The sequence below is a fragment of the Martes martes genome (assembly GCF_963455335.1).
Source record: "Martes martes genome assembly, chromosome: 10".
In the NCBI taxonomy this organism is placed as follows: Eukaryota; Metazoa; Chordata; class Mammalia; order Carnivora; family Mustelidae; genus Martes; species Martes martes.
The window spans coordinates 6,483,149-6,548,325 of NC_137898.1; the positions used below are offsets into that span (position 1 = coordinate 6,483,149).

Here is a 65,177-nt window from a genome sequence, read left to right on the forward strand (position 1 = left end):
ACCCAGACACCCTGGGACTGATTTCTTCATGGGGATGGGATGATTTTCGGGATAATAAAAAAGTTTTGAAAACTAGGGAGAAGTGGTGGTTGCACAACATTGTGAGTGCACAGACTTGTATTGAAGTCTACACTTCAAAATGGTTAATTGTATGTTATGTAAATTTCAACCCCGTTTATAAAATAAATAAACTTCGCTTTAAAAAGTGAATGGAGGGGCGCCTGGGTGGCTCAGTGGGTTAAAGCCTCTGCTTTCAGCTCAGGTCATGATCTCCAGGGTCCTGGGATCGAGCCCCACATCTCCCAGCTCAGCGGGGAGAGCCTGCTTCTCCCTCTCCCTCTGTCTCTCCCCCTGCTTATAACTGTCTCTCTCTCTCTCAAATGAATAAACAAAATCTTTAAAATAAAATGAGGGGCGCCTGGGTGGCTCAGTGGGTTAAAGCCTCTGCCTTCGGCCCAGGTCATGATCCCAGGATCCTGGGATCAAGCCCTGCATTGGGCTCTCTTCTCAGCAGGGAGCCTGCTTCCTCCTCTCTCTCTGCCTGCCTCTCTGCCTACTTGTGATCTCTGTCTGTCAAATAAATAAATAAAATCTTAAAAAAATAAAAGTGAATGGAGGGGCACCTGGGTGGCTCGGTTGGTTAAGCAGCTGCCTTCAGCTCAGGTCATGATCCCAGGGTCCTAAGATCGAGTCCCATATTGGGCTTCCTGCTTAGCGAGGAGCCCGTTTCTCTCTCTCCCTCTACCCCCCTCCCCGCTTGTTTCTCTCTCTCTCTCTCTCCCCCTCTCTTTCAAATAAATAAATAAAATCTTAAAGAACAAAAAGTGAATGGAGGGACACCTGGGTGACTCAGTGGGTTAAGTGTTCGACTCTTGATTTCAGTTCAGGTCATGATCTCAGGGTCCTGGGATTGAGCCCAAGTTGGGCTCCATGCTCAGTGGGAAATCAGCTGGAGGATTTCTCTCTCTCTCCCTCTGCCCCACCCCCACAATCTCTCTCTCCCTCCCCCTCAAATAAATAAACACATCTTTAAAAAAATAATAAGTGAGTGGAAAATGAAACACATAAACATCACCTCCTACAGCCTGGGGGCACTGACAGAGCTTGCTGGGTGCCAAGCACACTAATCCATTACCTCCTTTTCCTCACCGCAGCCCCAAGAGATGGGCATTCTCTGGGGCTCAGAGAGGGAGGTGACTGAGCCAGGCTCGCACAGGGTGCCAGGGGACAGTGCCCTGGTGTCTCAGACCTCCGGGCCCCCGGACTCCTGCAATCACAGTGGCCCCTTGGGAATCACGCCTGGCCTCCCTGGGTGGGAGCTGGTGAGGTCAGGGGCCAGGAACGTTTCTGCAGCCACGAGGCAGGAGTTAATGACTGAGGAGCTTGGAATGTGCTGCCTCTGAAAGGACCTCCTTGTGGCTCCACCAACGGTTAGAGCAGGAAGGGACTTTCAGAAAACCATGTAATCACACACACACACACACACACACACACACACACACACACACACTGATTTGAGATCGAAGACCTTGCTCTGTCCCTCTGCCCCCAGGATGCTGGGCAAGTGGGACAGGGTGGTGTTTCTGGACCCGGCGGATGTATGCCATCAAGGCTGACCTACATCAGTCCTCACATGTGCCACCACCTGGCCGCCTTTGTCACCTTGACCCATCCAACCTGGGCTCAGCCAAAGAGTTCAAACATCAGTTAGTGTGTGTGCGTGTTGCGTGATTGCCTTAGCATGTGATCAGAACCCCAAGGGCTCCCGCTTCTGGAACTTTGTATTAACACGTGTATTTGTTTTTGCTATTCGTCAAGTTCTTACTGTATGCAGGGCTAAACGTGTGATATTATTTTATTTCTATTCTTGAACAACCCTGAGATGTAGTCATCATTATGTTTCCATTATACAGAGGCTCTGAGAGATGGTGTGTCTCAACGAGGTCATATAGCTGGTGAGCAGCCAAGCCAGAATTCAAACTCCAGAACCCGGAACTGTCTGATTCCAGCATGCATGCTCTTTTCCATGGATCACACTGGCTCAAATCTCTCTCTTTCTCTCTCTCTCCCTCTATCTCTCTCACCTCTATATTTCGCAGTCTGGTAAACTGCTGTTGGCTTCTTTTCTTTTTAGAGAAAGTCAAGCCTTGAGTAGAACAAGGGCAAGGGAGAGGCACCAAGCTGGGAACCACCTTCTGAGTACACAGCACGTTACAGCTTACAAAGCACTTTCACATTTATGATCTCATTTGATCCTATAGCAACCCCATGAGGTCAGCAGGAGGCTCAATTATTCCCACTGGGACTGGGACTCAAAAAGGATGGTGACCCACCCAGGGTCATAGAGACAGAAAATGGTAGCTCTGGGACTGGAAGCCCAGGGCCGAGCTGGCTTTGTGTCTCTGCAGTCAAATGCTCTACCACTGAGCTATACCCCCTGGTTTTGTGTCTCTGAGTCCTGAGTGCATCCACAGACCCCTGGCCTCAGTCCCCGAGGAAGGGCAGCCCAGGACCCTGTTTTTCCCCAAACTCTTCCTTTCTTGATGACAAAACTGGAGCTGGTAAAACGGAGGTAGCGGTGGAAAGCAGGAGAGCCCAGCTCTCTTTCTGTAGTTGCGGGACACTGGCAGCCCCTTACTCCCACTGGGCCTTAGTTTTCCCATCTGTAGAGTGGGAAGAAGCAGAGAAGCTTTGGGGTGGTCCTCTCAGCGCTGACATTCTGCACCGGTGAAAAAAGTGTCTGGGAGGACTTGAAGAAATCTTGCCTGAGTGTGGGCTTGGAGCTCCCATGGTCCTGATTTGGCAACCTGCTTCAGCCCCTCTCTTCATGACATTAGGCACTTCATTTCAACATACCTCAGCCTTCGTTTCCCCAAATGGGGGAGGACCATGGTACCTACTCCCCACTGTGTTGGCCTCAGTTGTTGAAATATGGCACATCTCCAAATAAGGCTGGTGACCACAGAGCCCCCAAGGAGCAGTGACAGTATTTAAAGAAGATGGCATTTAACAGACCATAGGACAAATGCGTCCCATGGCCGACTCTGCAGCCTCTTAACGGCTTATGGAGGCTCTGAATCAAAACTTGTTATAACTTCTGAAATTATCCCAGGAGTAGCACAATCAAGCCACCTTGTATTTGTGGGTAGTTCAAACCATTAACTTGTCCATCGTAAACGTTTAAAATAGACCACCCTTTCGGTAATCCTGGTTTATCATTTACCCACGTTTTAATATATCTGAACCTTAAAACAACGCCAGCAGGTGTGAAGCCTTCCATGGCAGTTAAGTACGAAGTAAGCACCCGGTAAATAAAATAATAACCAGCACCATCACATTTATAATCCACTTTACTGTTTGCAGACCCCTTTCTTTATTTTTATTTATTTATTTGATAGAAAGACAGAGAGATCACAAGTAGGCACAGAAGCAGGCAGAGGGGGAGGGGGAGGCTGGCTCCCCGCCAAGCAGAAAGCCCGATGCGGGGCTCCATCCCAGGACCCTGGGACCATGACCTGAGCCGAAGGCAGAGGCTTAACTCACTGAGCCACCCAGGTGCCCCTGCAGAGCCCTTTCTCATTCATCATCCCAACCTCCCACCCGCCACAAGGTGTGATTCTTTCGTGCCACGTGACGAACGCCGACACTGAGGCCGGAGCCGGCGATGAGTGGGCTCCGCGGCGCGCGCCTGGGCATGGGAAGGCAGGCGCAAAGCCTGGGCTCGCGGGCGGGGTGCGGCGCCCTGCCGCTTACAGGTGCGTAAATCCGCGGGGGAATCCTCGGTTCCACCTGGGCGCGGCGAGGAAATTGCACCATGTATGGGCAACTACGTCAGAGGAGGCTGACCCGCCGCCGTCCTGGGGGACTCCAGGTCCGTCCCTTTCCCCCACGACAAGGCGGTCACTGGACTGTGGGAGGCGTAGACAAATTCAGTGCGGACCGGCAAAAGGCGGAGCGTCTGGGGAGGTGGAGCCCCGAGGTGTCCAGCGCCGTTGAAAATCGCCCGCTCCCCCCCCCTCCCAATCTAAGTGGTTCAGCCCGAGAACTTTTCATTCATAAAAAGAAAAGACTCCGCGAGGAGCAAGTGAGTCAGAACCGAAGCCGGCGACGCGGACCCCACAAAGCAGCCAGCCAGGGCATGTTCCGAGACTTCGGGGAACCCGGACCGAGCTCCGGGGCCGGCGGTGCGTACGGCGGCCCGGCGCAGCCCCCCACTTCAGGCCAGCAGGTGAGAGGGACCCGACGCCTGGGGTTCCCGGGTGGACAGCGCCTGGGGCACTGCGGTCGACTCCGCACCCTCGGGGACTGGGGCCGCGAACAGGAGTAGGGACTGGATCTGGGGCCGTGGCCGTGGCCGTGGCCGCGGATTCTCCCGCGTCTAGAGGCACGTTTCCCCCACAGCCCAGGGGAACGCGCGCGGCAGGCGCGACAAAGATCTGCGAACGTCCCCTCTCTCTCGCCCCCCTTTCCTTCGCTGTCTACTGTCTATCGGTCCTGCTGTCTCTGTTACCTTCTTTTTTCCCTCCCATCCACGACGGATTTCTTCGTCCTGTCCGCGTCAGAAAGGCGCCCCTTAGTCCAGGATTAGTCCCAGCTCGGACAGGAGCAGAGGGTCTGATCCATCGTGGACTAAATCCCCCGGGATCCGGAGTCTGAGCTGACGCCGATAAGTCCCCACACAGGAGGGGGGCGACATCCAGCGGCAGGCTACCTCCGACAGACCGGGAATCCTCGACACTGTGACCGTCTCTGTGTCCGTTTGTCTGTCTGTACCCCGTCGCCAAGTCCCTATCCCTTTCTCGGAGCAGTGGAGCCTGGTGGGCTCCGGGAGACTGGTTCTCCACCCCTAATTTACAGGCTGGGGCCGGAGGAGGCTGCGAGATGCCGGGAAGTGCGCGGGATCTTGCAGCGGGCAGCTCCCGCGTCCCCCGACTCTCCGCACCAAACGGCGCCCAGCTGCAGGCTGGGGGGACTTGGGTGGCTGCAGGTGCCCATTTCCTGTCGAGGGGCAGCGCGCACGTGTCGCGAGGGGAGGGAAGGAGCGGCGTCCGTTCCGCCGAGTCACAGCGGCCGAGTCACGGTGGCTGACTCACCCGGGGCGCCCCTCCCTTCCTGGCCCGCAGCAGCCCGGGGCCCGACTACCTCGGGAGCGGGAGATGCCGCGGGCAGTGCCTCAGTCCCGGAACTGGGGTCACCGGGCCACTGGGCCCGCAGCGCTGGGCAGGGGACACCGCTGTCTGGACTTGCCTGGGCTTGTGGCGAGCTTCCGGGAGGCCTGGGCGCCAAGGCCCAGCCCCAAGTCCTCCCCAACACTGAGTCCCCATCTCAACCCTTTTCTCAGATTTCTGGCTGAAGGAAAATCTCGGCAGGTAATACATGGAACGCTTACAGTGCAGCCCGCATGGTTCGGGGAGGTTTCATAGAATCTAAGAATTCACTGAGTTGAGAGCCCACCATTATTTTGTGCCAGTAAATTTTTCTAAAGCTGCCAAGTGAACTGTGATTTCAGAGCTACGAAAGGGCATCTCTGAGCATCAATGAGATGCCATAATCCTCGCCTACAACCATATTAAAAACAAGGCACATGGAGGTTAAATAGCTTGCCCAGAGTCATGGCCAGTAAGGGGCTGAGCTAAGAGCTAACTGGGACAGCCTCAACCCAGGCCAGTGGTTCCTGCCCACCACAGCCCCATGCACTGGGCACCGGGCACTTCCCAGGCCCCGTCACAGGCATTCTCTCACCTAGCCAGCCTTGGAGATAGGAGCCGGAATTCTCCTCTTTGTACAGATGGGATTCAGGCAGAATACAGGAGTACAGCCTGGGCCCAAACTCCACTTCCCACTTACTGGCTATGTGTCTGTGGACAACTGTCTTCCTGTCTGAAAATGAAGACACTGTTGTGCAAATTAGATGAGTCAGTAATTTGTCAAGTGGTTGGGATGGTGCCTGGAATCCATAGTTTGTAAGTATTGGTTCTGATAGGGAAATGAAAGCACAGCAAGGTTATGAGACTTGCCTGAAGTCACACAGCTCATAAGCAGAGACTTGTCACCAAGTCAGTCTCTCTGTCAGGCTGTGCTCTTTCCGGTCTCTCAGAACCAACAGCTGCACTGAGGGTGGACCGCGGTGTGGTTTCTGTCCAGCAGCGGCAGCTCACTCTGCACAGACCTCATCCCTGGCTTTCCATTTTCCATCCCTCAGAAGTTCCACCTCGTGCCAAGTGTCAATGCTGTGAGTGGCAGCCAGGAGCTGCAGTGGATGGTGCAGCCTCACTTCCTCGGACCCAGCAGCTACCCCAGGCCTCTGGCCTACCCCCCGTACAGCCCCCCACAGCCCCGGCCAGGAGTCATCCGGGCTCTAGGGCCACCTCCAGGGGTGCGACGCCGGCCCTGTGAACAGGTACGTAGCAGAGGCATTGCGCTGGTGCTGATGCCCACCATCCGGGGTGCTGAGGGGCAGAGGACAAGTTCTTGGCCGAAAGGACACAGGCGTAGAAAGGGGGGAGGTGGGGAGGTAAGACCACTGGTGACTCCTGGTCAAGGCAGAAAGTGATAGGAGCCCCTGGGGTGATCCAGAGGGCAAAGAGGTCACTTCTAGATCAGGGAAAGCTTTCTGGAGCCTAGTAGGATGGGTAGGATTTGCATAGATAGAGATGAAGGAAAAGACATTCCAGGTAGAGAGGATGGCAGGAGCAAGAATGGGGATGAAGAAGAGAATGTAAGGTGTACATGTGGAGCAACAGATGGAGAAGTGGGTGGACGGGAGAGGGTCTCTACCCGCTGACATGGATGGTGACGGCGAGCGCATGCTGTCTAAGGAGCTGGGAAGAGAACAGGAAGGGGAGGGTTCCCTGCAGCTACTCTCTGGGTCTAAGTCTCCCTGTCTCATTTAATCTTTATAAAAAGCCTCTGGGGAATGCACTCTGGTTTTCTCCATTTTACAGCTGGGAAATGAGGGCACACAGAGGTAGTCACTTGCCCACATCATACAAGTAGTGAGCAATGAGACAGGTCTTTCCAATTCTAAAGTGATTCCAATTCCAATTCTTTTTTTTTTTTTTAAGATTTTTTATTTATTTGACAGAGATCACAAGCAGGCAGAGAGGCAGGCAGAGAGAGAGGAAGGGAAACAGGCTCCCTGCTGAGCAGAGAGCCCGATGCAGGGCTCGATCCCAGGACCCTGAGATCATGACCTGAGCTGAAGGCAGAGGCCTCAACCCACTGAGCCACCCAGGCGCCCCGTCCAATTCCAATTCTTAACCATCAAGCCACACTGTCTCATCCAGAGCTAAGAGGCTTGAAGCAGAGTGAGCTGGGGACTCTTGGCTCCCCAACCAGGGCTCCTGCCTTCACAGTGGTTAAAATAAAAAATAATACAGTTCCTTACCAAAATAAATAAGAGATAGAGGGTCTTTAAGGGAGTGGCTCCTCCTTCATTTGGTATATGAGACTGTAGTGGAGTGAGGCTTGTGCATTAAGGAGCTTGACCTGAGGTCAGGATCTTGGAAAGATGTGCGGTTAAGACAGACCTTTTTGGGGGCACCTGGGTGGCTCAATGGGTTGGGGCCTCTGCCTTTGGCTCGGGTCATGATCTCAGGATCCTGGGATCGAGCCCCGCATCGGGCTCTCTGCTCAGCGGAGAGACTGCTTCCTCCTCTCTCTCTGTCTCTGCCTGCCTCTCTGCCTACTTGTGATCTCTGTCTGTCAAGTAAATAAATAAAATCTTAAAAAAAAAAAAAAGACAGACCTTTTTGACCAAATGGAGAAGAGGGCCATGCTGTGAGCGTGAGGCAGGCTCCTGGACTTCTTCAGCCCTGTGCTTACGGGGCTCTTAAGTTTCTGGGACTCCTAGACTGGCGCTGTGAGCTCTAAGTGGGGTTCTTTTTGAGGAGGTGGTCTCCCATCAGCTGGCCTCTCTATGTTGAACAGAGCGAGTGGGTTTTAATTTCTGCTCTGGGACCATAAACGAGTTATTCATCCTCTCCAGGCTTCAGTTCCTTACATGGAAAGTTTGGTTAAGAATCTGTGTAAAGCTCTCCACCAGCAATGTAATAGGTTCCTAATAAAAGACAACTTACTCAGCGGCAACACTCACCAACCTCTCCTAGTGCTCATAAACTCTGGGGAAGAGGACACTTGGTTATCAAGAGACTGAAAAGAATGAGGGTCCTTTGAAAAAGAGCGGCTGGGCCCCAGGGGCTCCGAGTAAGACGGCCACTTCTGGGTGGAAAATGAGAGAGAAAGCTTCTTGGAAGAGCGGGGGTATCTCAGTTGAGTCCTGAGAGATGGAGAGGGGTAAAGGTTTGTGGAGTGTGTGGGTGTGAGTACGGGGTGGGGGGGGCGGCATGCTGAGAGTAATCAGAGGAGGCAAAAAGCTGGGTGCGGGGAGGAATCTGATTAATTCAATCTCACCAAAGCCTGAGTGCGGGGAACCTGTCCCGGTTGCTGTGCCGTCCTGGGGGAGGGGGACTGCACTGCCATACCTTCGGCCAGGGTCCTAGCCCTGGGCCACCCCACAAGGCGAGTGCCGGGCGACCAGTGGCCCAGGGTCTACCTCACTACTCCCTCTACCCATCCAGATCAGCCCGGAGGAGGAGGAGCGCCGTCGAGTGAGGCGCGAGCGCAATAAACTGGCGGCGGCCAAGTGCAGGAACCGGAGGAAGGAACTGACCGACTTCCTGCAGGCGGTGAGCACCGGCCGGCGCGGAGGGTGTCCAGGCCCCGGTCTACCGAACCTCAGAAGGGCGCGGCTCCCCAGAGCCTGAGGGGTCCCAGAGGGCACCGGGATATGAAGGCCCCTTCCCCCAGGCTCCTGTCGGAGCAGTCCTTCGGAGAAAACGATGAGGAAAAAGCGATTAAAAATTAGTTACAGCCCATCTCACGCCCATCAGAGGGAGAGGAGGGTTAAAGCTTCGGCAGACAACCTCCTTCTAAGATGCTCCCGGGCCTGATGGGAGCCGAGCCCATTTTTCTCCCAAGGGCTCATGGGAGTTGTAGTCCAGACTCGCTAGAGACCCACCCCCACCCCCAATTAAACCACCTCCCGAGGCTACGCGATATTCAGCCCTTATCTTCCAACTCCTCTCCGAACCCTCCGCAGGAGACTGATAAACTGGAGGACGAGAAGTCCGGTCTGCAGCGAGAGATTGAGGAGCTGCAGAAGCAGAAGGAGCGCCTGGAGCTGGTGCTCGAAGCCCACCGCCCTATCTGCAAAATCCCGGAAGGGGCCACGGAGTGCGACACTGGCGGCGCGGGCGGTACCGGCGGCACCAGCAGCCCCCCAGCACCTTCCCGCCCTGTACCTTGTATCTCTCTTTCATCGGGGCCCGTGCTTGAACCCGAAGCATTGCACACCCCCACGCTCATGACCACACCCTCGCTGACTCCTTTCACCCCTAGTCCGGTCTTCACCTACCCCAGCACCCCTGAGCCGTGCGCCTCAGCCCATCGCAGGAGTAGCAGCAGCAGCGGGGACCCATCCTCTGACCCTCTGGGCTCCCCCACCCTCCTTGCCTTATGAGGCACCCCAGCCCCCCTGCCGGCGGGTGCCACTCTAGCCAATGTCTCCCCACCCACTGGTCCAGCTGGTCTGGACTGTATCCCATGCCCATCCCCAGCAGGCTCTTCTCCATCCCTCCAGATGAGACTGAGTATATTCTGCTTCCTCGTAGAGCCAGCTTGGGGCCACCAAAGCTACCCACTGTTTTTCCAGAGCTGGCTTCTCTAGCACAATTTGCACTAAATCAGAAACAAAATATTTCCCATTTGTGCGAGGGAACTCCTGGCAACCAAAAAGGACTTTGTAGAGCCCTCGAGGTCCTCTAGAGCCCCAAGCCCTTCCAGACCACACCTATAGTCTTCATCACCCTCTTCCTCTAGTCTACCCAATCCTGCTCTTGACAGGTGATACTCTACCAGCCTAGAACACTAACGAACTCACCCAGCCCCACACTGCCAGCAGCATCAAGTGATCGAACCAGGGCATTCTGCTGGCCCCTCCTGAATGGCAGGAGAGTGCCAGAGTCTTCTGTGATGAGCCAACCTGCAGCCCCCCAGCTCTGAGAAGACTTCAGCTCCAGGGAATCCAAGCCTCCACAAGGAAGGCAGCTGCTATTTATTTTCCTACATAGAGTATTTTTATACAAACCTGCCAAAATGGAATAAAAGGCTTGAAGTTCTGGCCTGGTCTCATTGAACCCAGAGGCAAAAAGGAGAACATTTGGAATCAGAAGCCCTAGGCTCCGGTCTCCCCTCTACGGACTTAGTGAATGAGTTTGGACAAATTATTTGATATTTCTGGACCTCAGTTGTCTTATCTGACGAATGAGATTACATCTGCGCTGCCTCATCTCCAGGACTGAGGGGAGAAAGAGAGTGCTGTTGGGTGCAAGCCAAAAGGATTATCTTCTTCCTCCGGATGGAGGCCCACAGCGCTCCTGCGCGGACCATAGGAGGGCGCTGTTACGCCCCTTCCAGCCTCGGGGGAGGCTGCCCACTGGGTTCTAGGCCCCCAACACCTGCTTCCTGCCCCATTGTCTTGGACAGGAAGGAGCCGGGAAGGGAGCTGGAGCCACTTCAGGGGCCGGATCACGGCCTGTCCCGAGGCCTAATGGGGGGAGCCAGGGGCTTACCACGGTCCCACATCCCGCCCCAGGCTTGAGGTCGTGGGGGAGTCAGCCGCCTTAGTTCTGCAGCCCCTCCGGATGGGAATGGTACCCTGTCTCAACGTCCCCGCCCTCGTTCCCACCCCGGCGAGTCCCAAACAGACGCTGCCCAGGCCACGGGCTCTGCTTCCGTTCCAGTTTATTAGCCCCCACCCTGCCCCCAGCAAGTCCCTCCGCTCCAGCCTCCAGTTCCCCTGCTGCCCCACCAGCGAAAGCGAGGGGCCCTCCTTAGTGCCAGAGTTTCCAAATCCATGCCAGCGGCCCCTCGTACGCAGGCGGGACGACGTCCAGGTCCCGAGGTCCACCGCAGTCCCGGCGCTTGGGAAGCAGTCTGGTCGGGCGTCGACGTTAAGGAAGCAGAGCGCTCAGTCATCTGGGGAGCAGGCGAGGGGCAACTGGTCGGGACTGCCCACGCTGCCGGTGCTGGAGCTTCCATCGCCCAGGTCGCGGGGCCCGCAGGGAGGCAAAGCGAGCTCGGGTGTCGGCCCGGCGCTTGAGCCCCCAGCGCCGCCGGGGCCGCCTCGGGGGCCCCACTCCTCGCCGAGAGCCAGGCAGAGCTCCTTAAGCGCCAGGTTCTCCCGCAGCAGCTCCTCCTGGCGGCCCTCCAGCTCGGCCAGCTTCTGCCAACAACCGCCCAAGTCCTCGCGCACAGCTCGGGATGCTTGGGTCCCGAAGAGCTGCCACTGGCGCGCGGCGCGCCGCCCGCGCTGGCGCTCGGAGTCCAGGAAGCAGCAGAGGTCGCGCAGCTCACGGTTCTCGGCCTGTAAGCGCCGGTTGAGCTGCTTGAGCTCGCGGATCTCGCCCAGGTGACCCTGCAGCTGCCGATTCACCTCCTGCATGAGGCGGCCGCGCTGCACCAGAGCCGCCAGACGCGCCGCCTCCTCCCGCCGCAGGCGCCGCACCAGCTCTTCCTTGCCCAGCGCCGCCATCTCCTCGTCCGTCAGCTCCTCCAGGCCGCCCGCCTCGGCCTCCATGGCTGCTCAGGCCTCTGGAGCATCGCCTGCCCGCCGCCGCGGCCCAGGAGCCCACGTCGAGCTCTGCGCTCTCGCGGTTGAGCTCCGGCTCCGCGGGCGGCAGGCTGTGCCTGTGTAGCGTAGGCTGCAGCAGCCGCCCGGGGGTGGGCACGCGGCGGGGCGCGCGCCGGGGCGGGGCCGTGTGACGTTAAGGAAGGACAGCCAATCCAGGGAAGGCTTCCCGGAAAGGGGCGGGATTTGAGCGCAGAATACAGAGAAAGAGAGCGCCCCTTCCCCGCCCACTCCAGACCGCGGAGTTATAGACCTTCTTGCGCTGTGGGTCTGAGCGCCACTACCCTCCGCGACAGGTAACCCCAAACTAGGCGCTTGGTACTTCCCAGTTCCAAACTGCCTCGGGCTCTTGCCTAGCTAGGCCTCTCAGCTCCTTCTGAGAACCAAGACTCCGACGTTGGCCACAGACTCATGCCCACTCCCCGACGGAACCCAGACGGTTCTCGTTACCAACTTTCCTAACTTAGTTCATACTGGAGATTCTCGGCTCAATGAACACCGCTCCCAGCCCTTCGGAACCCTGAGCCCAAACGTGCCTGACTCATCATCAGCCTACAAGCTCTTGGAACGTTTCCTGCCCTGGGGGGAGGTGCATATAGGGATTCAATTATTCAATTAACTTTTATTGTGTGCAAAGCCCAGACAAAAATAAACTTGACTAAGATTCTGATCCTGTCCTCAAAGGGGTCGTAATTTATTTTTTAAAGACTTTATTTATTTATTTATTTATTTGAGAAAGTGAGAGACAAAGAGAGCACCAGCAGGGGGGAGGGGGAGAGGGAGAGAGAGAAGCAGACTCCCCGCTAAGCACGGAGCCTGATCCGGGACTCAATCCCAGGACCTCTGGGATCATGACCTAAGCCGAAGGCAGAGGTTTAACCGACTGAGCCACCCAGGCCCAAATGGAGTCGTAATTTAGTGGGGGAGACAGGTTGTGTAAAACCAGAAGTAAATAGGGGATGGGCATGGTCTGAGGGATCTCCACCCCCCAAAAAAGTTTTCCCCAAAGGAGTGGTAATCTGAGGGGCCCGGAAAGACATATAGGGCATTGCCAAGTAAAGAGAAAGCTAGTTCAGGGAGCAGGAATAGCATGGTGAAAGATGCTGGGGGCCTAGCTGCTTTAGGGACGGTGAAAGTAGCTGGATGTTTTCGAAGGGTAGCTGTGTGGAGAAAATGCTAAAGGGAGGGAGAGAAGCAAAAAAGGTAGTTGGCTGGAGCGTTGCCACAGGCCAGTAGGATTTTAAACAGAGGAGTACCATTTTAAAACGTGCATTAAAAAAATTATTCAGGCTGCTCTGTGTGGGATGGATCATGGGGAAGAGATGTAGGCAGGGAGATAAGTAAGAACACTGTGTCAATGGGCAAGGTAGAGTTATGCAGGAGGACTGGGCTGGGACAGTGCCAGTAGGGGTGGAGAGGACAAAACATCCTAGAAATATTCAGGAGGCAAATCGGCAGAACTGAACGTGAAGAATGAGGACTCCGGGAGAAAGTGCAGGGTTCTGGCCTGAGAACTGGGTGAATGTTGAGACTGTCACTGATATAGGAAGGCAGGAAAGAAACAGATTGGAAAGAGGGCTGTCTAGCTTTTGAGGGGCCTGTAGGGTAGACAGCGTAGAAAGAGGAGCATATAGGCAGTACTCCTGACGTGGACTCCAGCCAGAGCTCTGAGCTGCAGAGTAAGAGAGGTCATTATTAGTGCGGGGAGGGTGGGGGGAGGAGTTAGGGAGTGAGGGAGTTAAAACCATGGGAGCAGGTGCCCCACGCCCAGATGAGGTTCTCAGCCGCAGAGTGGAGTGAGGGGCTCCCGGCAAGGGCCCTTGGAGATTAAGTCAAACATTTTTTGCAGAAAAAAGATTTAGGGCAGAGACCTGTGAAACCCCTACATTTAAGATACACGTCAAAGTAAGGAGGCCCAAAAAAGGTCAGAGAAAGTGGGAGAAAAGCCAGAAGGAAGTGTGGGGGAAGGTTGCCGGCGCAGGGGAGACCGTCCGTCGGCCTCGGCTCCCGAAGTCTTCCTGCAAACTGGGCCAGGATGGGAGTGGTGTTTGGTAGGACGGGGGGAGGGCGGGGACAAGGAGCCTGGGATTGCCCCTCCCGCTAGGAGGAGGGGCTACTGCTCTTCGCAGCTTCTGCCCCTACCCTCCCTGTCCCGGAAGTGGTCCCTCTCTGGCTCCGGGTGCCCGGAGCCGAATCTCGGCGCTCCCGGAAGTAGCCTGCCGGCGGCGCGCCCGGCCCGGGCCGTGCTCGCTCCGAACGGGGCGCTGCGGCTGCGCCCGGGTCCGGGCGTCGCCATGACCAGCGAGCTGGACATCTTCGTGGGGAACACGACCCTCATCGACGAGGACGTGTATCGCCTCTGGCTGGATGGTTACTCGGGTGTGTGGGGGGCCGTCTGCGGGCGGGTCAGGAGGGGCGGTTGTTTGGGATGGGAGAGGGGGCGGGGCCAGGACTCGGGTCGTTTGGGGAAGTGGGCGGGAGTGAGGGATGTTTAATAGGAGTCGGACTTGGGATCCCCCGAGGGCCTGGGGGTTCGCGGAGCGGGACTTAAAGCTAGCGCCCACTCCCCAGTGAGCGACGCGGTGGCCCTGAGGGTGCGCTCGGGAATCCTGGAGCAGACGGGAGCCACGGCAGCGGTGCTGCAGAGCGACACCATGGACCACTACCGTACTTTCCACATGCTCGAGCGCCTGCTGCACGCACCGCCCAAGCTGTTGCACCAGCTCATCTTCCAGATCCCGCCCTCCCGACAGGCGCTGCTCATCGAGAGGTGGGACGCCATCCTGTCTGACCATATACCCATTTTGCAGGGCGAAACCGAGGCCCGGGTTGGGATGGGACGTAATTACACACGGTCTGAGAAAGTTGTGACTGGGAGGGGCCAAACCTAGGTCCTGCCGGAACCCCCGTTTCCCTCCTATGTAGAAAGTCAGTGGTGTCCTCTGCCTCCACGCAGGTACTATGCTTTTGACGAGGCCTTTGTGCGGGAGGTCCTGGGCAAGAAGCTGTCCAAGGGCACCAAGAAAGACCTGGACGACATCAGCACCAAAACAGGCATCACCCTCAAGAGCTGCCGGAGACAAGTGGGCACTGCATCCCTGTCCCCCAACACAACATCCCATGTCTTCACTCCAACCCTTTGGTCATTGCCCTAGCCCCATTCTCCTTTCCCACCTCTGACTGTGGCAGGAGCTTCATCCCCAGTCTCTTGTCCCTTGTTTTGCTCTTCCAAAGTGTCTCCTACTCCCTGGCGGGAGCTGCTCTTTCAGAAGCTCAGATCCGACCACAGCTTTCCCCTCCTCGTAAACCTTACTTGGCTTTCCCACTCCATCCGGGATAGTAGCCACACCTCTTGGCCCTGACCTTCATGCTCTTCTGTGATCTGGTCTCTTGCCAGCCTTCTCAGCCTATATTTCTCCAGCCCCTGGCTTTCTTTTTGTTCCTGCCACTCCTCCCTGGAGGGTGTACTATTCTTGGTCTCATCTTCCCCCTTGAAATACAAAGCAGAGGGTCAGATTGGACATTCTCCACAAGGCTTTTTGGTGGCCCAGAAGGGAGAAGCAACCTTTCTGGGCCTTTAGTATTTTTTCTCTCTGTCTTTTGTGTACTCCTTCTGTACAGCTTAGCATTTGCTCTTTTTTTTTTTTTTTTTTTTACTTCCTGGACCTTAGCCAGGAGGTTCAGTTCCAGCATGAGCTCATGAAGGGCTGGAAAGCATGATATAAAATAAGGGGAATTCGGAGGTAGGAGTGAGTAAACATTTATCCAGGGCAAGATGCTTGAATTGATAACAGGTATTAGCAGTTAATAGTTCACTGAAGAATACCACATGCTGGGGCGCCTGGGTGGCTCAGTGGGTTAAAGCCTCTGCCTTTGGCTCAGGTCATGATCCCGGGGTCCTGGGATCGAGCTCCGCATCGGGCTCTCTGCTCGGGAGGGAACCTGCTTCCCTTCCACTCTCTCTGCCTGCCTCTCTGCCTACTTGTGATTTCTGTCTGTCAAATGCATAAATAAAATCTTTAAAAAAAAAAAAAAAAGAATACCACACGCTAAGTCAGCATCTGTTGACTGGTTAGATGCATAGGTGAGGGAGGGATGTTCGTAATCGTTTTATCAGATGACCAGCCTCTGACCAGTCCTCCCTCCTCCCCTAACTGCCCTGCAGTTTGACAACTTTAAGCGAGTCTTCAAGGTGGTGGAGGAGATGCGGGGCTCCCTGGTGGACAACATTCAGCAACACTTCCTCCTGTCTGACCGGTTGGCCAGGTGAGGGGCCGGCCAAGGAGCCAACCATCTCCCCTTCCTGCTCTCTCCTTCCTTGGGCCACGGGGCAGGTCCACCTTCCCCACCCCCACCCACTTGATCCCCTGGCTCTATTGGGCAATGGCTCTCTTATTCCTGGTCTATGCTTTGGATCAGACTGGCCGTTTACCAGGGTGGCTGTCGTGAGATGTCGCATGTAAAGCCTGTGGTGCAGCCCCTGGGGCTTAGGAAGGCCTCCCTCTGTTCCCCTTAGGAGACCTGGGCTGAAACCTTCTCTGTACACAGAGGGGGAGGCCCAGAGAGAAGTGACTTGAAGCACATCACATAGTGAGCTGGGGCAGAGCCAGGCCAGAAATCAGATGCCCGGGCCAATGTCACAGGTACGAACTGCTCCCTAAAACGGAATTTGAAACCCTGACAGGCCCACTCTCCCATCTTTGCAGGGACTACGCGGCCATCGTCTTCTTTGCCAACAACCGCTTCGAGACAGGGAAGAAAAAACTGCAGTATCTGAGCTTTGGCGACTTTGCCTACTGTGCTGAGCTCATGATCCAGAACTGGACCCTCGGAGCCGTCGGTGAGGCCCCTACTCACCCAGCTGCCCGGATACCTCCCCACCCTCCCAGGGCCTGCGTCCCCACCAGCAGTTTCTCCTGCAGGCCCTGGTTTAGCGACCTTTCTTCATGCAGCCATTGCTGCTCATATCCCGTGTCCCCCTGCACAGCTCATCTGCAGACAGAGTGCCCGCCACTGATTTGTGGCGTGGGGCAAGTGACTCCGCCTTTCTGACACTTCCTTTTCTGTCTCACGGGGGTGTGCTGAGGGGGCAGGTGTGGAAGGCTTGGGACATCACTGGAGGCGTGTTTACCCCTACCCCAATTCCCTTGCTGGGCCTTCCCCAGACTCCCAGGTGGATGACATGGACGTGGATCTAGACAAGGAGTTTCTCCAGGACTTGAAGGAGCTCAAAATGCTTGTGGCTGACAAGGACCTTCTGGACCTACACAAGAGGTGACCCTGGGGGGGTCCTCGGGCCGGGGCGCGAGTGGGGGCCCAGGCACCTCCAGACTTACCCTGTCTGCCTGCAGCCTGGTGTGTACTGCCCTTCGGGGAAAGCTCGGTGTCTTCTCTGAGATGGAAGCCAACTTCAAGGTCTGTGGCCCAATCCGGCCTCTGTCCCTTGGGCATCTTCAGCCTCACCGCACTGTCCCCAACTCTGCTCATGCCGGAGATTGACCGGCAGGTAGCCCTGCTCCTCCCCCCACCCACCTTGGGCAGCGGGGAACACACTGGGGAGTTGTTGGCTTGAGGGAGGGAGATAGATTTGGGGAGGGGCCTGCCCCCTCCTCCAGCTTCTGGGCTCAGCCTGCAGCCTCTGGGACAGAAGGCAGAGCTCCCAGGCTATCTGCCCCACAGAATCTGTCCCGGGGACTGGTGAATGTGGCTGCCAAGCTGACCCACAATAAGGATGTCCGAGACCTGTTTGTGGACCTCGTGGAGAAGGTGAGCTGTCCTGCCTGCTGCCCTCTGATCCCCAGCCTGGCCTGTCCCTGGCCTGTAACTGGTACTAGATATTTCCTTGGGCCCACAGTTCGTGGAACCCTGCCGTTCTGACCACTGGCCACTGAGTGATGTGCGGCTCTTCTTGAATCAGTATTCGGCGTCCGTCCACTCCCTGGATGGCTTCCGGTGAGAGAGCCCGGGCTTCCTTTCCAGCTTGGCCTTGCTGTAGCCAGCCTCCTGCCAGGGCCTAGCCCTCCTGCAGACTCAGGGTTCTGTCTTTTGCCCTAGGGGTGGAAGTCTCTGTGTGGGCCACCCCACTTAGAGACTGTGACCTGACCTTGGGCAGGGTTCTGAACCTCTCCACACCTCAGTTTCCCCCGTAGAACGGGAGGATAATGATGATAATGAGCGTAAGAGCAGTGTGAGGAGGGAGGGAGCGCTCAGGTGTATGAAGCTCTTGGAGCAGCATCCGTGGTGGGGACTCAGGCGATGGCCACTGTCACTGTTTCCGTTGCAGGCACCAGGCCCTCTGGGACCGCTACATGGGCACCCTCCGTGGCTGCCTCCTGCGCCTCTATCATGAATGAGATCCCCTCCCGCTACCCTGCCCGAACTGACAATAAAGCTGCCACGACTTTGGAGGAGCCTGTGCACAGGAGTGTGCACGGGCGCACGCGCATCTGTCTCTGAGCATCCCGGTGACTGTGCATAGGGATGTTTGGGGACGGGGGGCCCCACAGAGCCTAGGATGGGTCAGAGTGTGGGGTGTCTGTGCTCTGCCCACCCATTTCCCCACCCCAGTTGAGTTCACGTGCAAGGCAAGGAGCTCATCTTGGTTTATTGAAGCCATAGCAAGATCAGGAGGATGGGCAAAAGCCTTTGGTGGGGCCAGCGAGGAGGCAGCGGGCATAGTGGGAGAGAGCTGAGGCTCGGCGGCGCAGGCTTAGCGAGGGCAGGACACCAGGGACTTCTTCTCCTGTGGGTCCAAGCGGGCTGTGAGCGGGTACTTGGTGATGCCGCACGTGTTACTCCCACGGTGCAGCCGGAAATAGCCCTAGGAAGTCAAGGGGACATGGGGTCAGAAGTAGGGGAGAGGCCTGACCTGCTCTGTCCCCTCGGGAAGATCACACTCACCTCCTCACCCCATTCAGCACCCCAGGAATTCTTCAGGATCCAGTACGGGATTGGGCGGTGAGGATGGAGCCAGGAACGGCCTCCCTTTGCCCTCCTCCTCTCCGTTGAGTTGGTCTTCCCAAAACCCACAAGCAGGACAGAATGGTCCACAAGGTAGGGGTCACAGGTGGCGGGTGTGGCCTTGATCACACCCTTCTTGTATTGCTGCAAAGGCAGAGGAGCTGAGTCTGGGGCCACCTCCCCTAGGTGCCCCTCCCCCCATTCCTGACCCTCTCCCACCTGCAGTAACTTCATGTTGATGGTCACGGTGATGGGGCCATGGGTGGCCAGGTACTCGGCGATCACTGAGGGGCAGAAGGTGCCATGAGGCCCTGCTTCCTCTGTGCCCCCTGCTCTTGGCTCTTGGTTCTGTCCCCCCACCCCCCGACCTCCCACCACTCTGTGCCTCCATCTCTGTCTCTAGCCCAGTCTTTTTGCCTCTATCCTGGTCTGTCTGCCCGTCCCTGTCATCCTGCCCCCAGGCCTGCCCACGTCCCCCCTCTGCCCGCACCCTGCTCATTCTTCTGCAGCATGATGAAGTCCTGGATCCAGGCCACCTTCTTGTAGTTACTGGCCAGGCACTTATGGCGTTTGAGGCTCCCCCGGAATGGGTAGTCCTTTTCGCTGGCCAGCCCACCTGGAGATAAGCAAGGCCAGGGCGGAGGCTCAGGGCCTGAACATCCCTCCCCCGCCAGCCCCACCCCTGCCCCCAAAAGCCGCCTAGAGAGGCACTCACTGTGGTTGAGGACAGTTACAAACGCGTCCCAGACGAAGCCACCCTTGCAGCCGTCCCCACAGCGGTTGCAGTCCAGCAGCTCTGGCGCAAGAAAGGATGGCGTGGGCTGACTGCACCCCCCCATTCTCTCCCCCATCACACGCCCCCCTCTTTCAGCCATACCCTGCACGGAGACTTGCACAGACTGGTTGTATCTGATGTTCCACAGGGCCTCGATGTTGCCCGCGGCGGCCATGGCCCAGCAGCAGCCGCAGTTTCCCTAGCCGGGAGGGGGGCAGTGGGAAGGTGTCCGGGCCTCACCCCTCACCCCCCCACCCCTGTGCCACTGAGGCTGGGCTGGGCCAGATGGGGGTAGATACCTGCTGCTTGATGGGTGACTTGACGCCCTTCACCTTGCGCCAGTCGCAGCTAGGGGGCATTGACTCCACCACCACTTCAGACCCCACCTTTCTGCCCACACCAGGAGTCTCTCCAGGTGTTATCTTCTGGTGCCCATGGAGCTGCTCAAACTCCTCCTCTGGGGGATGGACAGGGCCACCAGGGTCACAGTGTTGACCCCTTCCCCCATACTGTGCCTTTCCCGCTCCAGCCATCCGCACTCGGGGTTATTTGAGTCCCCATAACACTCAGGGAGGCAGGCGCCCAAGAGGGTATCAAGGCCCAGAGAGAAGCCAAGTTTCTTCCTGGGACACATTCCCCTGCACTTGCTGCCTCCACCCTGAGCTGGACTAGGACGGTATCCCCGTATCCGGCCAGTATCCCCGGAGAAGTCTCTGCCTCCCCACCTACCACCTAGGGTCCAGGAAGCATCCAGTACCTGTGAGGTCACTGAATGGAGTCATCCCGAACTCGGCTGTGCCCAAGTCTTCTGCCTCCATCTTCCGAGCCTGGGCCAGGTTGTGTGCAAAGATCTCCAGGCGACGAGCATACTCTGGAGCAAAAGGTGGTGGTTCTCGGCAGCCTCCCAAGCCCCCAGAGGCAGGAAGTGGCCGCTGGCTGAGCACCCTGCCACTCACACCCACCCAGGTGAACACTGGCTCCTTTCTTGTGGCCACTGCCGGCCCCACTGCAGACAACTGCACCAAGGAAGTGGCTCCCCAGCCCCTCTAGGGTTGGGTTTTCCCCAGAGGCAGTGCAGGAGACATCTTTGCCCACCCACAGGGAAGACAAGTAAAGGGTCTGAGGGCAGAGTGACTCAGAGGGGAAAGGTGGGTGGTCAGAGACTGGCTTCCTGCCAAGGTCCTTCTCCGCCCCCTCCCACACCTGCCCCACACCTCTGACTGCAGGGTCTGAGCTGGAACTTGATGAAGGTGGGGAAGGATAGGGGGTTATGGGTCCGTGGCATGGGCAGCCTGGGCTGGAAGGTACCCCCAGACCACCCCCCTCGATGGAAGATGAGACCCAGACGGCAGGAGCAGGGCTGCGACCTCATGGACATGGAGAGTGAGTCCCCAGCTTGGGGACAAGATGAATATCTTTGGTGTTTCTGAATGAACTCATGAGTAGACGGTAGTTGGCCTGCTGCGTGGAGTGACAAGAAAATAGCTGTAGAAGCGAGAGATTCTCTGGTACTGGGGTAGACCCCAGTAGCTGCTTCCTGCCCTCCAGCTTCATAGCAAAGAATGATCATGGCCCTCTTTGTGCATTTAGGAAACCAGGGAGGATACCCCTAGCCCTGCCAGTTGTCTTGCTGAATGGCTTTGGCCCAGCCCATTCCCCACCCCGAATCTTGGTTTCCTCATCTATTAAATGGGAGAAGGGGAGGGGGTAAACTGGGGATGTACATGCCCCGTGATACCTTTGGGGTTTGAGTAACTCCGGTTGTATTGGGCCTGGAACAACTCGAAGACCTGTTTCAGCTTCAGTGAGTCGGGATCTAGGTCCTGAGAAGGAACCAAGGGGATGGGGGTGGGGTGGTAGAGAGCAGGTGAGGAGTCATTGCTGGGACCAGACCTCGCTTTCCAGCCTTTCAGGGCTCGGGCTAGGGGACCAGTTGCTTAGCCTGCTCCGTCCCCCTGTGTTAGCTTGGGCCCCATGGCATCATGTCAGTCCCCTCTCCAGCCTCAGTTGCTCTCTGAGAAATGGGAATAAAGCCAGTTGTTTCTGAGAGGGTGAGCCCCAGGGAGGAGCCTTGCAGAGGGAGGAGCATGGGAAGCAAAGAGAGCGGCACTTACCTTCTCCCAGAGGGAGTCCTTGATGTCTTGAGCCAGGCCTGCCACCAACAGGGCCAGGAGACAGGAGAGGTAGACGGTTGGTGCCATGGTGTAGGCCATGGTGCTGTAGGCGAGAGTGCGGGGAGCAGGAAGCTGTGCTAACCAAGCTGGAGGGGCTGAGAGGGCGGAGCTGGAGAAACCACCAGGGAGAAACCAGGTTTCGAGGGGGAGGTGGACCCCTGGATCACGAGAGCTGCCTCCAGCTTCAGGCTTTTGTCCTCTGCAGCCCTCAGCCCACCCGTTGCCCACTCCACCTTGTTCTTCAATCAGCAGAGCCCGCCTGCCCACCCTGTCCTGGGCAATTCTAGGGATACAGAGATGAATCAGTCAGTCCTCAAGGAAACAGAAAGAGATCCAAAGTGAGCAGTTGCCATATGTGGCAGTCAGTGTTGTGACAGGGAAGTCCAGGGGCTACAGGGACCCTCAGTCTTCTAACCCTGGGTGGGGCTGAAGAGTAGTCATTGCCCCCCGGGGAAGCACTCTTACTCATCCCGGGAGACGAAGTCAGCTCAAGGGTCTTCCTCCAAGAAGCCTACCCTGCTCCCCATCCTCTGGTGGAACCTGCAGCCCCTCGAGCCCCTGCTGTGCCTCTGCCCACTTGGTTTCTTCGTCTCGGCCACACTAGAAGCATCTGACGCACCTGCATCCGCAGCACCCAGGCCAGCACTGAGCCCGGAGCAGCCTTGATGTGTGTTTGTAGACCTCACAATTGGTTGTCATGGTTGTTTTGTTTTGTTTTGGTTTTTTTGTGATTTTTTTATTTATTTGACAGCACAAGTAGGGGGAGCCGGGGGGCAGAGGGAAAAGGAGAAGCAGGCTCCCCGCTGAGCTAGGAGCCAGTATGGGGCTCAATCGTGGGATCATGGCCTGAGCCAAAGGCAGATGCTTAACTCTCTGAACCACCCAGGTGCGCCGGTTGTCACGGGTTTTCAATAACAAAGTTCAGGGTCTGGGGCACAGTAAGCGGCAGCTACTGCCTTGTCCTGGTCCTCATCCTTCTCACAGTATGGCAGTGGGGATGAGGGGGTTGGGTGGGCCTGAGGGGCCAGAGTGAGTGCAGAAGGGATGAGGACAGGGAAAGTCAGGGTCCTGGAGGTCAGGAGAAGCGCTGCAAGGAGGCAATGCCAAGTGGTGGGCGTACTCATGCCTAACAGTGCCAAGACTCAAAAATGGAGTTGCCAACTGTGTACCCAGTCATTCCCCTCCGGGGCTCATACCCTCATCTCTAAGTGGCAACAATTCCTTTGCGAGGAATGACTGTGGGCACATTTGACCCCGGCTGACACAGAAGAGGTATCCAAATGGTGGGTCCTGGGCAGAGAGCCCGGGGACTCTTGGAAGCAGAGTGACTTGAGTTCAGGTCCTGTCCTTAGCCCTCTGGCTGTTCCTGGACAAATCTCAGCCTCTTTCACCCGTGAAACAGGGTGATAACAGCACCCCCTTCCTGGCTTGGCAGGAGGATTTCATGAGATGCATGCTGGTGCCTGGGAAGGTTACACCTTGACAACCAAGAACTATTATTTTTATTACTTTTTTTAAAATAACAGCTTTATTGAAATATAATTTACAGGACATAAAATTCAGCCTTTTAAAAGTATACAATTCGGTTGCCTGGGTGGCTCAGCTGGTAAAGCAACTGCCTTCAGCTCAGGTCATGATCCTGGAGTCCCAAGATAGAGTCCCACATCGGGCTCCCTGCTCAGCAGGGAGTCTGCTTCTCCCTCTGACCCTCTCCCCCCTCTCTCTCAAGTAAATAAATAAAATCTCTTAAGAAAAACAGAAGTTTTTTTTGGAGCTTCGACTGGAGCTCAGTTAAAGAGCACACGATCGTGATCTTGAGGTTGTGAGTTTGAGCCCCATGTGAGATAACTTAAGTAAATTAAAAAAAAAAAAGCAAACCCTCCATACAATTCAGTAGTTTTAGTGTATTTGCACGACTGGACAATCCTCACCACCATCTGATTTCAGAGTATTTTCATCACTCCAAAAGAAAACCCATGTCCATTAGGAGCCGCCCTCTAGTCCCCGCGTTCCCCTGGCAAACACTAATCTAATTGGTCTCCTAGGTTTGTCTGTTCTGGATGTGTCCTATAAGTGGAATATGACGATGTTTGTGTCTGGCTTCTTCCACCTAAGGTAATATTTTCAAGATTCATCCTCGTTTAGGCACACATCAGTACTTCATTCCTTTTTATGGCTGAATAATATTCCATCACATTACCATATTTTGTTTATCCATTCATCAATGAATGGACATTAGATTGTTTCTACATTTTGGTTCTTACGAATAGTGTTGCTATGAATGATGTGTATGGATCTTTTCCAGTGGCCATATGTTTTCAATTCCCTTGGGTATACAAAGAAGAGTGAAATTTCTGGGCCATGTATGGTAACATTTTGAGGTCCTGCCAAACTGTTTCAAAGAGGACCATTCCCACCCACAGTGTATGAGGACTCCAATTTCGCCATATCCTCGCCAACACTTGTTATTGGCTATCTCTTTGGTTTTAAAGAGCTATTATTTTTTAGCACCCTAGCCCCTGGGGCCCTCAGCGTCTGGGAGGGAGGGGCGTGCACTCTCCGATTTACCTTGAACCCCAAGGGCTGACCTTAGGACCCACGTGCCCCCATCAGCACACCCTCCCCCTGGGTGGAGCTGCGCTGGGGGCGACCGTGAAGATAAACAAGGGTGGGAAACGGAAGAGACCGCTCAGCAGTTCCCGCACTTCGTCTGCCCCCAGGCAGGAGATCCCGGGACACGCGGCCCTTTCCCGTCTGGCCCCGCCCTGAGACGTGGGCAGGACGAGGCCCCGCCCCTTCCTGGGAGCCAACTCCGCCCAAACTCCTCCCAGAAAGGCGCGCCTTCTGCTTGAGAGAGGAGGCAGACTCCCCGAGGTTGCGGGATGGGGGTGGGGACCCGTTTGGGAGGAGGGCGGGTAAGGCACTGGCACCGGACCCTGGCGTCCTGTACGCGCAAGTTCAGCCCTGCCTGCCTACTCCGGGGCTTCCATTCATTCTGGGCCAAAAGGCAACTGCGGACCCCTTTCCCAAACCGTTGTAGTTTCGCGGACGGACTGTTGGGAGGAAGCCCGTCTTCCAGTGAAGGGGGACCACCTGGCTGACAGCCCTAGGGATGGAGGCGAGAAGGGACAGAGCTGGACAGTTCTGGGCCTGGGAGCGTCTTGTCCTCGGGCGAGGGTGTGGGGACCCTGAATGAAATTTTGATACTCCCAGAGTGACCGTCCGGGTGCACAGAATAAGATTCTGGAGGGCGGAGGGCGAGGATCTGGAAGCCCCAGGATTAGGTGGGGTCCAGGTGCCCAGGATGACATTCTGGGAGGCGCAGAGGCCCCGGCATTAACATGTGGTTGCCCAGGGTGGAATTCTAGGAGCCCAGATTAGGTGGGGTCCAGGTGCGCAGGATGACATACCCCAGGGGTGCGCAAAGTGAGGGCCTAGGGGCTCCCGGATGAGTCTGGGGCCCTGGCATCAAGGCCATACCCCAAGGATGGGGAGCTAGGGGGACCCTGGCCCTGCGCCGGGAGGCGGCTCCGGGCAGCGCCGCGGGGGACCGGGTGGGGGCCTGCGGCTGGCCGGGGGCGGAGAAGCGGGGGGTCGGGGTCCCTCCCCCTGGCGCGGGCTCAGGAATCCGCCGAGGGGCGGGCGGAGGCGCCGGGGTGGGCCGCGCCGCGGCGGGCGGGCGGACGGGCGGGGGGCGCTTCCTGGGGCCGCGCGTCCAGGGAGCTGCGCCGTCCGCCCGTCCGTCTGTCCGCAGGCACTGCCGGAACCACCGAGCCGCCGGAGACGCGGGCCGCGGGGGCGTCGCGGGCTCGAGTGAGTGGCGGTCCGTGGGGGGAGGGCGCGAGCCGGAGTCTCGGCCGAGTCGGCGTCAGCGCAGAGCCGAGAGGCCCGCGCTCCTCCGCCCGCGCCACTGGGGGACCGGGCGGGGGCGGGGCGGCTCGGGACGGGTGGGCCCCGAATCCCGGCCTGCGGGAGGAGTGGGCCCTCGGCCCTGGGAAGCTCCGGGACCCCGAGCCCGGTCCCGAGCGGGAGGCGGCTGGGGCCGGGGTTCTGAGTCCTGGTACGGGGAATTGGGGGGAGGTGCGTGGCAGAAGCGTCCTGACCCCCCCTTCCCCCACTACCCCTCCACCACCACCACCTCCCAGCCCCAGGATGCTCCCCTTCGCCTCCTGCCTCCCCGGGTCTCTACTGCTCTGGGCGCTGTTGCTGCTGCTTTTGGGGGCAGCGTCTCCCCAGGATTCGGAGGAGCCCGACAGCTACACGGTGGGGACAGTGGGGCCGCTGGCCTGGGATGGGCTGGGTAGGGACACAGAGACCAGGATCCTGGGGTGGCTGCTGCTGGGGAAGACTGTCCCCTCCCCTGCTTGGTGAAGCGGCTGAGGGCCATTGTTTGGAGCAGGCTGGGAGGGTGTCCAGGCTCAGGCCCTGATCCTGGCCTGATCATCTGAAGGGGACTGGGGATGACTGCTGGTCATCTCTGGTCCCTTTGTAGGAATGCACAGATGGCTATGAGTGGGACCCCGACAGCCAGCACTGCCGGGGTGAGTGTGCTTGGGGGACTGACCCACCCCCAGGAACTGGGAAAGGGATTGGCACCTTAGTTCCAAGAACAGCATCCGGGAGGCCTGACCTGTCCTCTGCCCAGCTTGGCTTGGCGGAGGCCAGCTCTGATTCTCTGGGGGCCAGCTCAGCTAGGGGTGGAGAAGCCCTGCAGGCCCCTCCCTCTCGGAGAAACCCAGGACACCCTGCCCCCACCCCTCAGTAGGCTGGAGAGCAACAGGGCACTGCCCAGAGACGCTGGGTCTTGGATACCTCTGACTACTCTCCTATCAAGCTTTGTCCTATCATGTCCTGGGAGGGCAGTGTCTGTGGGGTGGGGGTAAAGAGGCCTGCAGGTCACTCTTGGGCTGAGCCAGGGCCAGGGCTTTGGGGAGGAGTAGAGACCCTCTTAGGGACAAGAGTATGGGGTGCCTATGACAGCAAGGAGGCCTTGGGGAGGGGTCCTGAGCAGGCTACCTTAGCTTAGAGAGGGAGGGCCTTGCCTGGGTCACACAGCTTATAGAAGGCCGAGCTGGGCTCCTGCTCGCCACCCACTTCGCAGCCAGCCCGAGAGAGACTGGCCGTGCCCAGCAGGCCCCTCTCTGCAGATGTCAACGAGTGCCTGACCATCCCCGAGGCCTGCAAGGGGGAGATGAAATGCATCAACCACTACGGGGGCTACTTGTGCCTGCCCCGCTCAGCTGCCGTCATCAATGACCTGCATGGCGAGGGACCGCCACCACCAGTGCCTCCCGCTGAACACCCCAATCCCTGCCTGCCAGGCTACGAACCTGACGAGCAAGAGCGCTGCGTGGGTGAGTGAGGGTCCCCTTGGCTCCAGGGCTTTCAGTCCTCCCACCAGGCGTCACTGCGTCTTAACGACTCAGACCACAGTTGCTCCCTTGCTCAAAGGCAAGGGCTAGCGGGATTGCCCTCCAGATCCTCACTTTGTGTGGGGCCTGCCACTGGTGGTCCCAGCTCCTGTCCTACTGCTCCAGCCAGCACCTGGAGCCCCCTTCTCAGTCGCTGGAGACCCACTGCCAGAGCGCTCCCTCTCAGCTTCTGCCCCCTTCCCCTCTTCCTGATCTGGACCCCACCCCCACCCCCCCCCACCCCCGGCTGCCGTGGGCCTTGGAGGAAGGCCCTGGAGTCAGCGCTCCTGAGAGTCTGGGTGGGCAGGGTCCTCTCCGAGTGGGTCCCAGGCTGACAGACGGTCATTTGTGCAGTCAGGAGAGTCTTTCTTGCTTCTTCCTCGGGGGTGCCAATCATCTGCGCACCCACCTGAGCCATCCCCGATCTGTGTCCTCCCCGTGAGGAGGTGTCTGTCACATTGGGTGGTGCAATGGGCTCCTGGGCGGGGGCTGAGTGGTGTCTCCTACAGACGTGGACGAGTGTGCCCAGGCCTTGCACGACTGCCGCCCCAGCCAGGATTGCCATAACCTGCCCGGCTCCTACCAGTGCACCTGCCCCGACGGCTACCGCAAGATTGGGCCTGAATGTGTGGGTGAGTCTGGAAAGAGCGTCTCTAGTCCCTGCCCCGTGCGTGCCCTTGGCCCGGCTCTCACCCTAGCACCAGACCCCCTGTGCTGGCCCACCGTCAGGCTCGGCCCTCGTGCCCTGCCACCTCTGCCTTCCCGTCACTGGTCACAGGGCTGGGAGGGTCTGTGAGTGAGTCCCTGCTGACCAGTGCCCTCTGCCCCCTCCCCCGACCTCCCTTCTAGATATAGACGAGTGCCGCTACCGCTACTGCCAGCACCGCTGCGTCAACCTGCCGGGCTCCTTCCGCTGCCAGTGTGAGCCGGGCTTCCAGCTGGGGCCCAACAACCGCTCCTGTGTAGGTGAGGCTGGGCCAGGCTAGGCTCCTTGGTCCCCGGGCGGGGCGGGGCGGGGCGGGGGCGCCGGAGCTCTCTTTCTGACCGGCCTGGGGAAAGTGGGCGCTCTGGGCAGCTCCTTGGCTTCCACCCCTCCTGGTTTTTTTTTTGCCCCTGAACCCCCAGATGTGAATGAGTGTGACATGGGGGCTCCGTGTGAGCAACGCTGCTTCAATTCCTACGGGACCTTCCTGTGTCGCTGCCACCAGGGCTATGAGCTACATCGGGACGGCTTCTCCTGCAATGGTGAGAGCTCCCCGCACCGTCCTCTGTGGGGCTCTTCCGTGGGGCTCCCAGGCCCTGTGTCGTGCTGTGTTTCTTTCCTGCCACACAGCCCTCCATTTGATGTCTCCCTGTCCCATCCGTTCTGCACCCACATACCTCCTCTGTATTCTGTACCTGGCTGATTGCCCGGTACCTGCACACAGACCTACCAGAACTCCCAGCCTGGGGTGGGGTTGGGGGGAAGGCACGGGGTGGGAGGAAAACGAGGGAGCACTGAAGCTCAGTGGGGAGGCTGACAAAGGATGTGGGTGCTCCCCTCTTTGGGAGTCAAGTGGACGTGCATTCAAATCCTGGGTCTAGGGTCTGCCACTCTTTTGAGCCCCTTTTTTTTCTGTAAAGTGGGTTGTCTTGAGGATGAGGCGGGACATAACAAGACAGGCTTCATCAGGCCCCAAGCCACAATGTTTTAAAGTGAACTACCATTTGTTGAGAACCTTCCCTGTGCGGCCCATTTCCCTTACATACTTGGCCTTGTTTAATCCTGCCAGCAATCCTATGATGAAAGTATGAGTTTTTCCTTCCTCGGCAAAACGAGGATGGTAGTGTCTCCCCCGAGGTTTCGGGGGAGGATTGCTAAAAAAAAAAAAAAAAAAAAATCATAAGCATAAAGTCTTTCAGTGAAGAGAAGTTAAGTGACTCGGCCAAGGTCACACAGCTAGGGTGAGGTGGCACCAGGGGTCCACTCTGGACTTCTCACTCCTTGTCAGCCGGCCAGGTACCCTGTTTATGTTATGCTTTGCTGCTGTATGGGCCCCACTGGCGCCCAGCTCAGTGCTAGGCCACATGAGGGGACCCAGAACGGGACCCGTGGCTCCTGCCTGTGAGCTCATGGTTGGCAGGAGGGGACTGTGTGCTTAGGCTGGTTGTGGGTTGCAGGAATTGGGCAAGTTACTGGAAACTGTGACAAGCTGGGCCCTCAAGGCACATCTAGTCTAACCCACTCATTTTATTGACAGGGACATTGAGGTTCCCCAGACTCGGTCAGGACTTAAAGCCAAGCCTCTAGATTCGCAGTGCCTCCATTCAGGACTGTTCGGCGGTGCTGGGGCAAAGAGCTCTGGGAGCAGGGCGGTCTGGGCAGAGCTTCCTTTGACTCCTCTGTCCCTGTACTGAGCTTTGAAGGATTTGTCTCACCACCCCTCCGTCTTTCCGTATGAGCCCAACATAGGGCCGGGCTCTCTGTATAAACCTTTGTGGGACTGAACTGGGAGGACTGCCCTTGGTCCAGAGCCCTCATCCACACTGTCCCTCAGATATCGATGAGTGCAGCTACTCCAGTTACCTCTGCCAGTACCGCTGTGTCAATGAACCTGGCCGCTTCTCCTGCCACTGCCCGCAGGGCTACCAGCTGCTGGCCACCCGCCTCTGCCAAGGTATGGGTGGCCCCAGGGGGGCGGGTAGGGTGGTATCAGGGGCTGGTGGCCTGATGTCTGGGTTCCAGCCCCTTTTCCACTGACACAGACATTGATGAGTGTGAGTCGGGCGCACACCAGTGCTCTGAGGCCCAAACCTGTGTCAACTTCCATGGGGGCTACCGCTGCGTGGACACCAACCGCTGCGTGGAGCCCTACGTCCAGGTGTCTGACAAGTGAGTCATCGCGATGCCAGACCCCCCCTTGGAAACTGCAACTCCCAGAGGGCTCTGCGGCTGACGGGCCACCGTTTGGCCTGGCCAGTGCCTCAAGGGCCTATGGGAATTGTAGTCCATCATGAGTAAACTATGCAAACTGTTTTGACAAGAGTGGGAGAATCCTTTGGGGGGGGATCCCTATTTGTAGGGTGAGACTAGATTTGGGATATAGGCTGGGACCTCATTCGTGTCCCCATTTCGGGGTCTCTAGTCGCTGCCTCTGTCCGGCCTCCAACCCCCTGTGCCGGGAGCAGCCCTCCTCCATCGTACATCGCTACATGAGCATCACTTCGGAGCGCAGTGTGCCCGCGGATGTGTTCCAGATCCAAGCGACCTCTGTCTACCCTGGCGCCTACAATGCCTTTCAGATCCGTGCAGGAAACTCGCAGGGGGACTTCTACATTAGGGTAAGGCTTTCCCCTAACTGCACCCATCAACTAGCATGCATAATCCAAAACTGAATTCCAGGCAGCCTTAAGTGAAAGAGCCCGCTATACCACCATGCCCCGCCTCTTCTCCCAAAGCCCCGCCCCCCCGGGGGAATTTCTGTAGAAAGGTAGGGGTATTCTAAATTCCCTCGGTACAAACTACAGGTTGTTAAATGCAATTCTAACCAGGCACTTGGACACTGGGGTTTGAGTCCCTGCACTGGTTTCCGTATGTGACCTCAATTTCTTCACCCTTAGAACAAGGCACTGGCATGGGAGGCCTGTCCAGGTAACAGACACAGCAGAGTCTGGGGAAGGCAAGCAAATGGAGCTGGGCCTTGGACAGAGAGGCAGCAGGGGTTGGTGTGGGGGCTTGGGGTCCAAGAACCCAGCTGGCTGCTGGTGGAGCTGTTAGGAAGGAGGGGTCCAGGCCTGATTCACAATGAGAAGGGTCTGAGGGTTTATCTGATATCAGTCCTTGTTTTCTCTTTCTGAAATTGGATGCTCTGAAGGGAAGTCAGCCTGCTCCAGGTCACCAAAGTCCCCATCACTCCCAAGAGTCTCTCATCTGCCCTTGAAGCATCTTGGCCCTGGTCAGACAAAAGAACTAGAGGGAAAGGGTGGGAAGAGCACCAGTGGGAGACTGCTGAGGGCGGAAGCCTGGGTGCACCAGAGCCAAGATGTCAAGGGTATCACAGAGCCAGATGGGAGCCAGTAGAGGCCTGACGGGCTCTCTACTTCACAGCCATCTGCTTGTGGGTTCAAGATATGGGACAGGGAGGTGATGCCGGGACAGGGTCCTGGCGTGTAGGTTGACGCGATCTACGTGTCCCCCCACCCACTGTGCCCTGCAGCAAATCAACAATGTCAGCGCCATGCTGGTCCTCGCCCGGCCCGTGACGGGCCCCCGGGAGTACGTGCTGGACCTCGAGATGGTCACCATGAACTCCCTCATGAGCTACCGGGCCAGCTCTGTACTGAGACTCACCGTCTTCGTGGGGGCCTACACTTTCTGAGGAGTGGGTGGGGGGGACCCTCGGAGGGAGAGGCTTCCTGCAGCCGGAGAGCCTGGGGCTCAGGGCTGTCTGTGCTCGCTGCAAGGGCAGATGCTGTTGTGAAGAGTAGAAAGAGAAAGGCAATAAAGGGAGAAAGAAGGAGTCCTGGTGGCTGAGGTGGGTGGGGAACACCGTAGTGAACCCTGGATGCGGGAAGGGGCCCGGCTGTGGGAGGCGGGCCAGTCACCCAAAGGGGGGGAATGTCTCTGTTCAGGCTCAGGGGGCCCCACAGATAGGAGCTGGAAACTGCACCCCCAAGGCCGGGATTGGCCGACCATGCACATTAGAACCACTATGAGAAGGGAGGGAATAAGGCTGCAGACTTCAGGACCCGGCCCAGGAACTGGGGTTTGACTGGTTTGCGGGGGACCTGGGAAACCTCACTGTAGACAATGGAGGCCTTGGGTTTTACTCCCAGCTTGGCCTCAAACTATCAATTTGGCTAAAGCCTAGTAGCTTCCGGTGCCTCAGTTTTCCAATCCATGAAATGAGGCAGTTAGACCATGAGCACTTTCCAAACATTTCTTCTCCAAAATACAGAACCTGTTATCGAAGGAAATGTTATTTGATCGGGGAACTCTGACGACATAAACTAGATTCAAAGTTGCAACGCCTCACTGACTCCAACGCCTCACTGACTCCATCTCCCTGGTAGTCTCAATGCTCCCCCAGGGAACCCCAGGGTCCCGAGGAGCTCAGTTTAAAAACCAGTGGACCTGCTGGTCTCCCCAGTTCCTGCCTGGATACTTTACAAAGCCCGTGGGGCCCAGCATCATCTCCATAATACAGAAAGCTGCAAATACTTATATTTTTATTGTAGCCAAACAGATTTGGATTAAAAAGCTGGCTAGCCTGTGAAGGGGGTGGGTGCGTGGGGAGGCAGAGTCGGCCCTCGTGGCATAGCTCAGGTCAGGGGGCCGTAGCAGCAGTAGAGCTGGGACAAGGTCCTGCTCAGAGCGGGCCCCAGATTCCTGCACAAAAAGGCAGGGGAGGGTCAGGCCATGGGCCAGAGCACCCCAGCCCTGACCCCTCCCCCCGGTTCTCTTCCTTGCTGTCACCTCTGCAGTTGGCCACACTTGATGGTGCTCAGCAGCATCTCCTGTTCCTTGGGGGTGGCACAGGCGTCATAGGCGGCCAGTAGGCTGGGGGTGGGGTGGGGTGTTTGAGTTTCTAAAGCTTGACAATAGGGGACAGCTGGCCCCCTCTGGGCGGCTAGGCCACCATCGTGGGAGCTAGACGGAAGGAGTCAGGACTGCTGCCATACTCCCTGAGTCTGGCATTCAAGGCCCTATTCCATCCAGCTCACCCACCCTTCATGGAGCTGCAAATGTTCTCACTTGGCCCCATCTTCATGGCCCAAACCCCTCCTCCAGAAGCCGCCTCTGCTGCACCCGGGGGAAGGTCTCCCTCCCTCCTGGAGCCTCTCCTAGGGGCCTGAGATACCGTCTGGTCCTAGCGGGCTCAGTCTGCCTTACCACCTGATCTCTGGGAACTCAGGCGGGTCTGTCCATCTCTAGGTCTGTCCAGCCCCGGCACAGCCAGACCCCATCACAAGGCACTGGTAGAGCCAGGTAGGGCAGGGGCGGAGGACCCCCACCCCCCAAGAGCTCTGCGGGGGCCTACCTGGCGGGGGTGCTGTACTTGTCCACTATGGCTGCTGCCTTCTCCCCACTCACTCCACGCACCTGCATCAGCTGCCGGGCAAAGACCTCGCGCACGGACTGGGCCTAGGAGCGGGGAGGACAGTGTCAGGAGTGGCCTGGGGCTGGGCCACATGAGGAGGAGTGGGCCAAGGCAGTACCTTGTTCTTGATGGCACCTGCGTTGAAGTCACTGAAGGTGAGGAGCGAGCACAGAGGATTTGGGGAGGGCCCCGGCCTTGATTCAGAGGCCTCAGAGGCTCCCCAGGGGCGACTGCTGAGGGTACGGCCCTGAGGGGAGAGGGAATTGAGGCCCGGACAGAGCTCTAGGGGACCACTCCCGGCCAGTCCTTGCCCAATCCTAGGCCTCAATGGGCCAGCCCGAACACCAGGCATCTTGTTCACTTCACTTCCTCAGGGGAGCCCAGGGCCCAGGGACTGGGGGGGACAGGGACAGGGGCACCCGCTCACCTGGTACAGTCTCTGGAGGCCCCGTGTCAGCAGGGCCAGGTAGGCAGCCGACTCCTTGAGGTCTGCCGTGCGCTTCACAAAGAAGCCATCGATGACCTGGGAGAGAGGAGCCCACCCAGGAGAGGAAGAGGCTTCCCGGCTGAGCTGCGGACCAACCATGGGGTCCCCGCCAGCCTGGCCTGGCCCTCTGGGCTCACCTGAGTGTTGGTGACAGCCTGCAGCAGCGTGCTCTCGGGAAGGCTGAGGTGGCCCGCCGAGCCGTGCTCCTCCACCAGGTATACTCGGTGGCCCAGGCCACAGCGCTTTAGCCGGAACTGGGGAGGGAGACAAGGTGGGGGGGGGGGCGGGTGCCAGCTGTCAATCGTGTCACACTCAAAATCATCACCAGTCCACCTCTTCGTCCTCCCTAGCTTTTCTGCCTGTCTCGGGGCCTCCACCTTTGCTCACGCTGTTACCGTTGTCCGGAAGAGCCTCCCACCATCTCTGAATGACGGGCATTCTCCCACGCTCGAGCCCACGCACAGCCTCTCTGTGCGGCCAGCCCAGCAGCCAGTACCCAGCCTGAGCTGCTTTGGCTCCACTCCTGGAGGTCTGGGTCTTGTTTATCCTGGACCATGGGCGCTGGCCACCCAAGGGGTCTGGATATGTTCCTCAGTCCAGCCCAGTCACCCTGCGCACCTACTGTGCGCCCGCAGGGGCCCGAGGGCTCTGATCTTGGAGCTGGCTGGGTGCAGCTCTAATGGGGGTATGGCTACGGGAGCTCCGCCTTGAAGCCAGACACCCCTGGGCTTCGGAGGGGCCTTAGAGCCGACAGGGAATGGGGGCACGGCGAGGACAGTCTAGGAACCTTCTGCTCACGGAAGCGGCCATCTATGATGCTGCTACACAGGTCGTCCAGCCGCTTGCGCTCCACGATGTGGTCCAGGACGAGCTCCCCAGGTCTTGCTGCCAGGAGGCCAAGAAGGGTTCTGTTGGCTCGCATCCCCGCACCCCCCGACCCCCAAGGCCCTTCGGTCCACACCCCTACCTGGGTCTCTGGGCCTGGTCTCTTGAGCCACCCACACGAAGTCCCCGACGTGCAGCTTGCGCACCGTGTGGGTCACACGCAGACGCTGTAGCTCGAGGAGCAGCTCCGGCCTGTGCCCCGCCCTGGAGTTGTGAGACAGGCAGCCGAGATCAGGGCAGGCCCCTGCCGCCCACCCCCCCAGCATCGCCTCCTTGGCTCCTCCGCCCCCAGCCCCCTCACCCCTTGGCTTCGCCGATGTCCACACACAACAGCACCCTGTACTCTCCAGGCCCAAGCTCCAGGGGCGGCTGCTGGACACTCCCTTCACTGGCGCCACTACAAGGGGGAGGGGGGCGTTGGCGTGTCTGAGGCCAGGACACCGGTGCCAGGCAGCCCCCCCACACCGCCACCCCCTGCAACGCAAGTGGGTGCAGCAGCTCAGCTGTAGATGATGCAGAGAGGGCTGGCCTCGTTTCTGGGAGACCTCTGCCCTGCTCCCCCCCCCCCCGCCGTGGCCCCCCTTCCCCCTCCTCCTCACAGTTCAGCAGAGGCTGCTCCTGGCACTTCGGGCTCCTCCCCAGGGGGATCCTCCCCAGGGGGCTCCTCTGGCCTGATATCCATGTCCAGTGAGCTCAGGCCCTCTGACTCAGCCAGCTTCCGGGCGAGCTCCAGACCCTCCGCAGTCAGCGAGTACCTGATGAACACAGATCTCCCTTCTTCACTCACACCCTCCTGCCTGCGCCCAGCCTGGCTGGTCCCACCAGCCCTGAGGACCCCTGCCCAAGCAAGTCACCCCCCAGGCCGTGTTCTCGTTCCTCAGACAGCCTCCTTGGGACCTGCCCAGGGACGTCTCTCGGTCTGCAACAAGCACATCTCAGACACCCTGTCCCTCCTCTCCTGAGTGCTGCTCTTACGTCTCTCCCCCACTAAATTCTAAGATGTGTCCAAAACAAAATGCTGGGTCCTCAGCAAAGGCATTCTGCTCTTCCAGTAAAACCTGTGGCACCCTCTCCTCCCCCCTGCCTACTGCCTGGTCTCTTGGGTCCTCTTGGTGCTCCCACGATATGGGCTCCTGCAAGTAAGGCCCTCCTTTCCCACACCCAACTCAACAGCACAAGGCCTGCGATTTGCTGGGTGACGGCAGGGCCCCATTCGGAACGTCATGCGTGTTCTCCCCCCAACGCCCAACCCACACCTCGTGTCTCCCCCTGTAGTTGACCCCACCTGGCTGGCCGGTGTGTCCTGAGAACCAGGTTTCTGTGCAGAAGGGAGCGGAGGGCTGGCCAGGGTCGAGTACTCCCAGGAGCCATCTGTCCATAGGGGAAGAGAGACCCTTAGAAAGCTCCCGGCAGTACCCCAAGTCCAGCTCCCTGGGCCCCAAGCCACTGCCTACTCCCAAGAAGGGAAGTCCCTGGTGGGCTTAGGGTCTGACCCACTGCCACCCCGCTCCATCCCTTCCCTGCTCAGGGCTCACCCTGGGGGCTTTCTTGGCACACCCCTGCAGCAGCTCCTCCTTGGCTAGGAAGCCGTGGCCACTAGGATTCTGTAACCAAGGCAGAAATGTAACCCAGATAGGGTCAGTGCTAGGGCCCACCTCCTCCAGGAGCCTCAGGCCCCAGTGCCTGGGGGCTCCTGCCTCCCGGGCCGGCCATGGGCTCACCAGGTGCTCCCTGTAGAGCAGCAGAAGGATCTCGCGGGCGCCCGAGTGCCGAGCCGGCCAGTAGCTGCCTGAGCCCCCTGCTTTGGGCTGGGCTGGAAGCTGAAAGAATCACCGTGGCTTTGAACATGGAAACCAGTCAGCCATTGTGGACTGAATCCCTGGCAGGGCCGAGGTTCAGGTCCTGTCTCAGCAGGCTACATGGCCCTGAATGAGTCCCTCAGCCGCCCCTCAGTTCCCCTATCTGGAAATTGGGTCAGATGATGGGACGACCTGTAAGGCTGGGATGAGATGGTGGGAAGGTTGGAGGGGGCGTGGGAGTGGGGTGAGGGGTGTAATCTGCCTGACCCAGCCTCAGTTTTACCATTGGTTGGGGAACAGAGGTGGTAAGGCAAGAAAAGCCAATAATAGCGATCGTCATGAGTTACTGGGCTTGGCCTAAATAGTCTTGATTCTGGAACTCTCACCTGACTCTATTATCATTCAGTATCTCCATCTACAGAGAAGAGAACTAAGTACCAGAGTAAGTCATTTGCCCAAGGCCAGGCATCACTGGGGGCAGATCTGGACCCGGGCCTGAAGTCTGGACCCAGCCAGAAAATCTTACTCCTGGTGCTCCCACTTTCCTTCTCACTCCCCTCGCCCACTTCTCACTGGCATGGAAGCATCCTGGACTGTGGCAAAGGGTCCTTCCCGGGCTGGACTCTTCCCTCCAGATGAAGTCAGGGCATGGTCACCTGCGGGAACGGAAGAGAGTCAATGCCACGGAACCCAGCAGGAGGGACGGTCTGGGACGCTGCCAGCTCATGTAGTAGGCGAGAGGGGTGAGGTTCTGCTAGCCAGCCACTAACCTGAGGTCAAACAGCAACTTGGACATGAGTGGGGAACCTGAAGCTAACCCAGGTGGTTACGGAGGCTACGCCTGGGGGGAGGCTCCGGGGACCACAGACCCTGACTCTAGCGCTCACCGCCTGATGCTTCGTGCTGCTGCAGCCGCTGGTCCAGCATATGGCAGAGTCTGTCTCCGAAGTGCTGTAGGATCTTAGCTTCCTTGCCGCTGCGCAGAGGCAGTGGGTACCGCCGGAGGGAGCGCAGCGCCTGTCGGGGTCAGGGGTACCGTACCGGGTCAGGGCGGGCCTGGCTGTCTGGCTCCGCCCGCACCTGCCCGCCTCGAGCCGGGACCCACCTTCTGAAACACGAATTGCGTGCGGCGGCCCCTACTGGCTGCCTCGTCCCGCCATTCGGTTAGCCAGCGTACGAAGAGCGGGTTGGGGCAAACGGGCAGCGGGCGTTTCCGGCCCAGGCGGACCGGCGCCGCCATGAGCCTCAGGGAGGGTCCTCAGGCGCCTCGCGCCGACCCGACTGGGACGCCGCCAGTTCTGGAGACGGGATTCGAACACCTGACTCGGGAGGGTGAGGGCGGGACCTCTCCAATCACGTGGCCCCACGCGGGGCACTAACTAAAGCAGAGCCTCCTGCGGCCCTCCCCGCCCCTGCACTACTCTAAGCGGTCCGTGCAGAGCGCTTTCTCTACGGCCTTTCACCCCCTCGCCCCTCCCCGCCCAAACCAGTCAGAAGGACGGGCCCCACCCATACCCTCCCGCCCCCGGCCTTGTCCCGCCCCTTCCTCCCATCCCAGTGCCGAGAGCTGGGGTGGCGGGGTGGGGGGGGGGGTGTCCTCTTTGTGCGGAGACAGAAAGGCCGCCAGCGCCCCGGTGTGGCTGGGAGGGCTGCCTGGGGGTGGTGCTTAACACAGAGGACCCTGAGGCTGTCAGTTTCAGTCTCACCTTTGCCGGGGATGCTGGGGAGGAGGGACTGAGCTGAAAAGCCCAAGAGGTGGGGGCCGGGGCGGGGTGCAAATGAGTGCAGGTGTATTTATAGGAGGAATATCTAGAAAGCAGTACTGGGAATGAAGATACAAAGGTAATGGAGGAGGAGCTAAGGACCCTCCGAAGAAAACGAGATCCCCAGCTGGGGTGGGGGGAGCGAGGCGTGGAGATCTAGCAGTGGAGGAGGGGAGCGAAGTCGGGGACATTCAGGGAAAGCCAAAGCTAGGAGGACGGAGGGGAACAGAGGACAAGTAGAAGGGGGACATATAGGAGGTGCTGGGCCTCACGGCGGGGGGAGGGGGCGGCCTGAGGTGGGTACGTGGTTAGATTCAGGGGAGCAGACTGGAGGTAAGAGCCAGAACGAAGGTTGAAAGGGAGAACACAGTCATTTTTGTGACTCATTGGAGGTGGGAGACCCTCACGGAGGTTTAGGTTTAGGATTATGCAGAAGGGTCCCAAGTTGGGGGACAGGTACGGCTCAAGGATCTCTCCAGGGAGTTAAGTTCTCCCCCAGCTGTTTTACGGACGTCGCGAGGAGCTGGGGTCGGGCCTTCGAGGAGTGGAGAGGCGGGCACCACAGCTCCAGGCCCGCCCCCTTCAGACTCCGCCCAACCGCGAACCCGGCTCCCCCCACCCTCCCAGCCAGCTCCGAACTCTCGCCTCCCTCCCGAGGCTGCCTTATAAGGAGCCTCCATCGGGCGTTCGGGTTGGCCCCACCCCCTCTAGTCTCTTGTCCTAATAAGGACATCTAGGGCATCCCGTGGCTAGGGGCGGGCGGGAGCGTGTCTCCAGGGTAACTCCGAAGTCTCTCTCCCCCTCCTCGTTACTCTTGGAAACTCCGAGGCTTGAAAAAAGTGGAGACAGTCTCCTTTTCTGGCAGGGTCGCTTACCGGGCTGGGGATCGGGCGGTGGCCTCCACCTGGGGCTCCCGGGAGCTCGGTTGGTGGGCGGTGCAGCGGGATGTCCCTGACTACAATCCCCGGCATGCCCTGCGAGGTGCTCCGCTCCAGGTCTTGAAGACCAGGCTTCCAGCTCTTCATTTACATTCTTTATTCTGCTGATGGGATCAATACCCTTAGTTCCCTTGTTTGCCACTCTGTAGTCTTTCCGCAGAGCCTAAGACTAAGGCCCAAGGTCGTCGTTCGAGGCCAACGAAAACTTCCCGTAGTCCCCACCCGTTTCTTTTTTTGAAACTCAGGCTAACACAGAGCTGTGTCTTAATTTTTCCGGGTTTTAAGTTAACTGTATGCCTGGCTTACCACTCGAGAACGTGATTCAAATCTGGTTTAATATATATGTTTTCTTTTCACTCTCTCTAGTAAAAGGCACACGATCTTTGAATTGATCGCGCGACCCCCTGCCCTTCTCCCTTTATAGTTTCGTGAACTTGCCAGACGTCTTTAAAACTAGGACAAAGCTCTATTTTCAAAGACTTCCTTGTAGCCTTTCTCTTGTGTTTTTTCTCTTTTTCTAATTTTATTTAAGTTGCATATGGCCTTTTCTCAGGAGACGAGTGGGTTTGCATATAAAAGGTGCATATGAAGGTTGAAGACGCTTTACACTTGCGATTCTCCTTGCTCTATCTAGGACAGGATTCCAGGCCAATGAGCAGTTGCTTCAATTCGGAAACTTTCAGACCATAACTTGCCAAGATGGATTTTAGGAAACAGTTCCGTCGCGGGTGACGAGCGGCGGGGTCGAGGGCTCATTTTCGGGTCACATTACCTAGCGCGGGGGGGCTTTGCTCAGCAGAGCGTTTCCTGGAAAATTCGACCAATGGGCGCGCTCTCCGTGCCATAGCCCCAGTCCCTCTCGGCTGTCTCGGACTACGTTTCCCAGCATGTAATGTGGCGCTGGGAGGCCGGCTGGCGAAAAAGACTCTGTTACCCAGTGAACCCGAGGACGGCGCAGGACCCTTGGACTTCATTTCCCGTCGGCCCGTCGGGGGAGCGCCGGAAGCCCGCCCCGCCCCTCATTGTGCGGCTCATACTAAACGGAAGGGGCCGGGAGAGGCCGCGTTCAGTCGGATCCCGGCAGCAGCTGCAGCGGCTCTCATCTCTCCAGACTCTCCTTGCTATCTCCTTTTCGCTTCCGGAAACATGGTGAGCAGCAGGCCGTGGCGACTGAGGGGAGGCGGCTGCGAATCGGTAGTCCGCGCGCTGGGGAGGGAACGGTGGAGCGACGTCGGCACCCCCTCCCCCAGCGCCCCGGGCGGGATGAGGGTCTCGGGCTGAGGGGCGGGCGGTGTTGGGACGCGCGTGCGCGCCCGCGGACGCTGGGGAGGGCTGGCTCGGCCGTCGCTCGCGCGCCCCCTGGACTCCCTTCCCCCTCCCCCACCGCGCTGCTGCGCCCGCGCGGACACCGGCTGTGGGGGAGGGGGTCCGCGGCGCGCGCGCGCCCGCCCCTCGCGGAGCAGCCGCTGGCGCGCGCTGAGCCAAGTCGGTTCCCGGGGGCGCGCGTTCGACGGGAGCACGCGACGTCGGAACCCGGCCCGGGGGCGGCGAAGGAAAAGCGCGCGATCGGTCTCGGCGCGCGCGCCCCACCCAAGGGCTGTTCCTGTCTCCGCGTCACCCTCCCTCGGCTGGCGGGTCTGTAGAGAGCAGGTGGCAGGGATGTCTGCGCCCAGGAGGGGGCGGGGGCGGCGGGCCAACAGGGATGCGGGGGCGGAGGGGTCCGGGTGCTGACGCTGGGGATTAGGGGCTTGCACCGCGCGACCCGGAGCCGCGGGTTTGCACCGCGGAGATCACGGCCCTGCGAGGGAGCCCACAAAGCGATCTGGGTTCTCCGCTCTGTACATCCGGCAGAGGCTGGAACGGCACGGTCCACCGGCGCGTGCGCACACGCTCAGGCCCCGCCGCTGGGCCCGAAGCCCTGGACAAGCGGGGCCTTCGGCTTTCCCGGATGGGGCCTGAGGGTGGAGCCGAGTTTAGGGAAGTGACCCAGGCAGGCACCGCCCGGAAACCACCCCGCCCCCTGTGTTCGGCCCCAGGGCTACGAGAACTGAAGGTTGTGTAACTTGTCCAGGCTCCGGCCGGCTGCGGAGGGGGCTGATAGGCCGGTCGGAAAAGACGATTCCTCGGGGTTGAGGCCCTGGGGGTGCTCCTGCCTCCGGCTACTGCTTTCTCCTGGAGGGGGCCTGGCCGGGCGAGCGCTTTTCCCCGCCTACTCCGGAAGCGGCTGGTCACGTGGCCGGCTTCCTCTGCAGTTCCGGGCGCGGGGGGCGCCGCAGATTTCACTGTGGACAGTAGCCCCCCTCCAGGCTAGGGTGCCCCCCCCCCAACACGACTCAGAGTAGACGTTTAAAGAGCTCTCGAAGACCGCGGGTATTTGGTTTTGACCTGCTAACTTATGTCAGCGATCTTCGGGTCCTACATTTTCCCCGGAGGACTGGGAGTTAATGGGTTAGGGTTTTAATTAGGGACTGTGATTCTTGCTTTGGTCGAAGAAGATCCGAGCAAAGAGGATGGTTTGTGAACAACTGTACTGACTAGTTCTGATGGACTTAACCAGAACTGTTAAACTCATTGGTGTCCTGTCTACCATTGTTGGGTCTTCGTTATCCTTCCAGAAGAGGTGGCTCTGACCTGGGTGCCTGGGTCTCCCTTTCCTATCTGGGAAGTTTTGAGTCAGCACTATTATCCAAAAGCTGTGAGTAAGAAAGGAGCCTGTGGATTCTTTTAATTCTAGGCTCACGTCAAAGCCAAGGTTCTGCTTCTTACAGGTTCTCAGTTTCTGGACTGTAAGATGTTGGGTGAGGAGGAATGATGTTGAATTAGATGATAAGAGGTTTCTTGCATGGCCGCCGTTCCGGGGCTGTGTCTCATTTGGTCCTTGGACGGTGGCTTTGTGGGGTGGCAAAATACTGACACTTGTCTTGGAAAGGAGTAATGATCTCTTGGTTGAGGACTTGTTGGCGTCCGAGATGGATCTCTTAAGATTGCAAAGGAGATCTTTAGATCTCTTTAGGGGGAGTCCCAAAGTCTTTCCTTTTTTTTTTTTTTTTTTAAGATTTTGTTTATTTACTTGACAGAGGTCACAAGTAGGCAGAGAGGCAGGTAGGGAGAGAGAGGAAGGGAAGCAGGGTCCCTGCGGAGCAGAGAGCCTGAGGCGGGGCTCGATCCCAGGACCCTGGGATCATGACCCGAGCTGAAGGCAGAGGCTTTAAGCCACTGAGCCACCCAGGTGCCCCCCAGAGTCTTTCCTTTCTGAAGTATATGTGGCTCGTCCCCTAGGCCTCCGGCGTGGCGGTCTCTGATGGCGTCATCAAAGTGTTCAATGACATGAAGGTGCGCAAGTCCTCGACACCAGAGGAGGTGAAGAAGCGCAAGAAGGCGGTGCTCTTCTGCCTGAGCGAGGACAAGAAGAACATCATCTTGGAGGAGGGCAAGGAGATCCTGGTGGGTGATGTGGGCCAGACTGTAGACGACCCCTACGCCACCTTTGTCAAGATGCTGCCAGACAAGGACTGCCGCTACGCCCTCTACGACGCAACCTACGAGACCAAGGAGAGCAAGAAGGAGGACCTGGTGTTTATCTTTTGGTGAGCTCCCTGCAGGCGCTTCTTTCCATGGCCCACCTAGCTCTGCCTCACCCTGCTTTCTCAGCATGGGGACCTCTGTGTGTTTGGCGGGGGAGGACGTTGTAACAGACACTTGTCAGTAGGGAACCTGAGCAAAGCCCAAGTGCTCGAAGTCCTCTCTCACTTGAGGGCACTTCCAGACTTGGAGAGTGAAGTTTGTTGCATATTCTCTGTCGTTTCCCTGCAGGGCACCCGAGTCTGCACCCCTCAAGAGCAAAATGATTTATGCCAGCTCCAAGGATGCCATCAAGAAAAAGCTGACGGGTAAGGGCCGGCATGGGTGCCGCGTACCTTTTCATTCAGGCTTTGGCTGCAGAGCAGGGTGAAAGGCATGGTATATGAGATGCCTCCCCCCTCCTCTTCCCTGCCTGCTGGAAGGTAACCTTGTCCCTTCCATCTGTTCTGATTGGCTCCTTCCCAGCTCCAACTTCCCCTCCCCCAACGCATCCTGCTCACAGATGCTCCCTTTCTTCCTCACAGGGATCAAGCATGAATTACAAGCAAACTGCTACGAGGAGGTCAAGGACCGCTGCACCCTGGCAGAGAAACTGGGGGGCAGTGCCGTCATCTCCCTGGAGGGCAAGCCTTTGTGAGCCCCCTCCAGCCCCCTGCCTGGAGCATCTGGCAGCCCCAGACCCTGCCCATGGGGGTTGCAGGCTGCCCCCTTCCTGCCAGACCGGAGGGGCTGGGGGGATCCCAGCAGGGGGAGGGCAATCCCTTCACCCCAGTTGCCAAACAGCCCCCCTCACCCCCTGGACCTTCCTCTTCCCTCTATCCCTGACGGTTCTGGCCTTCCCAAACCGCTTTTGATCTTCTGATTCCTCTTGGGTTGAAGCAGACCAAGTTCCCCCCAGGCACCCCAGTTTGGGGGGGGCCTGTATTTTTTTTAACGACACCCCAATTCCCCCACCTGTTCCTCCCTTTTCCCATGCTGCCAACTTCTAACCGCAATAGTGACTCCGTGCTTGTCTGTTTAGTTCTGTGTATAAATGGAATGTTGTGGAGATGACCCCTCCTTGCGCCGCCTGGTTCCCCTCCCCTTTTCCCCTGGTCTTGGCCACCCGTGGAAGCAGGACCAGTAAGGGACCTTCAATTAAAAACAACAACACACACACAACAATAAAAAGGCTCACTAATGGGATGTTTGTTTCAGGGTTGGGGCCCAAGGGACCTTGCAGGGGAAGGTATGCTAAGATAATGAGCAGTGTCTCTTCTCCATACCCAGCCTACATCCACCCCCTTCATTTGGTCCCAGCACCTGGCTGAGCTGTCCTCTGACAGTTGTCACTCATAGGTGGTACCACTAGTTGGGCCCAAACTGACTGTTGGGGACTTAGCTGATCTGGGGTGTGTCTGCTGCCGTCTGCAGGAGCCCTTTGGGCAGAACGGGCTTCATACCTGAACACTCTCCTGTAGCCTCTTCCCTGGGTGGGCAGCTGGGCAGTGAGGCCTATTCAACCCCAGGCTCAGGCCTGCCCAGTGTAGGCTGTGAGGTTACGAGTTAAAAAGTGCCTCTTGAGCTGTTCTGTCTTCAGGGTTCGTTCTGGTTTTCCTCTGACTTCTTTCATGGGTGGCTGACTCATCTATGAGGGCTGGGTCCAGTGGCTGCTGTGAGTCAGAAGCCAAGTTGAGCATTTGTCCTTCTGGAGATGTGACTGGAGTCTGGGGTGGGGCCAGGCCAGGTGGAGCATGGGACTTCAGACCCAAGTCTCCTGGGCCCCACCTCCCTGTGTTTAACCAAGAGGGTGTTGGCTGGAGCCCCAAGCCTTTGCTAGCATTGCTGCAGGCTCTCTCATCTGTACTTTGGGTTTTCACCAGCCTGGGACGTAAAGGTATCCTATAAATCCCACCCTAAGGGTGGGAATGGAGGCTTATTACGTGCACACACGCACACCCAAACCGGGGGGGAAAAGAAGAGCCTGTTAAAGCTGGTTCCTTAGTTCTCTGGAGTTTGCCAGTGTCTCTTCCTTTCTGTGGGAAGCAGGAAGGGTAATTACTTTTGGCACTGGTTGGGGGGGGTGTGCCAAGGGCTGGTGTCCATAGTGCCCTGGTTACATTCCTGGTGGGCCCTGGAGCTGTGGGAAGTAAGGACTAAGCAGGCTTCCTTTCTACAAAAAGCAGGCTTTTATTTGTGAACAGGCTGGGGACAAATGAACTCGGGGGACTGGGGGGTGGATTGGAGACAGGGTGGGCCGGGGCTGTCCCCCAGACTCCAGGAGTGGAGGGAGGTCCAGGCCCCAGGCCTCCCTGAGGTCGGGGTTCTTACCTGTGGCCAAGTATGGTACCCATGATGCCCTACCTTCCTCTTGCAGGACCTGGCCCTTTTGGGTGGGAGTGGGGATTGGGCTTGCCCTGGGAGATCGTGGGGTCTGGCTAGTGGCTGCTGTGGTGAGGGAGGTGGTATGTTGGGGGAAATCTGGGGGACTCTTGCCACTAAAGGCCCTGAAGTAGGCTGTAGCTGTTCTAAGGCTCCCCCTTGAGGGCGATAAGGGTGTTCCGGAGAAGCAGGGTGCTGGCCTGCATAGGAGAGAGGACCTTGATGTCCCCCACCACTGCCACGCTGCTTCGTGATAGAAGGGGCTGTTCTTCCCACACCTGTAAGTCATGCCTCCCTCCCTCTTGCATTCTTGTCCTCAGCAACAACAGCTGCCGTTTATTGAGGGCATATTAATGATGAGAAGGGAAGGGTCCTGGTCCAAGATGAAACATGACCCCGAAAGTCCACGGGGGGCTCCCAGACCACCTCCCCCCAATACATGCTTGCCAGTACTTGGTAAGAACTTAGAGGTCTGGGAGGGAGGTGGCAAGAGGGCACAGTGAGGGTGGAGGGCTCACCTTGGCGTGTTTGAGCTCCAGCTCTGCCAGCTCTATGAGGTTCTTGCGGAAGGAGGAGACGCGGCGGGACTTGAAATCCATGAGCTCTGGAGGGGAGGGAGGAAAAATGGGGACCCTGGGAGAGTAGGAAGCCCAGTGGCAGGGGCTCTGGGGCCATGGGGCCTACCCTGCTTGGCTGAGTCAGAGAGGCGTTCAAATCGTTGGCAGCACAGCTGCTGGTGGCTCTCGGCAGTCCGCACCTCCCGGTTCCTAGTGCGTGCCTTGTCCAGTGCCTTGTTGGCGTTCTCATAGTCAGCCAGGGCTCGCAGCCGCCGGTACAGCAGGTCCTGGGGCCAGCAGGAGCACAGGATCGCCGATGCCCATGGCCTCGTCTGCCTGCCCTCCCCTGTTGGTCCAGTCCTGCTGTCCTCCAGCCCCAAGGTTTGTGCTGGGGACATATCTTACCTTGGCTGCCTGTGAGTCTCGCATGTAGTATCTCAGCATGTCTGATAGCTTGAGGTCCTCATCAGATGCCACTCGGCCCTCCAGCTTCTGTATCAGGAAGTTTGGAGGCTGGGGAGGGAGCTTGCAGAGGAGCAGCTAAGGGCTGGGGTGCTGCTGCTCCTCTCAACAGCCAACAGAGTCACTTGCTGACCACTCCAGGTCAAACCCTGATGTTCAGGGGAGCAGGCCAGGGAAAACTTGACCGAGGAGTGGCATCTGATCCGGATCTTGGGGGCTGAGTAGGAATCAGACAACAGCCAAAGGCTCTGCAGGTGTGCAAGCCTCGTACGTGTTCAGGGAACCATGCGGTCAGTGGGAGTGCTCAGATGGCAGTGGCTGGATCCCAAAAGGCCTAAAAAGCAAACTAAGGACTTTGGGCTTTGTGTTTGGGGCAGTTTCTGGGAAGGGCAGGGTCCCTGAAGGTCCCTGAGCAGGGAGGAGATAAGATCCAGCAGACAATCTTAGAAAGATTGGCACACTGCCGTTGACTCTTGGAGGAGAGTTCAGGAAGTGTGTGTCTGGGGCAGGATGCTGGCAATGCGGGGCAACCTCCCAGAGGCACGTGGCCCATCCTTGTACACAGCTTGCCAGGCCTGCTTCCCACCCCCACCCCCATCACCGCACACACACTTCAGACTGGATCCCTGTCTCCTCTCCAGCTTATTAAACTAGGGTTTGACTGAGGGTGAGTCCACGGTATCACCGGGCCCAAGTTATCACCAAACGTTCTGAAATGACCCTCAAGCTTTGTCCTTTTTTAGGAAGAGGCTATTTTGTCCCCGAAAAGGATCATTGATTGGGTGCCCTTCCAATACACAAGGCAGGACTCACCCTTAGTCGTTCAAAGAGCTCTGCCAATTTGAGGAAACTCCTAGGAGGCAGTGGGGAAGAGTTAGGGCAGGAGTCTTGAGAGGGTGTTGCTTAAAGCCTCCCTGCCCTTAGCGCTGCCCTTAGCGCTACCCTTGCTGATGCCCTGCAGTGGGGAAATCTCCCCGGCGTCTTTCCCAAATCCCAGCAGGAACTTCACCCCCCACCTACGCTGATAGTACACTTCCACAGTGACCCCTCGCGGGCAGGCACGGTATTACAGGCATAGGCAGGGACAGGATGGGCGAGAGGGAGTCCTCACGTCTTTAGCTGGTTGACTTCCTGTGTTCCCAGACTGTTCAGTGCAGCAGAGATAGGGATAAAATCGTCTGCCAAGCCTGTTGGGGAACAGCCCTCCATCAGACCCCCTCGGTCTGCACATCAAGCCCCAGCACCAGTGTTTGTGTCTTGGAGAGACACAGGACGTTTCCTGCTCTCTTCTCTCCCCACAGGGAGTTGGCATGCCAGGGGGAAGGGGCAGGGAACCCAGGGCCCCTTGGGCCCTGCGTACACTTGTGGGAGTGCATGACACGGTCTGCCCGCAGGCAGGCGTCCCGGATGCGGGTGTGGTACTCCAGCAGGAAGGTCCTCTCGTGCTCAAAGAAGTCATCCACCTCCTAAGAGAGCCAGACAGGAGCCGCTTACACTGAGTCAGCAGGAACACGGTGGCCATGGACTCGCAGGGGCGGCACGATTTCCCTCTAGGCCGTGCCCCACCGGTGGTTTCCCTCCCACAGCCACCCTGGGCCTCAGTGTTTGCTGTGGACTTGAGGCCCTGGGTTGAATCCACAGAGGGGTCCCAGGGGTCACCTTGAGCCCTGACATGCTGGTGATGAGGGCTTCATCTGCAGACTTCACGATATTCCTCAGAAATCCCCCGAGAAGCTCCTTCCTGTTCTTTCCTCGGACACTCAGCTGAGGCACACAGGGGAGAGCGTGGTGCTGGGGTGGGCGCTCGCACCTCCCACCCCAGGCTCATGTCACTCTTGGAGCTGATGGGAAGGAGGCGTGAGCCCACCTAGCGCCCTCCCCGCCCAACCCCCAAGGGTGACCCAAGGGTGTGCTCTGGCTCAGCTCACATCCTGGCCATATTCCAAAAAGACAAAGAAGTTGTGGTCTCGACGCAGGGTTGGGTGGGCCGCAAGGCGTTGCAGAAAGACCTCGTGCATTGCAACTGTCTTCTTAAAGAGAGCTAGGTACTCCCTGCGGAAATCAGGCAGCTCAAGGGCCCTCCTTGGCTCTGATCATCCCGCCCCCTCCCCCTCAGGAGCCCTGGGGTCAGAGGTCAGGGTCTCTAACTAACCACAGGGGATGAAATCCTGGGAGTCTCGGGACAGGGCTGGGCCTGGAGCTCAAGGAAAGGAAGTGGCACTCACGCCTCTAGCTCCTGCTTCATTTTGGCAAATTCTTCCCGCGTGATGGAGCTGTCCCCCTCGCCCAGCTTCTGCAGCTTTTCCCTGGAAGCCTCGAAGTCTGGCCTTGGAGGGGCTGGGGGGATCTGCTCGAAGGAGGGACAGAGCGGGCAGGTCTCTCATGGCTGAGAGGGCCATCACCCACCCCCAGAAGCGTCGCCCGGTCTTCCATGCCCACCCAAGCACCCAGACCCGCCCCCCACGGCCCCAGCCCGCCCGGCCCTTCCTCACGATGAGGCCGGCGTACTCCTCGTTTTCCACATAGGCGTCGTGAAGCCAGATGAACTCCTCGTGCTGTCGCACGACTGAGAACTCCGTCTGGGCGAAGTGAGGGAGGCAGCTCTGGAAGCCGGGAAGCATGTCTCTGAGGTGTCCCTCCTCCCCTCCCAAACCCTGCCCCCGCCAGGCATCCTGGGCACCCACTCTCGGGCTTCCCCAATCCCACATCCCAGGTGAGGCCCAAGGTGGGCCTCGGTGGCTCAGGCGTCCATGATTTCCGTCGGGATGACAGACACGGGACGGTTAGGACTTGGGGCCGGAGGCAAAAGGCAAGTGGAGAGGAGACAAGATGCCTGGTTTCTCGGAGAGGCAGGGGGCAGGAGCCAGGTTGAGGAACAGGGCCCAAAGTTGACGTTGGCATCTGCCCCTCACCCCCCAGGCAAGCGAGACCGGGGGGAGGCGGGCTCCTCGAGCTCCTCGAGCAGCCTCACCTTGGTCTGAACGGTGAATTTCACCTTGTCCCGCTCGCTCACGGCATCAGAGATCTCCACCTGCAAGGTACTGTCTCCCTGCAGGTCCACTGATACGGAGGAGGGCTGCAGGGGAGGGGAGATCTCTGACACGACTGACCACAGCCCCTGACCGCATCCTCACGGCGGACTCCGGGGCCTCCTGCACAGCCCGCCTCAGTAGCATTGCCTCTTCAATGCCCTGGGGTCACCAGCTAGAGGGATCCCGGGGAGTCACTGCTCAGGGCTCTACAATCACTACAACACTTTCCCACACTTCCTTCCTCAGAAGCGGGCCGACTTTCCCCTGCTCTGCAGATACGGAAACTGAGGGCACCAGAGAGGTGAAATAAGTTGCCCCAAATCACGAGTGGCTGGGCCGGATTTGAACCCAGTTTCTCAAATTCCAACCCCCAAGTACTTTCTCAGCTACCAGCTCACCTCTTCCCCCACTGGTTACTGAATTCAGGCACCCTGACCAGTGAGAACCCGGACTACGAGTTCATTCTTGCATTGAGCTTTTCCACACACAGTTATTAAACACCTACTCGGTCTACACCACTGTGCCCAGTGAAGGGAGAAGCCACTGTACCTTCAAGCGCGGCTCACCAGTACATAGTCCCGTCCCCTCACTCTCTACTGTTGGTAGTCATTTAGATTATTTCAAGGCTGGCCTATTACGGATAAAGCTGCCTTGAACATTCTTCCATGTGTCTTCTACGGGGCAGGCATGTGTTTAAATCTTTCGCAGACACTACCAGTTTCTCAAGGTGATTGTACAAATTTATATTCCTGCCAGCATTGTATGAAAATTCCAGAGGCACCACACCCTTGCCAGTACTGAGCATTGTTAGTCTTTTTCATGTTGGCCATACTGGTGGGGGCAGGGTATTTGCAGATTGTGGCTTTAACTTGTATTCCCTAGCGAGGAATGATGTTGAATACCATTTTATGTATCCATCGCCCGTTTGGAGATCTTTTGTAAAGTGCCTATTCAAGTCTTTTGCCCCTCCCCACCTCTTAAAAATTGGATTGTCTTTTTCTTATTGATTTGTAGGGATTCTTTATATACCCTGGAGACAAGTCCTTTGTCAGTTACATGTGTTGTCAATATCTCCTCTTCTTTGGGTTGCCTTTTCTCTCTCTTAATGCCCTATAATCTTACAAGCTCCAATATGTCAGTCTTTTCTTTTATGATGAAGGATTTTTGCATGCCCTTGAAGAAAATTTTGCCTACCTCCAGGTCATGAAGATATTCTCCTATTTTTTTTTTCTTCTAGAAATTAATAGCGTAAGCTTTTATATTTAGGTCTATGATCCACCTTCCCTTCACTTTGTATACAATGTAAGGTATGGGTTATGACTCATTTTTGTCATATAACAGCCAGTCATTTTAGCACTATTTGTTAAAAAAACAAACAATCTTTTGAGTATTGATTTGCTTTGGTACAAATCTTTTTTTGGTAGAAAATAAATTGACTTCATAAGTGCTATAGGTTCTGTACTATCTGTTCTGTTCCTCTGATCCATACGTCTGTACTTTTGATATTTTCACACTGTCTTGATTACTGTAATTGACAAACTTGAAATCAGATAGAATTAACAAACCTGTTCTTTTTCAAAATCATTCTGGCCATTATAGATCTTTGCATTTCTGTTTAAGTTGTAGACTCAGCTTGTTAATTTACACCCACAAAATCTGCCAGATTTTGCTTGAGATTAAATTGAATCTATAGGTCAATTTGGGAAGGATAGACATTTTTATAATTTTGAATCTTCCAATCCATCGACATGAAATATCTTTCCAATTATTTAAATCTTCTTTAATGTTTCTCAGTAATTTTTTTTTTAGAAAGAACTGCTTTCAGTTCTTTTTTTTTTTTAAGATTTTTATTTATTTATTTGACAGGCAGAGATCACAAATAGGCGGAGAGGCAGGCAGAGAGAGAGGAGCAAGCAGGCTCCCTGCTGAACAGAGAGCCCGATGCGGGGCTCGATCCCAGGACCCTGGGATCACGACCTGAGCCGAAGGCAGAGGCTTTAAGCCACTGAGCCACCCAGGCGCCCCTCAGTAATGTTTTATAGTGTTCTCTGTAAAGGGTTTGCACATCTTTGTTAGATTTATTCCTAGGTATTTTATGATGTTTTTTATTGTTGTTGCTATTTGAAATATTTTTTAAAAATTCATTCCCTAATTACTTATTGCTAGTATGTAGAAACACACAATTGATTTTTCTATATTTACTTTATGTCCAAGAACCTTGCTATATTTACTTACTACTTTTAATAGTTTGTAGATTATTTTGGATTTCCTCCAGATAAAATCCTATAATATAAAATAACGACACTTTTAGTTTTTCCTTTCCAAACTTTATACCTTTTATTTCTTTTTCTTGCCTTATTGCACTTGCTAGGACCTCTAGTACAATGCAGAAGTGGTGATATGTGAAAAAGGAAATCCTTGACTTGTTCCTGATCTCAGAAGGAATGCATTCAAAATGTAATCCTGGAGGCACCTGGGTGGCTCAGTGGGTTAAGCCTCTGCCTTTGGCTCAGGTCATGATCTCAGGGTCCTGGAATCGAGCCCCGCATTGGGCTCTCTGCTCAGCAGGGAGCTTGCTTCCCCCTCTATCTCTGCCTGCCTCTCTGCCTACTTGTATTCTCTCTCTCTCTGTCTCTCAAAAATAAATAAATAAATAAATAAAATAAATTAAAAAAAACAAAAAAATATAATCCTGAAGATGATTAATCCTGAATCAAACTAATGAGACTCCCTTTTATGCCTAGTTTGGTAAGATTTTTATCGATGTTTCCTCCCTTTATTGAGATATCAAATGGGTTTTCCTGTCATTCTGTAATGTCCTGAATTTCATTGATTGATCATCATATATTGTACCACCCTGCATTCCTGGAACAAGACCTTCATCATGAAGTATTACCTTTTTGTTTTTTAGTTTCTTTTTTTTTAAAAGATTTTATTTACTTATTTATTTGAGAGAGAGAGAGAGCCCATGCAAGCAAGTGATTGGGGGGAGAGGCAGAGGGAGGGGCACAAGCAGACTCTGTGCTGAGTGTGGAGTCCAATGCAGGGCTCAACCCCATGACCCTGAGATCATGACTTAAGCTGAAATCAAGAGTTGGATGCTTAACCAACTGAGCTCCCCAGGTGCCCTAAAGTATTATCTTTTTATATACTGCTTATTAAACTTGATGATATTTTGTTTGTGATTTTTCCATTTATGTTCACAAGACAGATTAAACTGTATTTTTCCTCTCTTTTAATGTTTTTGATAGGATTTTTTGTGGTAAAACATGCATAACACAAAATTTACCATTTTAACCATTTTAAAGTGTACAGTTTATTAAGTATATTCACAGTGTTGTTCAATCATCACCATCATCTACCTCTTTCTGACAGGTTTTTGAATTGAGGTTATATTGTCCTCCTAAAATAAGTTGAATTGCACCTTCTATTTCTGTTTTTGGAATAATTTACATGAGAATGTTACTAGCTTTCCTTTAAGGCTTCAAACAATTCACACATGGAATTATATTGCTTAGAGAGGTATTTTTGGAAAAGTTTTTAATTATAGATTTACTTCCTATAATAGATACAGGACTATTGAAATTTTCTACTTCTTGTTTCAGGTTTGGTAAGTTGCATTTTTCAAGTAGTTTGTCCATTTTGTTTAAACTCTTAAACATAAGCTTGTTCTTAAATACTTTATTTATTTATTAAAATTTTATTTATTTGAGAGAGAGAGAGACAGACAGACAGACATGAATGTGGGGAGGGACAGAGGCTGATGGAGAAGCAGACTCCCCATTGAGCAGGGAGCCCCATGCGGGTCTCAATCCCAGGACCCTGGGATCAAGACCTGAGCCAAAGGCAAACACTTAACCTTAACTGACTGAGCCACTCAGGTGGTGCCCCTCTTACTATCTCTTTAATGACTGAAACATCTCTATCAATATGCACTTTATCATTCCTGATATTGGTAATTAATATTTTCTCCCTTCCCCACTCTCAGTCTCGCTCTTTCTCTCTCTCATCAGTCTTACTAGATGCTTATTATTTTTTAAATATTTTCAAAAAACTATTTTTGGCATTGTTGTATTTCTGTATATTTATATTTATCTTCTATTAATTGATTTCTGCTCTTTATTATTTCCTTCCTTTTACTTTCTTGGAGTTTAACTTGTTCTTCTTTTTCTAGTTTCTTGAGATTGAAATGTAGATCATTGTGATGCCTGGGTGCCTCAGTTGGTTAAGACTCTGCCTTTGGATCAGATCATGATCCCACGGTCCTTCCTCGGAAGGAGTCTCACCTTGGGCTCCTTGCTCAGCAGGGAGCCTGCTTCTCCCTCTGCCTGCCACTCCCCCTGCTTGTGCTCTCTCTCTCTCTGACAAATAAAATCTTTAAAAAACAAAACAAGGGGCGCCTGGGTGGCTCAGTGGGTTAAGCTTCTGCCTTTGGTTCAGGTCATGATCTCAGGGTCCTGGGATCGAGCCCCACATAGGGCTCTCTGCTCAGCAGGGAGCCTGCTTCCCTCTCTCTCTCTGCCTGCCTCTCTGCCTACTTGTGATCTCTTCTGTCAAATAAATAAATAAAATCTTTTTTAAAAAAACAAAAAAAGAAATGTAGATCACTAACTTTTTTTCGATCTTTCTTTTTTTCTAAAATATGCATTTGGAGGTATAAGTTTCCCGCCGGGTACTTCTTCAGCTGTATCTCCAGTTTTGATTATCATATTTTCAAAACCATTTCTTTAAAAATTTTTCTAATTTTCATTGTAATTTCTTCTTTGACCTATGAGTTACTTAGCATGTTGCTTACTTTCCAAGTATTTTGGAATCTAGTTATCTTTTTGTTTTGATTCCCCGTTTATTCTACCAGGACAGAGATCTCATTCTATGATTTCAAAGTTTCAAAACTTGGTACTTGCAATATAGCCCAACACATAATGTATTTTGGTGAATGTTTCAAGTGCACTCAAAAAGAATGTGTTTCCTGCAGTTGTTGGGTACAGAGCTCTAATTAAGCCAATTAGATCAAGTTGATTAATCATGGTATTTTATTATTTTATTTATTTATTTGACAGAGAGAGAGAGAGCACAAGCAGGGGGAGTGGCAGGGAGAGGGAGATGGAGAAGCAGGCTCCCCCCACTGGACAAGGAGCCCGATGCGGGCTGGATCCCAGGACCCTGGTATCATGACCTGAGCTGAAGGTAGACGCTTAACTGACGGAGCCACCTAGGCACCCCTAATCATGGTATTTTTTTTTTAATTATGGTATTTTAAATCTTCAAAATCCTTACTGATTTTTTTTTTTTGGTCTGCTTGTTCTACAGTTGAGAGAGTTGTGTTAAACCTCCAGTTGTAATTGTGAGTTTGTCTATTTCTCTTTCTAATTCTGTCATCTTTTCCTTTGCACATTTTGAAATGATGCTATTAGTTGCGTATAAATTTAGGACTGTTTTATCTTCCTGTTGAATTGACACTTCAACCATTAAAAAATGTCCCTCTTTATTTCTAATACTTCTTGTCTCACAGTCTACTTTGTCTGAAATTAATATAGCCATGCCAGCATTCTTTTGGGTCCTTACAGTTAAAGTATGTCTCTTAAAAAAAAAAAAAGAGTTCTTTATTTATTTTAGAGAGCGTATACATGTTTCGGAGGTACAGAGGGAGAGGAGAGAGAATCTTAAGCAGATTCCCTGCTGAGCATGGAGCCCAGGGCCATCCCACCATCCCTGAAATCACGACCAGAGCTGAGATCAAGAGTCAGACACTTAACCAACTAAGACACCCAGGCACCCCTAAAAGTATGTGTCATTTGACAGAATATAGTTGTCTTTTAAAAATCCAATCTGAGGGGTGCCTGGGTGGCGTCAGAATCTTGGTCTCAGTTCTGGTCTTGTTCTGGGGTTGTGAGTTCAAGTCCCACGCTGGGCTCCATGCTGGGCATGAAGCTTATTTTTTTTTTAAATCCAATCTGAAGGGGCGCCTGGGTGGCTCAGTGGGTTAAGCCTCTGCCTTCGGCTCAGGTCATGATCCCAGACTCCTGGGATCGAGCCCCACATCGGGATCTCTGCTCAGCAGGGAGCCTGCTTCCCCCTCGCTCTCTCTCTCTGTGTGCTGCCCTGCCTACTTGTGATCCCTCTCTCTGTCAAATAAATAAAATATTAAAAAAAAAATCCAATCTGAAAAAAAGTCCAGTCTAATTTTTTTTTAAGTAACCTTACACTCCAGGTGGGGCTCCAAGTCTCAACCCTGAGATCAAAAGTTGTATGTTCTACCAACTGAACCAGCCAGGCACCCCCTGAATATGTTTTTAATTGGAGTGTTTGGTCTATCATAATTACTGTAATTATTGACATAAACTATAAACCTACCATCTTGCTTTTTGTGTTTTTTTTTCTTTTTCTCATTTTTTTGGTTGCTTTATTCTTTTTTCCTTGCCTTCTGTTAGATTAGTCAAGTATTTTTATATTATTTCATTTTCTCTTCTTTTATATTTTTATTTACATCTTCATTTAGTATTCTTTCCATTTCTTTCTATTTAAAGGAGACTCTTAGAGAAAGCAATGCTTATTCTAGAGGATCTAATACTGGACTATTAGAGAGTCTGGTACCTACAAAGTTTGGAGATGGACGCATCAGTTTGATAGCCTAGTATACATCCCATATGATAACAGTAACAACAACAAAACAATACCAACAACATAATAGCTAACACTTACACTTGAGCTTCCTATATGCCAGGTACTGATCTAAGCATTCTACATATATTAATTAATTTAGCTATGAATATGAACATAAACATTGAAACAGGTATTTTTTGCTCTATACTTTGTGTCTCTCAGCCCTCTCACCTCCCCAAAATCCCCTTGAGCCCCACTCCTCACTTGGATTCTCTGACATCCCCAGGGCAGCCTTCCCCTTTGTCCAACTGCAACCCGCCCCCTACACACACACACACACACACACACACACACACACACCACACACACCACACACACAATCTGACTCATTGGTACAATGGGGCCCTAAGTCTCCTGTCTCCCTCCTGCTGCTTTAGTATCTCTGCTCTAACCTGTACTGTTTGGTAACTGCTTGAGTGAGGTGGGATTTCAAGATGGACCACAGCTACTCCATCCTTATCCTCGGCCACCGCCCACTATGCACACGCATCCAATTCTGCAAAGTGTGCACCTCTGTGAGCCCAGTGATGCTCAATAACTATTTGTTGAATGAAGTCAACAGGGAAAAGTGAAGAATTAATGATCTTACGATTATATGAACATAGGTACACAAATGAAGCCGTTAGTGCTGAACTGGATCCCTCCCCCCCTTGGCAAAGGAGAAGGGTACTCTTCCCAATCCCTAACATCCCTCCTGCCTCTTCTTCCCTATTAAGCCATAATCGTGAGTTGGTCTGGGGGAGGGGAGGAGTGGCAGTGACAGGTCCCTTTCCATCTGTCACGGTAAAGGTAAACCCTACCCCCTTTGGCATCCTCACCAGGCCCCATGCAGGTGCCACAGTGGCGCCCCACCCCCCTCACCCCTTGCTCAGGTCTCTCTAGCTCACGCGTGCGCGCGAACACAGGCACACACGTCCCACTCCCTGATTGGGCATCACTGGGTATCACGGAGTGAGGTGGGGGGGAGGGGATTCGCATCCTTTCTTTACCTTGCTCTCCTTCCCAGCCTCTTGCCGCCCTTCCATCACCCTTCTTCTTGGCCGCAGCACACAAGTATTCCGCGGCCGGCCACTGCCCGCGCGCTCCCGCAGCTCCGTCCCCCGGTAGCTCGCCCGAGGCACGGGACCCTATCAGCTGACGGAGACACGCTCCCCTCCCTGCTAGGAGTCACCTGGAATCGGGCGTGGTTTCCACCCGCTCCTCCGCAGCTCCGCCTTTTGATTGGCTACCAGGTTCACCGTGAGCGACCCCATTGGCTACAACGCCTGTCGTTCCCTTGCTTGGCCCCAGCTTTTAAGGGGAAGCGCGTAACCCAGGGCCGGGAACGGGCGACAGCATGGGGCCTGGGGTCGGGGGTTCTGGGGTTACAGAGGTCTCGAGCCACGTCAGCCCCCCCCGCCCCCAGGCTGGCAGTCTGTCGCCTGCCGCAGCTCCGGGCCGTGCCCTCCAACCGCCTCGCGCGCTCTGCGCGTGCGCACTAGCCTCGTCGCGCGCCCTCCGGGCGGTGGGCGAAGCGGCGGACCAGTGGGCAGGGTGGGAGGCTGGGGTGGGGGAGGAATGGGGAGGAGGGGTGGGATGGTGGACCAGGGATAAGGATGAGGGTTAGTGTCTTTGGGGAAAGGGATTCCGTTAGAATTTCCGCTCTGGGGCATGAGGGGACTGCGGGGTAAGCGGCACAGAGTCGTGAGGAGACGCCGCAAGATCCGGCGCCCGAGCGCCCGAGGCCGGGCCCGGGTCCACGGGTGGTCGCACCTGGAACCGGGAAGCAGAGGGACACAGATGCTGCGAGAAAATGTGTGGGTGCCCTGGAACGGGCTCATTGTGATCGGGAAGAGAATGGAGCTCCTGGGTAGAAATACCCAAAAGCCTCCAGTGGGTGACCCAAAGCTCGACTCTCAGCACTGGAGACCGGAAGATGTGGGAAAAGTGGTCTTGAAAGCGAAGTCAGGCCAGAGTCCGGAAAGGATGGATATGAAGTTACTGCACAGTGTAACAAGTTCATTACAGGCTCCAGCAGGTTTGGGGAAAAGCAGCCCAAAGGAGATGGGGGGAAAACAAGAAATTAGAGACAAAATGGGCGCTGAATCTGAGAGTGCAGGGACTACAGCAGGGTCTAGGAGGGGGTCTGGCTTTAAAGAGAGGTTGAAATTTAGTGGGGTGGGGATCAGAGGAGAGGACTTGCGATCCGGACCACATACACCAGAGCAGAATGAGGAGGAGCTGAGGTCGAGTGGAGAGAAGCTGAGTGGAGAGCAGCTGAGATCAAGTGGAGAGAAGCTGAGTGGAGAGGAGCCTAGATCAAGTGGAGAAAAGCTGAGGTCAAGCGGAGAGCAGCTGAGTGGAGAGGAGCCTAGATCAAGTGGAGAAAAGCTGAGTGGAGAGAAGTTGACATCAAGTGAGAAGCTGAGTCTGAGTGAAGAGAAGCTGAGGTCAAGTGGAGAGAAGGAGGGCTCCAAGGAGGAGAAGCCAGAAAGTAGTGGAGAGGATTTGAGATCCACCGGAGAAAAACTGAAGTCAAGTGCAGACAAGCTGGAGGGTTCAGGAATGGAGAGTGTAACTGAAGAGGCGACTGAAAGAGTGGTAGAAGTGACTAATGATGAAAAACAGATGAAAGTCACTGATGGTGAGATGGAAAATCCTTTTGAAAGGGTGGAAAGGAGTGATGAGGAGCTACAAGGGACTGAGGAAGCAGTGGGAGTTGAGAAGGATGTCTTGGTCGGAGTGAATGATCCTGCTGAGGGATCTGTTTCTATCGAAGAGAAAGAGGTTATAGATGAAGGTAATGATGAGTGAGGCCGATGAAGGACTGAAGCTAATGAAGGAAACAGAGGCAGCAGAAGTGGTGCAAGTCAAGGAGGAGAAATTACAGCCAAGCAGAGCAGTACTGACTGTGAAGAGGTAAATATGAGAGTGAAGGAGAGGATGGGAATGAAGAACTTTTGAGGATGAAGGTGGAGGGTAGGGCCAAAGGAAATGAAGAAGAATGAGAAGAAGGGGAATGGGAACATTTCGAGGAGGAAAAAAAAAAAAAAAAAAGATCTGATAATGTGTTGCTACTTGGAGGAAACATGGAGATTGTTCTCTTGGAGAAGAGCTGTGACTGACAGGCCTGTTGGGAAACGTTTGAGAAATGGATTTGGGAGGGGCTAGAGGATTTAGTTTAGCGTGTGATTGGTTTATAAGATAGAGAAGAATGCATAGTGAGAAAAATGGGGAATGACAGCAGGATAAAGGGTAGATAATGAAGGCTGTGAAGGAAGATGCAACCTGGAGTGAGCAAAGAAAACTTCTGAGAGACGATCCTGGAGAGAAATGAGGGGCTCCAGAGTGACACAGGCAAGAGAAAAGAAAGAAGTGGGGAAAAAAAAAAAAGTAAGAAGTCAAAGCCCATCATAATGATTATGTGTGTTGGGTTTGCAAGTTATTTCCTTTACTCTTTCTGTACGCCCCTTTCCCATGTAAGACAATTTTACAATCGAATGGGACAGGCCTCTCTCAGGGCCCTGTATACCTGGACCAAGCCCATCCTCCTGGATCTTCCCTCTAACTAGCCTCCAAATGTAGCCAGTATGCTGGGTTCGCTTCACCATGATCACCCACCATTTCCATGGATTTCCCTCACCCCCACACATCAGACTTGAGTTACTCAGACTCCATATGAAGTTGCCTCAACTGTTGCGTTATTACTGTTTCCATCTTTGAATTGGTTATTCATCTAATCAGGTGGAATTTCCCCCTTGTGTCAGTCTCCTTTGGGGTTTTCTCCTATGACTTTCACATGCCATCCATCATGCACTCTCATTCCACGGAAGAGAGAAGACTCCCCAGATGCCTGCGGTCAGGACATCAACATCAAAACATGGGCTCTTAGATCCTGTTTGTCTCTTGGAGGATGTAAGAGGTGGCAAAAAGCAGCCATGGATAGTTTGGATGAAAGAAATATTTCACCCTTTTCCCTTTATATACTTTTTTGGGGGAGGGGAGAGAAAGTGGTGGGTGGGAGGCAGAGGGAGAGGGAGAGAGAGAATCTTAAGAAGGCTCCATGCCCAGCATGGAGCCTATTGCTGTGCTCAATCTCATGACCCTGAGATCATGACCTGAACTGAAACCAAGAATCAAGCACTCAACCGACCGAGCCACCCACATGCCCCTCCTCCATGTATTTTTTAAAATACTGTAATATTGGGGCACCTGGGTGGCTCAGTTAAGTGTCTGCCTTCAGCTCAGGTCAAGATCCCAGACTCCTGGGATCGAGCCCCACGTTGGACTCTCCATTAAGTGGGGAGCCTGCTTCTCCCTCTCCCTCGGTAGCTCCCCCTGCTTGTGCTCTCTCTCTCTCTCTCTCTCTGTGTCAAATAAATAAATAACAACTTTAAAAAAAATAAAGCCTGTAATATTTCTGAGGAGTAGAAACATCATATCATAAATATCAAAACAAAAATTTATAATAGGCTCATGTTTTTTAGTTGCTTTCTACATACTTTTTGCTCATTTTCCCCCAAAGCCTTCAAAAGATCTGTAAACCTCATGCCACATTTTTGTTCATGTAGTCAAACCTAATGAAAATTCATCGATTTTATTTTTTCCCTGGCAATTTCCTTCTTTGAGTCCTTCATCCTCTGGGTCTGATGTAGACTGGCTATATTCTAGGCTTGCCCCATTGCTGTTTTTCTGGGCTTCTTAACACTTCTCTCTGTTCCTCTGTGTTGGATCTCCTACTGCCTGGATCTTAGATCTTCTCCCTCTTTCTTGTTTTACAGCTTCGTTTTGGCCAACCACATCATCTAATAGCTTCCAGAGAAAGAGACCATGGGAGGTAAACTTTGTGACACCTTATCTGCCTAAAAATATTGACTTTTCTCTCATATTTGATGGATTTGTTGCAAGTCAGGAGAAATTAGAGCCAAGCATAACATTATTGACGTTGAAGGGATAAATATGAGAGAGGAAGGGAGAGCATCTGAGTCTGCCAGGAGGGAATGGGGATGAAGAGCTACGAGACTTAGCTGTTACGAGACTCTCGGTGGGAGATATTTTCCCCTTAGAATTGTAAAGGCATAGCCCTAGTCTTTTCTAACTTCTGAATGTTGCTGTTTATAACTGCAGTTTTGTTCTTTTAATAATTTTTTTCTATTCTATGGATATGACCTGTTTTTCTTCCCTATATAAATTACCTGTTTTCTACCACTATAATGGCTCACCCTGCCCTCTCCTCTGGTTTTCTAGGGTTCTACTACAGGACATTGGAGCCCGAGTTAGAGCCCTTATCTTTTTTTCTACTTGTGTCCCTCTTTTTTTTTTTTTTTCTACTCTCTGGACAACTTTATCTTGTTATCCTTTCTATTGAGGTTTGTTTTTTTTTAATTTCAACTCTCTTGTTCATTGATTGATTCTTTTTTTATATATAGCATTTCTGTTTTTTGTTTTGTGTACATGTTGTTTTAGATCTCCAAGGAAGAATTTTTCAGTTTTCAAGTGTTCTGCTTTTTCATATTACTTCCTCTGAATTCTCCTCCCCCTTTTCTGGGCTCTGTGTACGTGTGTACGTGTGTGTGTGTGTGTGTTGGAGGTTTTCCTAAAATGTTTGATCTTACTTTGTGTGCACAGGTAGGGCTTGTTAATTGATGGTCTTCATATTTTATTATTTTGTATTATATTTATCCTTTTATTTTCATCTTGGTGGGGTTTGGAGATAAACATATGTGTGTGTTCAATCTATCATGTTTGACAAAAAGTCTCCTCCATTACATTTTGGTTGTTTTTGATTGATTTCTCAAGTGTAACCCTGATTTTCATCTTGAAGGTAACTTGCTCTTTCTTTTATGAATTTTCCTCTGTGAAAGTGAGGAGCACAGTGAACAGATACACTTCAGTGTACAGCAAACTGCTACATCATTTCTTATAAACATGCCATGATTGCTCTCATCTGTGATTTGAAAAAGAATGTGGTCTCTTGACCACATTCACCTCTAGCTACTGCCCCATTTTTCTTGCTCCCAGTGGTATGCGCAACTGTGGCCCCCCGAAGATATACTCACTTCCTAGTCCCAGGAACCTCTCCATATTACGTCATATGGCAGAAGAGTGAATATTACCTTACAAGGCAAAAGATGTGATTGACTTAAAGATCTTGAGAGGAAGAGTTTATTCTGGCTAATCTGGGTGAACGCTAAATGCGATCGCAACTGTCCTTATAAGAGACAAAGGAGCTCAGACACCCAGCAGAGGAGGAGGCCACGTGTCCCCAGAGGCAGAGGCTGCAGTGATTCGGCCCCAAGTCAAGGAGCGTCAGGAGCCCCCAGAAGTTGGAAGGACAAATAATGGATTCTTCCCTAGAGCCTCTGTAGGGAGTGTGCACAGCCTTGGCCAATACCTTGGTTTTGGACTTTGGGCCTCCAGAAGTTTATTCTCCAGAGAAAATAAATTTCTGTTTTTTTCAGCCATGCAGTTTGTGGTAATTTGTTACAACAGCTCTGGGAAATTAATACATTCCCTTTACAGCAGAATTCCTCTAAAAAAGTAGGTTATGCTTTCTTTCTTTTTTTTTAAAGATTTTATTTATTTATTTGGCAGAGAGAGAGAGATCACAAGTAGGCAGAGAGGCAGGCGGGGTGGGGGGGAAGCAGGCTCCCCGCCGAACAGAGAGCCCGAAGTGGGGCTCGATCCCAGGACCCTGAGACCATGACCTGAGCCAAAGGCAGAGGCTTAACCCACTGAGCCACTCACGTGCCCCTATGCTTTCTTTTTCTGATCTTCTCTCTTCCTTTTTATCCAACTATTTATATTGGACACTTAAAAATATACAGAAAAATTGAAAGTTTAGAGCAACAAGGAACTAAATATTCTTTACCAAGATTCAGCAGCTGATAATGGTTTGCTCTATTTACTTTGTTCATATGTAGTTCAGCACATATCTCCTAAGAATTAAGACATTCTCCTCCATATAGATAATACCTGAGTAAATTAATTAAAAATTAAGAATAATTTCCTAGGGGTGCCTGGGTGGCTCAGATAGTTAAGCATCTGCCTCCAGCTCAGGTCCTGATCCTGGGATCCTGGGATCAAGCCCCACATTAGGCTTCCTGCTCAGCAAAGAGCCTGCTTCTCCCTCTCCTACTCCCCCTGCTTGTGCTCTCTCTTTCTCTCTGTCAAATAAATAAATAAATAACATCTTTTTAAAAAAGCATAATTCCCTAATATCATTTAATATTCAATCTATATTACAATATTTTTCCATGTCCCCAAAAGATCTTTTATAACCTTTCCCTTGGCCCAGCATCTCATCAGGGCTCATATGCTGAATGTGCTTCTTAATTCTTTTCGATCTACATTAATGTCCTCTAACTTCGTTTTTAACAGCTTTGACCTTTTCAAAGAATTCAAGCCTATTTGCTTATAGATGTCCCACATTTTTTATTTACCCGATTGTGTCTAGATTGTGTCATTTAGATCATTCTTCTAACCACTATAGTTTTTATGTACTGTAAGTTGGAGCTATAGGCCCTGGTTTCTTTCTCTGTAGCGCTTACCACCTTCTGACTCCGAGTTTCCCTTCTGTCATTGCTTATTATCCATTTTCCCTCTAGAATGGACGCTCCATGAGGGAATCCGTGTGTGCCTGCCTGTTGGGTTACCTAGTCTAGTCCACTGTCCAACCAACACTTAGTGGACACTCAGCATGCATTTGTGGTATGAATTAAAGTCACATTCGGTGACTTTACCTGCGTCAGTATTATTTAACATCTAAAGAGAAATTACTGTAGTAATTTACCCTGTTCCTTAGAATGCCTCACATTTTTTGAAGCCTCAAGTGCCTGAAAATGTCCTTATTCCATACTTGAGGCGTGTCTAGGTATAGAGTTTTCCCTCCGCAGTTCGAAGGCCTGCCCCTTTGTTTTCTCCCTTCGTGCTTGGCCATGCAGAATCCACGTCCATCTTTATGCCTGAGCCATGGCACGCGAGCAGGTGATCTGTGCATGTATTCTGCTTTCTTCTCCTCGCCTCTGTTATTTCTGCTTAGTTATTGGTCTGAAGTTTATAGCTTGCTTTCTTCTCTTCTCTAGGAACTCTGATCCCACCATTGGACAGTAAAGTAGAGATAACAGGGTGTAGGCAGAGTTGAAAAGATAAGCCACCAAAGGCTCAGACCCAGTAGGAGGATCTTTTCGGCAACCGATGATCGCTGACAATTCCTGGATTCTTATCATAATCTGAATAATTTCATAGGTACCACGCTAAGCACTTTACGTGCTCTCTGTCATTTAATCCTCCCAACCCCTCTCTGAGACAGAAACTATTACTGTGTAAGCTCTACCAGCTAGAAACTGCCAGGGCCATGCCCTGAGCCCAGGCAGCCTGATCCCAGAGCTGTCCAGGAAACCACTTTCATGAACTGTACCCCCCCCCCCGCCCCGTTGCTACTAGATGAGCCCTGCTACTCAGTTCCCAGCCTGTCAGAGCAAGGCCTGAAATCCTGCCCAGGGGCTGGGGACTGAGCCTGGGTAACAGCCCCTCCGTCTACTCAGTGAAGCTCGTTGAATGAATGCTTCAGTGGCAAGTTTTTAGGAACATCAATGCCAAAAATCAATGGTGTTTATCTTCTCTCCCAGGTCTCTGCCTTCCCAGGGTCACCTACTACTAGCCTCCTTTGGTGATTCTCCAGGCACCGAGAAATCGTTGCCTCTCTTACGGGACGCCTACACAGGCATGAGGTCGAGACAGTTGTACGGGTCTCTCAGACTGCATATAAGTCATGAACTAAATAACCAGACTTATTCTTCGGCTGGATTACACTTTCTCCTGGGATACCAGAGTCATTCCACTGAGGCCATGGAAAGAAAAAAGTGAAGATCGAGACACTACGACAGATGGCAGCCACCTTGTAAGTGCAGATATTTTCAATCATCTACATAGCTAGAACTTCGTATATGTAATATCCTTTTTTTGCTAAAATTAACCAAAATTGACACATTTGAGGGAATTGAGGGCTCCTGAGTGATTTTATATATTTCCAGTATCCTAGTCTTTCTTTGGATAATCCCAAAGATCCCTGTTTCTTGCCGTGAGATGTGTTAAAAATGAATTTATTGCTTGGGTTTTGTCAAATGCCCCCTCTGCTAGTCCAGTTAATTCATTCAGCAAACACTAAACACTAACTGTGTGCCAGCTGGGAATGCAACAGATGTGTAGGACCCGGTTCTTGCCTTTGGCCTCCTATCTCTTGTTGAGATAGACATCTCTACAGATAGATGTCCATGCAGCGTGAGGTGGGCTAGGAGGGTGCTGGGTACTAAGTATGGTGGAACTGTGGAAGAGGGAGAGCCTGGCCATGAGGCTGGTTAGGGGGCCATTCAGAGAAAGGCTCCTCATGGAGTTGACCGCCTGGGGCTGGACTAGTTAGGGAAGAGTGGTGAGAAGCGGTCAGCGCTGGATGAGGACAGGACAACAAACATTCTCAGAGGAAAGAAGAAGATTGCCGACAATGACCGGGGACTGCATGGCTCCCTCAGGAGAGGGCAAGAACAGTAGTTTGGTGCAGCTGGAGCAGAGAGTGTAGTAT

General features: G+C 54.6%; 8 protein-coding genes across 14 annotated transcripts; 4 read left to right on the top strand and 4 right to left on the bottom strand.

Annotated features, from left to right (window-relative positions):
- Window positions 1–4,089: 4,089 nt before the first annotated feature.
- FOSL1 (FOS like 1, AP-1 transcription factor subunit) lies at window positions 4,090–10,178 on the top strand. The gene is made up of 4 exons (XM_080816872.1): window positions 4,090–4,228; window positions 6,203–6,400; window positions 8,580–8,687; window positions 9,101–10,178. The coding sequence occupies exons 1-4, from the start codon at window positions 4,139–4,141 to the stop codon at window positions 9,518–9,520; spliced, it is 816 nt and encodes a 271-aa protein (XP_080672998.1). The 5' UTR covers window positions 4,090–4,138; the 3' UTR covers window positions 9,521–10,178.
- On the bottom strand, window positions 10,082–11,777 carry CCDC85B (coiled-coil domain containing 85B). 2 transcript variants are annotated; one of them, XM_080816874.1, is made up of 2 exons: window positions 11,567–11,767; window positions 11,093–11,411 (listed from the first exon to the last, which is right to left on the bottom strand). In XM_080816874.1, exons 1-2 carry the CDS (start codon window positions 11,636–11,638, stop codon window positions 11,226–11,228), a joined length of 258 nt encoding a protein of 85 aa, XP_080673000.1. In that variant the 5' UTR covers window positions 11,639–11,767; the 3' UTR covers window positions 11,093–11,225. The 2 variants fall into 2 exon arrangements, with proteins under 2 accessions (XP_080672999.1, XP_080673000.1); XM_080816873.1 differs by having other exon boundaries at window positions 10,082–11,777.
- Window positions 11,778–13,880: 2,103 nt separating this feature from the next.
- FIBP (FGF1 intracellular binding protein) lies at window positions 13,881–18,096 on the top strand. 2 transcript variants are annotated; one of them, XM_080814972.1, is made up of 10 exons: window positions 13,881–14,068; window positions 14,261–14,459; window positions 14,646–14,772; window positions 15,855–15,955; window positions 16,396–16,529; window positions 16,855–16,963; window positions 17,041–17,104; window positions 17,369–17,455; window positions 17,544–17,641; window positions 17,973–18,096. In XM_080814972.1, exons 1-10 carry the CDS (start codon window positions 13,984–13,986, stop codon window positions 18,040–18,042), a joined length of 1,074 nt encoding a protein of 357 aa, XP_080671098.1. In that variant the 5' UTR covers window positions 13,881–13,983; the 3' UTR covers window positions 18,043–18,096. The 2 variants fall into 2 exon arrangements, 1 of the variants encoding a protein (XP_080671098.1); XR_013967500.1 differs by having other exon boundaries at window positions 13,894–14,068; window positions 17,041–17,195.
- Window positions 18,097–18,274: 178 nt separating this feature from the next.
- On the bottom strand, window positions 18,275–21,649 carry CTSW (cathepsin W). Of its 2 annotated transcripts, XM_080817061.1 has the most exons (10): window positions 21,539–21,649; window positions 21,163–21,247; window positions 20,182–20,295; window positions 19,724–19,881; window positions 19,527–19,623; window positions 19,365–19,445; window positions 19,140–19,265; window positions 18,869–18,933; window positions 18,590–18,793; window positions 18,275–18,509 (listed from the first exon to the last, which is right to left on the bottom strand). In XM_080817061.1, the coding sequence occupies exons 1-10, from the start codon at window positions 21,635–21,637 to the stop codon at window positions 18,399–18,401; spliced, it is 1,140 nt and encodes a 379-aa protein (XP_080673187.1). In that variant the 5' UTR covers window positions 21,638–21,649; the 3' UTR covers window positions 18,275–18,398. The 2 variants fall into 2 exon arrangements, with proteins under 2 accessions (XP_080673187.1, XP_080673186.1); XM_080817060.1 differs by having other exon boundaries at window positions 19,140–19,445; window positions 21,539–21,639.
- Window positions 21,650–25,267: 3,618 nt separating this feature from the next.
- On the top strand, window positions 25,268–32,021 carry EFEMP2 (EGF containing fibulin extracellular matrix protein 2). The gene is made up of 11 exons (XM_080817104.1): window positions 25,268–25,411; window positions 25,744–25,861; window positions 26,091–26,139; window positions 26,746–26,952; window positions 27,519–27,641; window positions 27,859–27,975; window positions 28,135–28,254; window positions 29,547–29,666; window positions 29,755–29,881; window positions 30,135–30,330; window positions 31,206–32,021. Exons 2-11 carry the CDS (start codon window positions 25,751–25,753, stop codon window positions 31,365–31,367), a joined length of 1,332 nt encoding a protein of 443 aa, XP_080673230.1. The 5' UTR covers window positions 25,268–25,411; window positions 25,744–25,750; the 3' UTR covers window positions 31,368–32,021.
- A 179-nt stretch (window positions 32,022–32,200) lies between these two features.
- On the bottom strand, window positions 32,201–38,989 carry MUS81 (MUS81 structure-specific endonuclease subunit). Of its 4 annotated transcripts, XM_080817494.1 has the most exons (17): window positions 38,899–38,989; window positions 37,366–37,558; window positions 37,148–37,277; window positions 36,834–36,916; window positions 36,183–36,281; window positions 35,997–36,065; window positions 35,747–35,832; window positions 35,061–35,216; window positions 34,763–34,858; window positions 34,544–34,665; window positions 34,364–34,461; window positions 33,714–33,830; window positions 33,517–33,612; window positions 33,208–33,336; window positions 33,030–33,133; window positions 32,465–32,548; window positions 32,201–32,377 (listed from the first exon to the last, which is right to left on the bottom strand). In XM_080817494.1, the coding sequence occupies exons 2-17, from the start codon at window positions 37,498–37,500 to the stop codon at window positions 32,311–32,313; spliced, it is 1,671 nt and encodes a 556-aa protein (XP_080673620.1). In that variant the 5' UTR covers window positions 37,501–37,558; window positions 38,899–38,989; the 3' UTR covers window positions 32,201–32,310. The 4 variants fall into 4 exon arrangements, with proteins under 4 accessions (XP_080673620.1, XP_080673622.1, XP_080673621.1 ...); XM_080817496.1 differs by lacking the exons at window positions 33,208–33,336; window positions 38,899–38,989 and having other exon boundaries at window positions 37,366–37,752; XM_080817495.1 differs by lacking the exons at window positions 32,465–32,548; window positions 38,899–38,989 and having other exon boundaries at window positions 37,366–37,752.
- A 291-nt stretch (window positions 38,990–39,280) lies between these two features.
- On the top strand, window positions 39,281–43,591 carry CFL1 (cofilin 1). Its single transcript, XM_080815674.1, has 4 exons — window positions 39,281–40,110; window positions 42,241–42,548; window positions 42,775–42,851; window positions 43,068–43,591. The coding sequence occupies exons 1-4, from the start codon at window positions 40,108–40,110 to the stop codon at window positions 43,178–43,180; spliced, it is 501 nt and encodes a 166-aa protein (XP_080671800.1). The 5' UTR covers window positions 39,281–40,107; the 3' UTR covers window positions 43,181–43,591.
- Window positions 43,592–45,050: 1,459 nt separating this feature from the next.
- On the bottom strand, window positions 45,051–49,099 carry SNX32 (sorting nexin 32; the record flags this gene model as incomplete). The annotated part of the gene is made up of 13 exons (XM_080817882.1): window positions 45,051–45,104; window positions 45,423–45,508; window positions 45,589–45,748; window positions 45,867–45,953; window positions 46,737–46,776; window positions 47,035–47,110; window positions 47,284–47,389; window positions 47,583–47,687; window positions 47,852–47,975; window positions 48,149–48,270; window positions 48,416–48,526; window positions 48,895–48,999; window positions 49,058–49,099. The coding sequence occupies 13 exons, from the start codon at window positions 49,097–49,099 to the stop codon at window positions 45,051–45,053; spliced, it is 1,218 nt and encodes a 405-aa protein (XP_080674008.1).
- Between the last annotated feature and the right edge of the window lie 16,078 nt (window positions 49,100–65,177).

What these genes read in the sequence shown, in the direction of transcription:
- CTSW (XM_080817060.1), bottom strand. Translation starts at nt 21,637, where the DNA reads ATGGCCTACACCATGGCACCAACCGTCTACCTCTCCTGTCTCCTGGCC. An exon ending in AGGACTCCCTCTGGGAGAAG is followed by an intron (nt 21,248 to 21,538) that starts GTAAGTGCCGCT and finishes GTTCCTTCTCAG; the next exon opens with GACCTAGATCCCGACTCACT. An exon ending in GTGCTGAATGGGGTGAGGAG is followed by an intron (nt 18,510 to 18,589) that starts GTGAGTGTGATC and finishes TTGACTTCCTAG; the next exon opens with GGCTATTTCCGGCTGCACCG.
- CCDC85B (XM_080816873.1), bottom strand. Translation starts at nt 11,638, where the DNA reads ATGGAGGCCGAGGCGGGCGGCCTGGAGGAGCTGACGGACGAGGAGATG.
- EFEMP2 (XM_080817104.1), top strand. Translation starts at nt 25,751, where the DNA reads ATGCTCCCCTTCGCCTCCTGCCTCCCCGGGTCTCTACTGCTCTGGGCG. An exon ending in AGGAGCCCGACAGCTACACG is followed by an intron (nt 25,862 to 26,090) that starts GTGGGGACAGTG and finishes GTCCCTTTGTAG; the next exon opens with GAATGCACAGATGGCTATGA. An exon ending in GGCCACCCGCCTCTGCCAAG is followed by an intron (nt 29,667 to 29,754) that starts GTATGGGTGGCC and finishes CCACTGACACAG; the next exon opens with ACATTGATGAGTGTGAGTCG.
- FOSL1 (XM_080816872.1), top strand. Translation starts at nt 4,139, where the DNA reads ATGTTCCGAGACTTCGGGGAACCCGGACCGAGCTCCGGGGCCGGCGGT. An exon ending in CCCCCACTTCAGGCCAGCAG is followed by an intron (nt 4,229 to 6,202) that starts GTGAGAGGGACC and finishes TCCATCCCTCAG; the next exon opens with AAGTTCCACCTCGTGCCAAG. An exon ending in GACGCCGGCCCTGTGAACAG is followed by an intron (nt 6,401 to 8,579) that starts GTACGTAGCAGA and finishes CTACCCATCCAG; the next exon opens with ATCAGCCCGGAGGAGGAGGA.
- CFL1 (XM_080815674.1), top strand. An exon ending in GACCTGGTGTTTATCTTTTG is followed by an intron (nt 42,549 to 42,774) that starts GTGAGCTCCCTG and finishes GTTTCCCTGCAG; the next exon opens with GGCACCCGAGTCTGCACCCC. An exon ending in CATCAAGAAAAAGCTGACGG is followed by an intron (nt 42,852 to 43,067) that starts GTAAGGGCCGGC and finishes TCTTCCTCACAG; the next exon opens with GGATCAAGCATGAATTACAA.
- MUS81 (XM_080817494.1), bottom strand. Translation starts at nt 37,500, where the DNA reads ATGGCGGCGCCGGTCCGCCTGGGCCGGAAACGCCCGCTGCCCGTTTGC. An exon ending in AGGACACACCGGCCAGCCAG is followed by an intron (nt 35,217 to 35,746) that starts GTGGGGTCAACT and finishes TGTGTTCATCAG; the next exon opens with GTACTCGCTGACTGCGGAGG. An exon ending in AAGTACAGCACCCCCGCCAG is followed by an intron (nt 32,549 to 33,029) that starts GTAGGCCCCCGC and finishes CCCCACCCCCAG; the next exon opens with CCTACTGGCCGCCTATGACG.
- FIBP (XM_080814972.1), top strand. Translation starts at nt 13,984, where the DNA reads ATGACCAGCGAGCTGGACATCTTCGTGGGGAACACGACCCTCATCGAC. An exon ending in CTTCTGGACCTACACAAGAG is followed by an intron (nt 16,964 to 17,040) that starts GTGACCCTGGGG and finishes GTCTGCCTGCAG; the next exon opens with CCTGGTGTGTACTGCCCTTC. An exon ending in CACTCCCTGGATGGCTTCCG is followed by an intron (nt 17,642 to 17,972) that starts GTGAGAGAGCCC and finishes TTTCCGTTGCAG; the next exon opens with GCACCAGGCCCTCTGGGACC.